At 38.6% G+C, this 70,055-nt stretch overlaps 1 long non-coding RNA gene across 2 annotated transcripts; it reads left to right on the forward strand.

Annotated features, from left to right (window-relative positions):
- Positions 1 to 26,903: 26,903 nt before the first annotated feature.
- Positions 26,904 to 59,933, forward strand: LOC122231935. 2 transcript variants are annotated; one of them, XR_006209233.1, is made up of 5 exons: positions 26,904 to 27,124; positions 41,269 to 42,030; positions 47,220 to 47,333; positions 54,881 to 54,928; positions 59,652 to 59,933. It is a non-coding gene; the product is annotated as an uncharacterized LOC122231935 (long non-coding RNA). The 2 variants fall into 2 exon arrangements; XR_006209232.1 differs by lacking the exon at positions 41,269 to 42,030.
- Positions 59,934 to 70,055: the final 10,122 nt, after the last annotated feature.

The raw sequence follows: 70,055 nt of genomic DNA on the forward strand, positions 1-70,055 counted from the left end.
TGTTTTTAGAGTCCTAATGATATTTAAACCCCCTCCTTTCTCCTTTACCCATTTGTTGTTCAGTACCTTTTGGACGTTTCCGCTCTTTCTGTTTCTCTCCAGCCGTTCTTGGGTGGGAGGAAATGCTTTCTTGTACTCTCCCCCTGTCTCTGTCTTCTCTCTGCAAGCAAAAACAGCTCCCTGTCCTCTGTGGCTTCTCTCTCCTCCAGTTCAACTCTCTGTGCTGCATACCTGCCAAGTTCTGTGGTTCAGGTTGTGTAGATTGTTGTGTTAATACTCAAATAAGTTTTCTAGGTGCACAAGATGGTTTGGTGCTAATATAGGTGCATTTCTGGGGTAAGAGATGCAGAGAATTTTCATGCTGCTCTGCCATCTTGGCACCCTACCTTCCATGTAGTTTTTACATACTGAAGTGCTGTAAAATTTGTCTTCATGTTAAAACTTGAGTTTAACTCATAGTGGTCTGAAAATTTTCTGAACATACCTACAAATCATGTCCTTCAACTTAAACCAGAAATTAGGCCCTTTTAAAGGAAATTTATATATAATGAGCTTTTACGTTGTAATTTCTTACTCTGTACAAGTTCCGTGATAGTCATTTTCTGAATTTAACTTTTAAAAAATTTTTGCTTTTAATGTTTATTTTTGAAAGACGGGGAGGGGCAGAGAGAGAGACAGAAACACAGAATCTGATACAGGCTCTAGGCTCTGAAGTATCAGCACAGAACCAGATGTGGGGCTCAAACCCACAAACTGTGAGATCATGACATGAGCCAAACTCAGACGCTTGGCCCACGGAGCCACCCGGGCTCCCCCAATTTAATTTTTAAATGTTTAAATGTGTTTCTCTTCGTCAGGATTTGACACCTTCTGGCTTAAGTCCATAGTTCTAGTGATTCCTTAAATAACTTGTTGGATCCATACCCAACTCCTTATCTTCAATATGGGTGCATGATACCTGAAGCAACGCTGAAACTATAAAGCAGCAGAGGCAGAGACTTCAACCTTGATGATCGTGTCCTTGAACCTCAAGAACCAGTGTCCATGCTATTTTCACTACATGAAACTGTTCTGTGGAAGACAAATGACAAAGGAGTGGTTTTTCATACAGTGACAGCTACTAAGGTAATAAGCTAGTGAAAGGTGGTTTAGACAAGGTTACCACGGTTCGCACAGAGGCACCTTTGCATAAGAAACCCTCCTCTGAGGTGACTCAGTTGGTTAAGCGTCCGACTTCAGCTCAGGTCATGATCTCACTGCTCATGGATTTGAGCCCCTCATAGAGGTCTGTGCTGACAGCTTGGAGCCTGGATCCTGCTTTGATTCTGTGTCTCCTTTCTCTGTCCCTCCCCCACTTGCGCTCTGTCTCTCTTTCTCAAAAATAAAAAATAAACATACATTAAAAATTTTTTAAGAGACCCTCCTCTGAGAACAATTAGTCTCCTTTACCCCATAATGATTCCAAAAATTCAATGAGTCCATACAATAAAGGAGACAAGCCCTAACTCCAGAACAATGCAGCCCATGCCAAGGTGTCCACCTTGATGGGGCTGGACCCCAGCCTCCCCCAAGGTGACCTGATGGGACTCTTGTGGGCAAGATACAACCTGATCGCCATGGCATTGTCTCCTTGTCCTCCATGTTCCAATCCTGCTCTCTATTTGTAGGCTAATTTTGTTCTCACTGTAAGAGACTTTTCAGATATGTGAGCTATATGTGCGTAATCAGATAGAGTGGATCAGGGTATGAATTGAGCGTAATTATCCTTTCAAAATAAAATATAAAAATTCTAATTTATTTTAGTTTTTAGCCTTCTTTTGTGTTTTTTTCTAATTCACTTTTATTTTAGTTATCAGTGTGTTCCTCTCTAAGCATAAGGTTAAATATTTCCATGGAAATAAATCATGATGGTGTGAGAGAGGCTGTATAGCTCTAACCCTAAACAGTTCATGGAATGTTTATGAGCATCGTGTGAGTATGTACACAGGGATATATGCCCACTACACACACACACAAACACATGTATAGTCATAAAGGCCATACATTTTTTTTTTGTTCGTGACATAGTTCTTGAACTTAAGTTTAAATATTACCATTATTTTTTCTCATTTGTGTGCTAACTGCTTTCTTAGGACAGATGTGAATTTTTCTTTAAAAAAATCTAAGATACTTTTCTCATTCTTTTACACCTGTCTTCCTGTGTCACACTTCAAGCTCCCGTCCTTGCTCACTGAGATTGTTTCCTGTAGTGCCCTAGAGAGCCATCACCTGAGCCTCTGGGCCCCTTGAATGACCCTGCTACCTGGCAGGGAAGGTGGGCCTCAGTGCTAATCTCTGTCATTTTCACGGCTTGGCTCTAACAGGTAAGAGCTTTATAAACTCTAGCCTCTGCTGATCTCTTCCATTCATCGTTGATCATCCCCTGTTTTCGCTGCTAATGAATTATAGCCAATTAAATGTGGGTGTAAGAATTACAGGTAGATAGGTCCTTATTTATAATTTTAAAATTAAAGGAAACTCTGAACACAATTTATTTTTTGTAATTTATCTGATGGCAAAACCTATCCGGCCTGTCATGAGGCTCATTTTGACTCTGTTTAATCCCTCTTTGCAGATACTAATTTTTTTGATGATGAGAAGCAGCTCCAGACCCTGCTGAGATTTTATGTCATCTTCTGCATATGGAGTAAATTATTTAAAAATACCTGTGTTTTGGCTTCCGCCTGTTAGCAAGGTTTTCAGGAGAGGGATGCACACTTACAAGTGCAACAACGCCTGGTCCAGGACAACGTGTGTGCACTTGTCCGTTGTTGGAAGGGTTCCATCACACCCCCTACGGGCTCGCTTCCCTAACACCCTTCTCAGTCATCACTTCTTCCTAAATGTCCTCTCATCCTTACTGATGTGGAAACTCATCCTTGTATATCCCGTCTTTATCCTTGCCACCAGAATGGTGCTTATCTATGCACCCGTGTCATTCCTACGAGATCCTAAAGTCTTTGAGAATCGGATTCGTAGGCTTCCCATCTTTATATCCTCACAATCCATTCTAAACATTATCTTAAGAAACAGCAGGGACTTAATCAATGTTGGTTAGCATTGGGAATTAACGTTAGCAAGAATAAAAGTTCCATCTTTCCCCCAGAACATTTGACCACACTGTCATCTGAGACCGGGCTCTGCGGTGGTCACGAATACATTTTTACCTCTAGCTCTCCCAGAATAAATGTGAAACGGCTGGGTGTTACCTTGGTGAATGCCTGGCTGTATGTTTTGCCTATTTATTAACTGCTACCCATCCCACCAAGGTGGAAAGAGTCAATGACTACTATTCACCTTCGTTGTGTGTTTTTATATCACTAACGTTTATTACTTATAATGATTATATGAGCAAGAGCCTCACTTTTTTTTAAGATTTTCATATTTAAAGTCACCTGACAGAATAATTAGTTCTTCCCCCTCCCAACTCACCATCTTTTTAATGTTAAAAAATACCTGTATAGTCAAAATTATTGAAAAAATCAGTCAGTTGCATTTTTCTGTCACTTGAATGGAAAAAATCTATCACCCATTAGAATTTAAATGTAAATTTGTAATCAAAGTCCATCTCTTCTGGACTTTATGTATGATAGATATTACTCTGCACCATATAAGGCAACTGAGAAAGAAAAATAATTGTCGAATTTGACATTTGTTTCTTCTTTTGAGTTTTTACCCTTAAAAAAAGATATGGTAGGATCTTGTGGAAGACAAAATGGCACACGTATCTTTGCTGAATAGACAAATGCTTGGCTTTATTCAAAAGCACTATCCCGCGATTAACTGTGATATTCAATTTATCTACTTCAGAAGGATGAAGAGATAAATTGACTGCAAATGTGAAATTGGGATTCTGAAGAGCCTCAGTTACCATTCAGACATGCAGTGCATTTGATTTTCTTATTTTAATATTCATTAGCTTCGAAATATCACTGAGGGCTCTTGGCTTTTCACTCCTGCTGTGTAAAGCATTAACAATATCGCATTCACTGCTTCTGTTTTCTTTCTGAACAACTAGTAAAACTTGAATACCACCAATGTTTAACATTTTTAAAAGATATTTTGGGTTTTATTTCTATTTCTGTACCCTCAAGGAGTCATCCCATTTAAGTGAAATATTACATTCTCATTTTTATGTTTCGTATTGTCTTTTTGATACTGGGTGGTTATGTAAGCTGCTAGTTAACAGTACAGATTTTCCCCTCCAGTTATGATATCGTGTCGAATATATATCTTTATTATGTGCCTTTAATTGAATCACTTATCTGTGGAATATTTTTTGTGTGTGCAAATAGACAGTGATAAGGAGCAGTATTTTTAATTGCAAGCACTTCCGGATTTATATTTTGAAATTTAAGTTACTGAATTTTTAGCTACTGTTTATCTCGACTTTGCTATTGCCTAAAAGCGCACAACTTAAAAATTAGAGGTAAGCTTCATGGTGTCCGAGGGCTTTCAGAAAGTTTGCTTTGCAAGCCATTTGTCTTGTGCACAATTGTCTTCATACTGTGTTCTAGTATCGTGTTGTCCTCAGGGCCTGCAGGTTGGCAGACTTTAGGACGTATCTGTAGCTTCTTCAGCATCCATTCGGCCCTTCTCTGTCCTGCCCTAGCCAGACGCTGCTTTGTCAGCACATGATTTGGGTGAGAATGCTCCCAGTGTCACGTGCGGGGCCCTGAGTAGTTTAACCAGTGAGTGTAATATAGCAGCTGCATAGCATCCTCTTGGCCGTAATTCAAGAATGAGAACATGATGCCTTTCAGGTCGGTCAGACCAACTGGTCTCAATTGGGGGGTTTTGACTCTGGAATAAGAATGTAAAAGTAACTCAATGAACCGTTGAACTCATGGACGTTAACAGAACATAAGGAGAGCCCAGAAAAGAAAAGAAAGGTACTTTGCCCAGGACACAACTTTAAAACTACTTGATAAATCGTTCTCTAAAAACTTATAACTGGAATCTTCAATTGTATGAAGCCATACTTTGATTGTCTGAAGTAATTTCAATTGCTTATTTCTGTCACTTTCAATATAGATTTTTAACTGTTAAAGAAGGAGGTGGGTTTTTCACCACCTAATAATGTCTGTTCTAATAAGTGTTCATAAGATGATTTTTCTTTATAGCTATTATAGCTTCTGTCACCTAATTTGGGAATCAGTATTACTCCTGTAAGTGTATACCTTTGATAGATTTTACCATTTCTATATGGTAAGACTTTAAGATTTTCACTAATATAGAAATATTGATATTTCATGCAAAAACAGTGGTTAAGTGCTAGAGTTGTTTTTAGTATTTTTAAATTTGTTTTGTATGTTTTCTATTATGGAGATTTTTTTTTTAACTTGAAGCATAGCAGGCACACACTGTTCCATTAGTTTCAGGTGTACAAATAGTGATCCAACATTTTGTGTGTTCTGCTGTGTTAACCACAAGTGTGGTGACCATCTGTCATCATATGACACTACTTAAATGCTATAGACTGTATTCCCTGTGCTGTAACTTTTATCCCCATGACTTATCCCTCCCATAACTGGAAACCTGTACCTCCCACACCCCTCACCCATTTTTCCCATCCCTCTACCCCTTCCCCTCTGGCAATCATCAGTTTGTTCTCTGTATTTATGAGTCGATTTCTGAGTTTTGTTTGTTTTTGTTTTTTTTGTTTATTTATTTGTTTTAGATTCCACATGTGTGATATCATATGATATTTGTCTATCTCTAATTTATTTCTCGTAGCATGATACCCTCTAGGTCTATCCATGTTGTCACAAATGGCAGGCTCTTTTTGTTTTTGTTTCAGAGACATTGAGAGAGAGAGAGAGAGAGATGAGTGGGGGAAGGGCAGAGGAAGGGGCAGAATCCCAAGCAGGCTCCACGCTCAGCACAGAGCTGGACACGGAGCTTGATCCCACGACCCCGGGATCATGACCTGAGCTGAAATCAAGAGTTGGATGCTCAACCAACTGAGCCTCCCAGGCACCCCAAGCTCTCATTTTTTTAATGGCCTAGTGATACTCCCTTATGTGTATATGCCATCTCTCCGTGCTCCATTCATCTCTCAGTGCACATGTCGCGTGCTGCCGTAATCATAGAGGTGCATGTATCTTTTCAAGTAAGTGTTTTTGTTTTCTTTGGGTAAATACCCAATGGTGGAATTATTGGGTTATGTGGTATTTCTATTTTGAATTTTTTGAGGAACCTCCACACTGTTTTCCACAGTGGCTGCACAGTATGCATTCCCACCAACAGTGCTCAAGGATTCCTTTTCTCTCCAACCTCACTAACCCTTGTTTCTTGTGTTTTTGATTCTAGCCCTTCAGACAGGTGTGAGGTGGTATCTCATTGTGGGTTTGATTTACACTTCCTGGATGATTAGTGATGCTTATATTTATTTTCAACCAATTAAGTATTCATGGAGAGACTGCTCCATTTTTAAGACTTTCAAGTGATCAGTCATTTTTTTGTCATTCAATTAATATAAACTGACTAAATACACTGAAATGTGTGTAAGCACTATTACCTATTTTAATCCCTTACTTTTATATTTATATCTATTATTTCTAATCTAAGATAATTAAGAGCAAAAGCTAAAATGAAACCCGTGTTGCTCTCATGATAAAGCTCACGTTGATGCAGTGATAACAGACAAGTTCCCTTAGATTTTATTCTTATAGTTTCTAAAATTTAATCAGTATTTTTTTCTTAAAATTTATCATTAACTGGACATGAGCTGCTTTTCCAGAGTTTTTGCCCAGAACCCATTGTGTATATCTTCATAAAGATATACACAATGTTGTTGGGGGTAGGCTGCTTAATAAATATAATATCATGTTTTATGTGTAATGGTATGACTTTTGAAGATTTCTTTAAGGAAAATAAGGGCTAAAGTGAAATCTTAAAAGGGATTACTATTTACCTGCTCTTCAGAAAATTTACTGAAATAGGTTTATCACTAAAATGCTGAACTGCATTTTCCATAGTGAAACTTTATACGCTACCAAATTTAAGGGCTGCAATTTATTTTTAATCGTAGATCTGAAAGGTTAAATTTTAATACTAATCTTAACCAGCTACTAAGAAATCATGAGGTCAGTTCTGCCAAGAAGTTCAACTATTCCCTGGGTTGTAAATTGAAATGTTCTCCATTAATTTAAATGAGTTAATATGATGATATATATCTCTTGAGTAATGGATGTACCTTGTAGGATCTAGTCCACCATGTCTGAAATACGTTAACACTTTTGTCAATGTGGATTAATCTTTTTTTGAATTATATACTTCATTTTTTAATACATTTGTGACTATCTTCTGGGTCAGTTCGTAAATGTTCTTCTTACATTTTGACATAAACTCAATCTGTTCATAAATATTAACACCTCACATCAAAGTATTTTGTCATTCTTTTCCTAAAATGCAGTAGAGGACTTTGTTGGAGACAATGTTGAAGCAGAAGAAACGGATAATAAGTAACATTCTCAGTAATGGTTGAAGAGTGAAAGTGAAAAGCCCATCATTCTCTGTAGGAAACAGAATTTTTTTTTTCCTGTTAAGATATTTTCTTTAGCTTTTAAACCTGTTTAAGTGGTAAGATTAAATGGAGCAAAAGATGACATGAGTACAGTTGGAGAAGAAAGGTTACTTTTTACCCTATAGGAGATTATATGTCAGAAAGCAGTAATTACTACTTCTGGGTTACCAAGGGAGAGTCAACAGGAAAATGGAAATCTGTTGTCCAAGGTTGAAGAGCCTCCCGTGAAAGTGGGAGAGACAGAGGAAGACACAGAGGAGAAGAAAGGGGACTGGGGTAGAAATGGATGGACAAAGCGGGAAAGAGGGAAGGAAGGAGGGCAGAGAGGCAGGAAGGACATACACAAATTTACTCCAATATGTCTACAGCAGCTACAGCTACATTTCCCTAGCATTTTGTATTTCCTTGACACGTGCAGAACATTTTTATCCCTAAAGTAACTTATTTTTAGTTTGAAATTAGTTGCTATTTATTGTTATGGACAATAAGACATATCATGTCTGCACACTTGATAAGTTTTTTTTCAATTATTATTTTATTTATTTTTCCTCTGTTATACTAACTGTGTATAACATATATGTGAAGATTTTACTCTGGACCAGTTATTGTGAAAATTCTTAATTTCATTCCTTTGATAATTTTGTTTTTCAAATTAATAGGATTATTTGACCTCAACTAATAGCAAACCAAGAAGGTGCATTTACCACTTTATCCAAAAAAGGGTAAACACACCAATCATGTAATGTCTTCTGTTTATATTAAGCGTATTTTCTTCTAATTTTGTAATTCTATTTTTACTTACATTTAAACTGGTGTAAAAATGTCAAAGGATACACTGTTAGATATCAGTGTTTTTGTTTGAATTTTCTCCAAGTATTTCAGGTAACAACCTCAGAAGTCATAAGCATCTGTTGAAAAGAAGTGTGGGTGGGAGCACGCTGGGCATGCGCGGAGGGGAATGAACAGTAGCAATCTGACCTTTCCTTTGAAAGGTGCTTAGTTGCCCTCTTAACCTTCCCTTGACCTAACGGATGTCTTCATCTTGTTGTGCAGCCAACTACTGTCCCCATTTTTGGGACCGTACACCATTGTCTAATTAATAATTATACTTCTCAGCTTCTCAAATGTTGGAGAAGATAGCCCAAGGGTGTTTTATAAATCCTTTGAAATACTGATAAAGTTATTTAAATCTTTATTATCTTGATAATGAATACATTTTAATACAGATTTGACTAAAATAACCTTTAGTGTAATTTGATTTCCTATAATAGTTGAATTACATGTGCATGTAAAACTATATAGTTAAATGTTTGCATCTGTATGTTTTTCTGTCTGCTGATAGACAAGTGTCCTCCTTCTGGGGAAGATCCACTGACATAAGAAAAAAAATGGTATAGTACCTTATGGAATCCTCTGTATATACTGAAATCCTCTAACAAATGGTCTATAATGCTTCCTAATACGAGATGGCTTTCTATGTATCAGTAAAGTTTATTGGTAAAAATAATACAGCCACACAGTACCGACGGATCAGGGTTTTCCAACATTGACACTAGTGATATTTTTGGCCAGATAATTCTGGAAGGAAGATGCCTTGTCTATTATAGAATGTTTAGCAGTAACCCCTGGCTCTACTCAATAGATGCCTGTAGGATGGTACCCTCCGCCTAAATGGGATAAAAAAAAAAAAATGTGTCTCTGGGGCGCCTGGGTGGCTCAGTCGGTTAAGCGGCCGACTTTGGCTCAGGTCATGATCTCTCAGTCCGTGAGTTCAAGCCCCGCATCAGGCTCTGTGCTGACCGCTCAGAGCCTGGAGCCTGTTTCAGATTCTGTGTCTCCCTCTCTCTGACCCTCCCCCATTCATGCTCAGTCTCTCTCTGTCTCAAAAATAAACGTTAAAAAAATTTTTTTAAAAATGTGTCTCAAAAAATAAAAAAAAATAAAAAAAATAAATAAATACAATACAATACAATACAATACAATACAATACAATACAATACAATACAATACAATAAATGTCTAGATAGTGCAAGATGTTTCCTGGGGAGCAAAGTCATCTCCAGTTGATAACCACAGTAGTAGGTAGAAGGCATGCCCTTGCAATAGGCAATCTGTCTTCCAAGATTAACCCACGGTATGCTCATATTACCTTAAGAAAAGAGAGAGCCAGTTACTTTTTTTTTTTTAATGTTTATTTATTTTTGAGAGAGAGAGAGAGAGAGAGAGAAAGTGAGAAAGAAAGCACAGGAACAAATGGGGCAAGGGCAAAGAGAGAGGGGGACAGAGGATCCGAGGCGGGCTCTGCACTGACAGTAGATAGCCCTATGTGGGGCTAAACTCAGGAGCCATGAAATCATGACCTGAGAGGAAGTTGGACGCTTAACTGACTGAGCCACCCAGGCTCAAATTACTCTTAAAATGAAGTTCTTAATTTTATTAGGGGCCATAGAATGTGGAAGAAAAATTTTGTTATAAACGAGAAAAAGTGTATGTTTAATATATATCTTATGACACCAATGGCCTTTGCTTTTTATAAACTTAGATATCATTAGGTAAATAAAGTATAATAATATTATTTAACATTTATTTTTTCCAGTTGTAGTTTTTCATTTTAGCTGTTGACTCATTTGTGTTTAGCATTTACTAATGTGTTTAAAATCAACCATTCTCATAATCCTGATGGTTCAAATTATATTTAGTCTGTAAAAAAAGAAGTAACATTTTTATGACCAGTTACCTGTTGCAACTAGCAAAATGTTAGAAAATAATTTTATTGATGAAACTCACACTTGGATTTATAGATTATATTTCATTATATATAAAATATTCCTTGTTGAAAACTATAAAAAATAATTCAAACTCTGCTTTTAAAGTTATGATGTGATAGCTCTATAGTGTTTTCTCTCCTGGGGAAATGTTCAAGGTGAAAACTGAAAGAAAAGTGTGAACAGATTTCTAACCATTAACAATAAGGGGCACCTGGGTGGCTCGGTCAGTTGAGCATCATACTCTTGATTTCGGCTCATGATATGATCCCAGGGTCAAAGGATCGAGCCCTGTGTCAAACTCGATGCTGATCTTGGAACCTGCTTAGGATTCTCTCTCTCCTTCTGTCCCTACCCTGCTGCACATGCTCACTTGCGCGCACGCGCTCTCTCTCTCTCAAATTATATATATATATACACACACACACACACACACACACACACTTATATTCATATAAAAAGTATATTTATACTTTTTATATATATACACACTCTTTAATGGTTAGCTTTTTGTTTATATATATAAATATATATATTATTATATATAGTATATATTTATAATATATTTATATATTTATATGCATAATATATAATATATATTTTATATATTTATATAAATATATTTTATATATTTATATATTTAATAAATATATATTATATATTTTATAAATATATATTATATATTTTATATTTGTATATATTTATATATTTTTTATATATATAAAAAAGCTAACCATTAACAATAGCATCATATAGTTTCTATTCTTGTATTTCTTTTTAAATTTAATGTATATTTTGAATACAGTGAAATACTCCAGCTGTAAGTGTACCGTTCGATCGGTTTTCATAACTGCATCACATCACCCGTGTCGCCACATCACACGTGCCATTAGCAGGGTATGGAACGTTGCCATTTCAATACTCTCTTCTTGCCAAGCAGCAACTGTTGTGATTTTTGCCCAAACTGGAAAGACACATAAATGGAAGCATGCAGATTATCCTCATTCGGGCCTGAATTATGTACCCAGAATGTCTTTGAGGCCCACTTACCTTGCCGCATGTATCAGTCATGCCCGCTTTCCTGTAACTGTGCTATTCCCAGTGTATCAGCGGGTCACGTTCCCGTGCTCATGGGCTTTCTGTTTTTTCCAGCTCGAGACTATTAGGAATATTGCTCATGAACATTCATGATTAAGTCTTTAGGTGGTAATTCTTTTCCCATTTCTCTTACTGTTTTGTCCTAAGGAAAATATATGTTTAAATTTATGAAAATTGTCACTACTCCAAAGTGGTGGTACCATTTTACATTCCCATCTGGAGTATATGAGAGTCCAGGTTGCTGCATATGTCTGCCAACAGATTTATTGGGTCAGTTTTTTAAATTGTAGCCATTCTCATGGTTGTGCAGTGTAGTGACTGTGGTTTTAATTTTCACGCCCCTGATGACTAAAAACGTTGACCACCTTTTTATGTGATTGTTGATCATTAACGTATATTGTTTTATGAAGTGCCTGTTAGTGCACAGCCCTTTTTTAATTGTTGTCGTTGTTGTTGTTGTTGTTCTTCTTATTATTATTATTTTAATTTTTATTTATTTTTGAGATAGAGAAAGAGCATCAATGGGGGAGGGTCAGAGAGAGGGAGACATAGAATCAGAAGCAGCCTCCAGGCCCTGAGCTCTCAGCACAGAGCCCGACATGGGGCTTGAACTCACGGAAGGTGATATCATGACCTGAGCCGAAGTCGGACACTTATCCTACCGAGCCACCCATTGATTTGAATGGATTGCATACATGCGCTAAGCGTGTTTTCTCCCAGTGTGTGGGAGATTATCAGAGTTTCAAACTTGGTCCTTATGCACAGTTTCCTTCTTGCATGTACCTGCAAATTTTAACGTGGAGCCCCAGTTCCTACCTTCGCAATTTCCCTAGCTTCCTCCCCTCTGGTTTATTTCAACACCCTCTCCGATGTCCCTGTCTGGAAAGAACCTCCAGGAAGAAGGTTAGGGCGATGATGTAGCACATCCCACTTGTTTCTTTTTTCTGAGTATTCATGGTAAGTGCTATTACTACCTCTTGTCTAACATTGGAAAGTCATCATTTAGTACTTTTTTTTCATTGCCTTATAATTGCTTATGGCAAACAGGCTAGTCTGGTATGAGTTTCTCCCTAATGCCTAAAAGCAGGAATTTCCTTTTGTTATTATACTGATACTTTTGAATAAATTAATCTCAAAAGTAATTACATGAAGAGATGAATTGAGTCAGTATTTTGAGAGAGTCCTATTTACTTCAAAATATACATGTTGTTCAAGTGCAGATTTAGTTAAATATTGATTCAGAATGTTTTCGTGTCTTAATACTTGGGAATTCACTAGAATTAGCATGAAATCTACTTCAGGCATCACCAAATCATAGGTAAAAATTAACATGCTATAGAGTCTAGAAACCTGTACTATGAATAAAAATTTTAAAAATTCCAAATCATCTTTTATGTTGTCCCGTTACTTTGACAGAAAGATGCTACTAATTTCATAAGAGGATATCAATTGATTTGTTGATTCTCTGATAGAACGATTTGCCAATATAATTTACTTTATCATTTAAGAAAATGTTTTTAAGTTTGTTTATTTCGAAAGAGAGAGAGAATCCCAAGCAGGCTTTACACTGTAAGCACAGAGCCAGAGACAGGGCTCCGTTCAGTGAACCATGAGATCATGAACTGAACTGAAATCAAGAGTTGTACACCTGACTGACTGAGCCGCCCAGGCGCCCCCAAATATATTTTAAATGTAGGTTTTGTGACTCTGAAAAAGCGTCATGATTTTAAGTAATCTCATAGTTTATTAAAGTAAGTTGATATCATAATTAGAATGCTTGATATATAAAGTGTATAAGGGCTTCCTTGATTCATATTTTTCGTGGAACAGATCTTCAGTTTTGAATATTTTGTAATTAGAACTGGTACTTGAATTTTCTGTACAGAAAATATTTTTAAAATAAAAATTAAAATAATTAATTTTCCACAGGTAATTAAGGGGATACAGGGGCAGATTATAAGTACATTATTCTAATCATATTATTGCTTTATGGTCATAGTTGTATTTTAATACAAGGCCTTATTTGGAGACCATTGAGCCCAAAGAATTTTATTTTTTTATTTTTAAAATTTTTTTTTAACGTTTATTTATTTTTGAGACAGAGAGAGACAGAGCATGAATGGGGGAGGGGCAGAGAGAGAGGGAGACACAGAACTGGAAGCAGGCTCCAGGCTCTGAGCCACCAGCCCAGAGCCCGACGCGGGGCTCGAACTCACCGTCCGTGAGATCGTGACCTGAGCTGAAGTCGGACGCTCAACCGACTGAGCCACCCAGGCGCCCCTAGCCCAAAGAATTTTAAAATAACACAATAGATGCTTTTTAAAAGAGATTCTCTCTTAGAGATTTTCTTTCTGGACTTTTTTCTCTTCTAGCTCAGAAGGATGACTTTTAATTACTATTTAAAATGCTGTGTGTATTATCTTGTAAGTATAACAAGTGCATAGCAATACATATGTACAGTTGCTCCTTTGGGATAATTGCTTACTTGTAGTTTCCGTACCCGTGATAAATTACTTAGAATATTTATATATTATATGTTATAAACACAATATGAGTTTAATAGAAAGTGGCAGGCCTGGGTGACTCAGTCAGTTAAGTGTCTGACTCTCGATTTCGGCTCAGGTCATCATCTGACAGTTCGTGAGTTCAAGCCCTACATCTGGCTCTGTGCTGAGCCTGCTTCGGGTTCTCTCTCCGCTGCTCCTCTGCTTGTGCTCTGTCTCTCTCTCTCCCTCTCCCTCCCTCCCTCTCTCTCTCTCTCTCTCTCTCTCTGTCTCTCTGTCTCTCTCTCTCAAGATAAATTAACTTTGGAAAAATTAAAGGAAAGCTTTGATAACAATTGGTTGTGATCATGTCATTTATTATAAAATATACAGAATTCAGAGTAAATTTTTTTGGCTGTTAAGTAATATTTTTGATACTTTTTGTATTTATAATTTACATATCTCTAGTCTTTTATTTATTAGCATTCATTTATCTTCTTTAGTGAAAGATACCAACTCAAATATTTTGATAGGTGGTAAACTCTGAAGCTTTTTGACAGACAACTTAATACAAGTCTTGTTCTTCTAAAAGTCTTGTAAATTACCATTAGGCTGCCACTGAGAACCCAGACTCTCCCGTTTTGGCTTTGCTGTTTTTGGTGTGTGGCTCTCTTCCTCAGACTCACAAGGTAGCTTCTGCACCACAGAATTTTACCTGTGAATCGTACACAGGACGGAAGGCAGAATCTTGCCGCCAGCAAGATGAGCCCATCTCCGAGTAAAATAACCACTAACGTCCAAGGGAGTTCTGCCTAGAACCTATTACCAGGTGAGCCTTTTGGCTCAACTTGTGCAGGCAAGTCGAGGTTATCAGAGCCGTTAACCAAGTAAATGTCATTAGCAAAAATAGTTCATGAATAAGTTAAAACGGCATAGTAGATAGTCATTGGAAAGTCGAAATGTCTGCCATAGAGAGCCAAAGAAGAACATACCTGCTGTGTTCCCGGGGTCAGTTGGTTACACAGAGAAATGCTGAGTTAGATATTTTATTCAAGTTGTTAAGGGAAATGGAGAAAATATTCCTGTTTATAGTTTTATAATTTATAGCTACTCTATATTTCTACTTCCTCTTTGGTCAGTGTGTTTTTCTGTTTCTTTCATTGAAAAATGTTTATTTACTTATTTTGAGAGAGAGAGAACGTACAATTTGGGGAGGGGCAGAGACAGAGGGAGGGCTAGAATCCCAAGCAGGTTCTGCGTTGAGCCCTTTGCGGGATTCACGAACTGTGAGACCATGACCTTAGCTGAAACCAAGAGTCAGATACTTAACTGACTGAGCGACCCAGGTGTCACTCTGTTTCTTTTCATTTTGCAATCTGATGATAGGGTGGCTTATAGTCTTAGAATTTGCAAGACTACATACTTAACTGGATTATTATTTTTTAAAGACAGTTGATTTCTTATAAACCTCACGTGTACACCTCAGTGATTTACGTTATAAACTAGGAAAACTATTTTCTGTTCCATAGTTAGACAGTTATTGCTATTTTGGCTATTTTATTATTTTTCTGGAATTGTATGTATATTGACAACTTATTTAACCAGATTATGGATACAACTGTTAAGTGATGGAAATATCTCCAATAACAAATGATGTCATTTGTTTCCAGAACATGGGACAGTTTGAGTCCCCCTCGGCAAAGGTATATATTTTCCTGTCTTTAGAGGTTGGAGAGAGATTCTAACCCCAATATCTATGGGCCTACATACAGTCCTATCGCAGTTAAAGAGCACACCGGAAGAACCAATATGCGATTTCATATTGATCGTTGTCCTTGAACACTGTCAAAGGGATATGTAATCACCTGCCGTACTTTTTGTTTTTGTTTTCTTCATCCCATTTTTCTTTTGTTCATCATACAGATCCCAACCACTTTATTCAACATCCCTGAGGAAAGTTCTTTGCGAGTCCTCTCCTGCTTACCTCAGAGATCCCCTTTCTCTTTCCTCCTGAGTCTCCATCTGCTCATCTGAATATCCAGTGAACCCTGGTACTCCTCTGAGCAGTTGGTGGCAGATGGTGTGGGGGCGCTGGGATTAGAGAATAATAAATATGCTTTCCGTGCCCCACAGAGGAAATAAGCTAGGAAGGGTCAGATGTTAAAATATCCTCCCGTATTATAATTTGTTCAAGGTCAGTTATTTACAGACTTCCACAAAGAGATGTCTTCTGTTTATATATGCCACTTAAAAATAAGGTTGCTCTCCTTATAATCCAAATGAATTTTTTCTTTTTTCCCTTCTCCTTATCAAGAACTGCTCTAATTTTTCTCACACAGCTCCAGATATGCTTTTGGGGAAAGAAATATTGAGTTTGTTACGTCTTTTTATAAAACTTGGAGTACTGTAATGAATGCCCACATTAAAAGTTAGTTAAGCAATATATTAAAAATGAACACTGGCAAATGAAAATAAGTTTGAGGCAAGTAACTATATACCCATCTTTGTGAGAAGAATATCAACAACCTCTCACAGATTAGAATCTTGTGATATTTGTTTTGGGATCTTCCAAAAAACGATGACTGATTTTAATCATTGACAATAGCAACAGGTCTTATGGTCTGCACGACATGCTCTTACTCCCAAACCTAGTTTGGCTCTGACCCTCTTCCGCAACAACATCATCCAAGGAGACGAACCGTATCTGCATCAATCTTGTGTTTGTTTTTTTTTTTTTTCCCTAAATTCTTTTCCTCTATCAGGTAAGATTATCATTAGATATGCCTGCAGGTGAATAAATGCATCTCCACCTTAACCTTAGCCCCTCCTAGGATGACTTTGGTCATTTATAGATCAATACTTTTCCCTTCATTTCTTTTTTTTTTCTTTTAATGTTTATTATTGAGAGACAGAGAGACAAAGCATAAGCATGGGAGGGGCAGGGACAGGAGGAGACACAGAATCTGAAGCAGGCTCCAGGCTCTGAGCTGTCAGCACAGAGCCCGACGCAGGGCTCAAACTCACAAACTGCGAGATCACGACCTGAGCCGAAGTCAGATTCTCAATTGACTGAGCCACCCAGGTGCCCCCCTTCATTTCTGTAATAGATAGCACAATACTTAGAAGGATGGACAGCAGGTGGGATGGGGATGAATCAGTAAGTAGGCTCCAAGGTAAATATATAAAGAGACAAAGATGATAGCTTTGTTGGTGGTTCTCTTTACATTCATTGCCTTGGGCTATAGTCACAGTGAGGGTTTGCATGCAGTGGTCTCCTTGTCATAACTCTTACAAATACATCCTGCCATCTCTCATGTGTAGCACGAGGTTTCACCCTTATGTGCGAAGAATAAAACCTCTGAATACAATAAAAGTCAGAATGTGGCCTTCTTGAATAATTGCTTTCCTGTGCAATGCTGTTAAACTGGATTTGTTGTCCACAAAAGACATGCCCTGAAAAAATATTAGGGGGGTATAAAGAGACGATAGACCTTTTGCTCTGAGGAGCAGTTCCTCCCGTAAGCTGACTATAACTCTTCTAATGAGCTTAGATTTGCTCAAAGACACTTCCTTTTTGCAATTTGCACAACCATTTATTTTTCTCCCTTAATGTTGAATGATTTACAAAAAAAAAAAATTAATGTAGGGGATTAACAGGGTGTATTTATTTCATTATTTTATTTTCAGAATCTATATTAAAATACAGAAAGCATTTTATTGTCGTCTGCTGAAACAGCTTTATGTACTTTGTACATGGAAGAGTTGTCCACAGAAACTCTCTAGTGGAGGATCTGAAAAAAGAAATGGAATGGGGGTGGGGGGGGGGGAAAGGATAGGCAGATGAATAGATAGATGGATGAAAACGGGTGTTATTATATATGCATTCTTTCTGTGTCCCGACTCCCATTTTGTTCTCTGAAGACAGGGACTATGGAATTTTATATCTGAATACTCAATATCTAGTCACTAATATGAGCACAAGAAACGTTTAACAACTAAGTAAGAAAGTGTGACAAAAAATGAACTACCCATTTTCTGCAGAGCCATTAGGGGAAATCTATTCCTCTCTTACCCAAACTATTTCAGCAATTCCCTGTTTTCCTTGCTTTCACTTTTAATCTATATTATTTTTGCCATATATCAGTCAAAATGGTTCTTTTAAAACAAAAACATAAAATTATACCCTGGTCCTGCTCTCAGCCTTGATAGCAATTGATACTCACTTGCAGGGCATTGAAAGCGTTCTATTGTACAAAGAAAGAAATCAAACAAGGCAAAGTACATACTTAGCACTATTGGGATTTCTGCTTCAAGAATGATGGAGTAGACACACTTTTCCCTGTTCTTTCCACTAAGCTCAACTAAAACCATTAGGATTGTACATAAAATGATAATAAGATACTGAAAAAAGGAGGGAAGACTGCAGATAATCTAGTGATCTCAGTACCCAAGGAAGAGCACCATGATGAGTTTCCGCATTTACCTTTTATATTCCAGATGTGTATTCCACGTCTGAGATAAAAGAAACCAACTCATAAACACCAACAAGTACAGGTGAGAGAAACAAACAAAATGTTGCTCTCTCTGGCCAAAAGAAGAGGAAAGAGACAGCTTTTAGACAGGAATCACTCTACTTCAGCCAGAGTCACAGAAAAACCTCTGACCTCATCACCGTAAGTGCCCGCGAGGGCTAACTAAGGACTCTAGAATTCCAAATTCTCCAGGGTGTCATAGGCAGTGCAAACCCCGCCAGCCCCAGCAGGTACACACATGCGTGGGCACACACATATAGACATAGACATGCACACACACAAGTGTGTTATCTGGGAAGGCAGAGAAAGAAGCTGGACCTTCATTCCCCCTCAGTAGTAACAGGGCACCGTTTCTATTCTTTCCCCCTGCTTTCTGGGTAGTGTCAGAGGAAGACTGGGGAACTAAGACTCTCACCATACTCAGCAATAATGATGTCACTGTCTCCAAGTGTTAGTGGATTTCACCTTGTGAGCTATAATGACACACCCCTCTCAATTCAGTGGTATAAGCAGAGACCTAACAGGGAGATGGAACTTGGACCCTCACCCAGCTTTAATGAAAAGCCCTGCTCCCTTCAGTAAAGATCACTGAGTGGGGATGGCTAAGCCTAGTTGGCAATCATGAGGCAGCACCTTTTACCTGTTGGAGGAGTATCAAGGGAAACCAGCTAAACAAAAGGTTTGAAATGATCCAGAGTCTCCTAACCTACTACCTACAATGTCCAGGTTTCAATTGAACATCTTTTGTTGTATTAAGAATGAGGAAAACCTCATCTTCAATTAAGAAGACAATCAAGAGATATCAACACCAAGATTGCAGAGATGGTAGAGTTATCTGACATAGATTTTAAAGTAGCCATTGTAAAAATGCTTCAACAAGCAATAATAAACATGCTTGAAACAAATGAAAACATTAAAATGTCTCAGTAAAGAAATAGAAGATGTAAAGTTGAGCCAAGTAGAAATTTTATAGCTGGAAAATATAATAACCAAAATTCAAATGAAACAGAAACAATGAACCTGAGTAGGTAGGTTCAACAGTACAATGGAGACAGTGGAAAGAATTCATGAACTTGAAGGTAAAACAATAGAAATTACTCAGTCTGAACAAAAATAAATAACTGGAAACAAAACAAATAATACAATGAACAGGCTGTCAAAGAAATGAGAGACTATAACAAAAGATTTCATTTTGTGTCATTGGAGTCCCAGAGGGAGAAGAAAAGATGGGAAGTCTTAAAAAAAATACTTGAGGGGCACCTGAGTGGCTCAGACAGTTGAGTATCTGACTCTTGATTTCGACTCAGGTCATGATCTCATGGTTCATGAGTTCGAGCCCTGTGTTTGGCTCTGTGCTGAAAGTGTGGAGCCTGCTTGGGATATTCTCCCTCTCCCTCTCCCTCTCCCTCTCCCTCTCCCTCTCCCTCTCCCTCTCCCTCTCCCTCTCCCTCTCCCTCCCCCCTTCCCCTCCCCCCTCCCCCCTGGCTTGTGTGAGGGCTCCCTCTCAGTAAATAAATTTAAAAATATATACTTCAGTAAATAATAGCTGAAAATTTCCCAAATTTGGCAGAGGAAAAACTTAAAATTTAGAGAGCTTAATAACATTACAAGAGGATAAATCCAAAGAAATCCATACCAAGACACATTTTAGACAAAAGTCTGAAAATTAAAGACTATGGACATGAGAATACATCTATATATTTTTGTTTGTTTTTGTTCTATTTTAACAGAACATAGAAAATATCAGTTTATTATTCAGAAAACTTTAGGCTCCTAATTCCCAATAAAAATTCCCTATTTTTAGGCTGTCCTTTAAATTCCTCCAATGTGACCCTAATTTTTTTTTCTAACTTTTGGTCACAAACTTGAAGCCCCTCCTCTCCCTCTCTGGTATTGGTCTCGCATTCTATCTTAAGCATGCCCGTTACTTAACATTCAGCCCCAAATAAACAAAAACGATACGTAAGTCATCATGACCTCTCATAATTACCTATTTTATCCTAATTCTGCATATCCCGAACTTCTTCATTGACCTCCCTCTTCCAAAACCTGATGGTGATTATTGGCAGTAGCGTTCTCTTGGGTCTGACATGCCTTTTTTCTACTTGCAGTGCCAATACCTTATCTCAGGCTGTTGAGATGTTGCCTTTCCATACAATTTCAAATTAAATGTCATGTATACACTGTTAGATGATTGGCCCTGTGGATACTTATAAATACTTTGCCCTTTCTCTATAGGAATCATCATATACTATTTGACTTTAGTCATTATTTGTAATTCTCTTTTACAGCTTCTAAGTTTAACAAGCAAAATTTGCATGTACTTTTTTTTCAAGTTTATTTATTTATTTTGAATGAGGGCATAAGTTGGGTAGGGGCAGAGAGATTGATGAAGAGAGAGAATTCCAAGCAGGTTCCATGTTGTCAGTGCAGAGGCTCTGACATGGGGCTCAATCCCATGACTAATGAGATGATGCCCTGAGCTGAGATGAAGAATCACACACTCAACTGACAGAACCACCCAGGCACCCCTTTTGTACTTCTCTACCTACAGTCCATAGTACCTCTGACATGGTTCCTTGCACTAAATCTTCCAATAAATTCCTTGTACTATCTAAATCTTCTAATAAATGCTTAGCAGATTTCTTAAAGACTTAATAACACATCACTCACTGCCAAAGCAGTTATTTTCCTATTTCAAAATCATATCCGTATTTAATTTCTCATTGTGTGTGGCTAGTCTCTATGATTAATCCTCAATTGTGTGCATATGGGAACCCTTTATTATATTTCATGTTCCTCACAGCATATTGCAAGGTAAAATGCTATTAATTAGCAAACATGGGCAGAAGTCTTCTCAAGGTATGAGGAATTTATTTCTATGAAAATAATTAGTTTTCAGTAGTTGAAAGGTATTGAAGTACGGTGTGATGACCTTACATGTTCTGACCTATAGCAACATTGTTATAGACGCTTCAGGAAATGATTTCCTTCTAGTCATAAGTTTATCCAGTTCTAGTCACAGATTCCATTTGAGATATCAGTGTTTCCATGCATAGTGAATAGAACAGGTTCATAAATACTTTAAATTAAGTACAATATTCCATTCTTTTTCTACACCCAGTAAGCATTTTTTTTTACATATATGGTTTTAATCCAGCTGAACTAACATTTAGCAGATGTCGACAGCATTTGACTTTTTATTATTATTATTATTCCTGCCTTTTCATTCCCTTCACCCATTTCTTCTACCTCCCCTACCCCAACTTTTACCAAGCACAGGTTTATGGGAAACAGCTGCAGAGGTTTGACAGGAACATCTGCAGCACTAAATGCATATGTTATAAATACAAAAGTCACAAACCAACAATCTAAGTGCTTTCCTCAAGAATGTAAAATAAATAAATCACACTATCTAAAAGAAGCACAAGGAAGGAAATAATGTAGAGTAAAAGTTAATAAAATTGGAAAGAGAAAAGTAAAAAAAAAAAAAACAACAGGTCCTTTGAAAATATCAACAAAATTGACAAGTCTTTAGCAAGATTGGTAAAGAAAAAAATATATAAATTAGCCATTTCAGAAACAAAGAAGGGAGGACCACCACGGATCTTCCAGACATTAAAAAGGTAGTAAGGGAATAATACAAACGACATAAATTTTACAAACTAGGTGAAATAGACCAATTCCTCAGAGAACACAAACTACCACAATTTATCCACAGGGAATTACTTTCCACAGGGAATTAAATTACTTTAATAGCCCTATACCTCTTAAGGAAACCAAATTCATAAATAAAAAGTAACTCCCACCCCGCAAAAACATCTTTGTGTCCAGATTGTTTCATTGGAGATTTCTACCTAATTAAGGAAGAATTAACACCAATTGTCTAAAGACTCTCCCAGAAAATAGAAGAGGAAGGAACAGTCTCATTTCATTTAATGAATCTCGCATTACTCTGATACTAAAGCAAGGTGAAGACAGTACAGACAAAACTACAGACAATATATGTCATAAATACACAAAAATTCTTAATGTTTTATATCATGGATGAAAGCCTGGTTCAACAGTCAAAAACCAATCCAAGTAATCTGTTACATAACCAGACTAAAGAAGAAGCATTGTGTGATGATATCAACTGATGCAGGGAAAAAAATGACAAAATTCACATCAATTTATAAGAAAAATCAGAAAAATAGGAATAGAGGGGAATATGTGCAACATGAGGAAGATCATCTGCAGGAACCCTACAGCCAGCACTGTGCTCGATGATGGAGTGAGAGAGGCATTTCGTATGAAAGTATACACAGGTGACAAGAGCGTGAGAAGATGTTCAACACTTCTATCCACTAGGGAAATGCAAACTAAAATCACAATGAAATAGTTCCATGTACTTATTAGAATAGATATCTATATGTCTATAGATCTATATCAGTCTATCATCCATCCATCCATCTGTCGCTCCATACATACATACATACATTTGTCTCTTGCTCCGTCTATCCATTTGTTTGTCCATCCATCCATCCATCCATCCATCCATCCATCCATCCATCCATATATCTTTCCCTGATGAGAATATTGAGCAATATAGCCACTCTGGGTAATAGTTTGACAGTCTCTGAAAACAGACACAAACAAAAAACATGAAATCTGCAATGATATTATGACTCATTAGTAATTTCACTCTCGGACATTTATCTGAGGTAAATGAAAACTCACATTCGTGCAAAAGCCTGGACGTGGATGTTTATAGAAGTTCTGTTCATAACACCTAAAGCTAAAAACAACACAGATGTTCGGCAACAAGTGAGTGGTTACAAAAGCTGTGATGTAGCCAGACCAAGGGATCCTACTCTGCAGGAAAAAGAGCAAGCTGTTGACAGGCACAACCCCGGGTGAAACTCCAGAGAATTATGCTAAGTGAAAATACAATCTCAGAAGGTTGGATACGGTAAGATTCCATTTAAACATTCTTTAAAAAGGGGTGCCTGGGTAGCTCAGTCGGTTAAGTGTCCAACTTCGGCTCAGATCACGATCTCACAGTTCATGGATTCCAGCCCTGCTTTGAGCTCTGTCCTGACAGCTCAGAGCCTGGAGCTTACTTTGCATTCTGTGTGTCTCTTTCTCTGCCCCTCTCCCCTTGCACTGTATGTCTCTCTCACTCTCTCAAAAAATAAACATGAAAAAAAAATCCTTGAAATGATGAAATTAGAGCACTTGAGAGAAGTTTTGTATTTGCCAGTGAGGAGTGGGGGTGCGATCAGAGCAGATAAAGCCATAAAAGAGCAAGATGCAGGATCTCTGTGGGGACAGAGATGTCCCTTATCTTGAATGTATCAATGTCAATATCGTGGATTTGTTCTTGTACTTGGGGTTTGCAAGAAGTTACCATTTGAGAAAAGTAGGTAAAGGCATGCGGGATATCCCTGTATTAGACCTTACAACTGAATACCTAGCTGAGATTTAAGATTTATCTGTAAATGTAAGTTTATCTCAAATCGAAAACTTTTAACAGGAAAGTTGAATGATAAAATGACTGCTCTCTCTGTCCTACGTGGACACAGTCATGTTTGGATACGATGTCGGGTTCACTGCAGCATGTATACATCAGAGGGAACCGTCAAAGGGCAAAGTCAAGAGGCGTGGGCTGTGGGGACGGTGGGATGAGCCACTGAACTGAGGCACCCTTGCAGCCACTCCTGTCTCTATCCTGCCTCTGGCTATGATACAGGTATTTGATTTTGTTTTTAAAAAAGAGGAAGAGGAAGAAAGAAAAAAAAATATTATTGGAACATACATGAAATGGCCAAAAGAAAAAGGCTATCAATGCCAACTGTTAGTGGCATGTAAAAAGTACAGCCAGTTTTGAAAATTACTTGGTGTGTGTGTGTGTGTGTGTGTGTATACACACACACACACACACACACACATATGTATATATATACATACATATATATGTATATGCATACATATATATGTGTGTATATATACACATATATACACACATATATATGTGTGTATATATACATATGTATACATACATATGTGTACATATGTACACATCCATATATATGTATATACATATATATGTATATATACATACATATATATGTGTGTATATATATACACATATATATACATATATGTGTGTGTGTGTGTATATATACACACACACACATTTAAATGTACTACAATATGACCTAGAAATGATACTTCTGTGAATTTACCCAAGACAGATTAAAAACATATTCACACAGGCTTCCAGTTATGGGATGAATAGTCACAGGGATAAAAGGTACAGCACAGGGACTATAATCAGTGATACCTGAATAGTGGAACATGGTGACAGTAGTTATACCTATGGTGTGTCAATGAAAAATGAACAAACCTTTTAGAATTAAAACAATAAAAGGGAAGAGAGTTCTATTCCAACTCAAGTTAGGACAGTTGCCGAGGATACACAGTCTTCCCAAAGGGAAGAGTGTTCTGGGGAAAGAGCGTTTGGTGCAGTGGTATATATGTTTTTGCAGAGAGTTACAAATCATCATGACAAGGGACATTCCAGAAAGTTAGAGACATTATCTTATGTTTTTAGTACATGCAGGGCTGTATGACTTAAATCTTATGGGAACCAGGGAAGTTTCTTTTTCTTGCCTTGTGTTCAGAATGCTCCTTTTTTGGTTATTGCTTTATTATTAAATTATTCATTTATTTTAACAAAACAGACATGCAATGTGTGTTGGGACAGAAATGGAGCCCATGCTGTGAAGTTTTGCCAAGTCATTCTGACCTTGGTAAATGTTAACGTATAGTTTCCCTAGTTGCCCAGGAGCAAAGCCCACAAACATTAAAAGTCGAAAATTTCCTTCATCAGGTGGACATGAAATAATGTATAGACTTGTCAAATCATTGTGTTACACACCCGCAACTAATGTAATATTGTGTGTCAACTATACTTCAATAATAGTATTAATAGGTATACACACACACAGATTTGTATGTACATTTTCATAGCTGCTTTGTTCATAATAATCTCAAAATTTAGGCAACCCAGATGTCCACCAATAGGTGAACAAATACACAGATGTATCTGTACAATAGAATATTATTCTGCAGTAAATAGTAAGCAAATGACCAGCACACATAGCACTATAGATGGATCTTGACAACATTGTGCTGGGTTAAAAAAGACAATCACAGAAAGGACATTCTGTGTGATTCCATGTATATAAATTCTGGAAACTACAAATTATCTATAATGACAGAAAGTGGATAACTGGTTCCCTGCAGGAGCTCTCTGCAGACAACTTTTGGGATAATGAAAGTATTCTATATCTCAGTGTTGTCACTAAGATACACACACACAAACACACACACACACACACACATATGCCAAGTAATTATGTGTGTGTGTGTGTGTGTGTGTATATATGAGGTATATATGTGTGTATGTGTGTGTGTGTGTGTGTATATGAGGTATATATGTGTGTATGTATATGTGTATATGTGTGTATATATGTGTGTGTGTATATATATGTATATATACATACATACATATATATACACATATATACACATACATATATATATATATATATATATATATATATATATATATATATATATATATATGGTGTGTGTGCATATACATGTCAGAATTCTTCGAATTTCACACCTTAAATGAGTGTGGTATATTGTACTTTAGTGCTTTAATGCTTCCATGAAACTTACCTTAAAGACTCTGTGGAAGTCCTGGAAGGGATAATTCTAGACTGGCCTCTAGCATCTGCCAGATCACATCTACTGAGCTGGCCGACCGAGGGAGTTGCGGTATCATTAGTCATTAGGGAAATACAAACTTCCCCATGTGTTGTGGCTACACTGGTCACAGTCAGAAGGTAGTCACTGGGCTTATTTAGTCCAATAATATATTACTGTACTTGCAAGTCAGGGAAGAGAAGGCTGCTTCATGCTTGGCAATTACTTCTCAACACCCACAAAGGTTGTGGTTGGATAGGTAGAAAACTCAGTCTCCAAGTATGAGATGCATGGGTAAAATGCAAGATACCTCGTAACATTTGAGTTTAATATAAGCAGTGAATACTTTGTTTAGGGTAGATAATTACCAAGTTGTGCTATAAATGTACTTAACACTAAAAAACATTATTTATCTGACTCAAGTATAACTGAGTTTCCCATATGTTTGTTGGCTAAGTTTGCTAACCCACTCCCAGGTGAGGCTGGCACCATCTACAAGCAACAACACCCATCCTTATTTCCAAACCTCAGCTCTCAAGTAGGTGCATCTAACTGGGAAAGCATTGTTTGCATACAGTCTTAGCTGCAAGGCAGGATAATGGCAAGATAGAAGTGATGGTTTCCCAGGCTTTGCATCATAATACAGCACAATAGAAGTCTGTTAGAATGGTGCTGAGGAAAACTAGGCAACTACTGTGTCCCACCCCTACCCCCAAACCAAATGCTTCTCACCCCTTAGAATAAAACCCTAAACTCCCTCAGGCCTGAAGGCTGTTGAGGGAGTTTGAAGGCTGCAGAAGCCCTCAGTCACTTCCTTTATGACAACCCCAACCAACCCAACAAGCCCATTGTCCTTGCTGCTGTCTTTGAACTTGGAAAGCTTGCTTCTCACTCAGAGTGTATACTCTTGGTATCTTCTCAGTGAGTAACATTCATTATTTTCTCATTTCCAGCACCTAAAACCACATTTGACCTGTGTAAGCTGATTAATACATTCTTGTTGATTGAGTGAATGAATCTATTTTCCATTCATATTCCTTAGAAATTATTTCTCATTAATGCCTTAGCTATCCTCAGGGTCACTGAACCCATTAATTGTAAATTTTAATTTAAAAGTGTCTTTGGGTATTTGAGAATATATTTTAATAAGAAGCAAAGTTTTTTTTAGTTTGATTTTGTTAATTTTCACGTTTTCCAGAAGACTTTGGAGAATTAAATGTAGCAATTATCAGGGTTAAATAAGCCCAAGTCATGTATTACTTCTTACAAATATGGTCAAAGCTTCAAGATGATGGATTTTATTTATTAAATCCTAGTAACATTTTTCTACTATGTGAAAGGCTTTGTAGAACTTCATGAGGGAGGTCAGTCGCTGACCATCTTCTCCAATTTTGATATTAAATACCTGTTTATTTTAGCTTGTGTAAGACTTCCCATAAAGTAGATGTGACTGACCAAATTGGTTATAGTTTTGCTTGAAGCATTGTATTTTTTTTTACAGTGTTTTGTCTTTTGATTGAAATATTTGTAATTTACTGTGGGTGTTGGAGGTTTTTCATAAAATTGGGCTTGGAGAAATTAACTGAAGCACTCAGTTATAAGTTAAATTCCTCTTAAAATTTTAAGTCTGAAAGCCAACTAGGGACTTATTTATCTTCCTTCCTTAACTCCTTGATTTGTCATATATCCAACTCAATCTGGCCCAGTCACGTACTCAACTACCCATTTTGTATGCTAGGCAGCGTATCTTCCACAATATTCCTTTTCCTCTGGACACAAAATGCCATCCTAATTCTTCAGAAACTTGTCATTTCTCAATGTCCGCTGCTACGAGTGTTTTCATTGTCAATACTGCAAGAGGTTTGGGGGCTCTTCAAAATGTATTCTCCTTGAAAATGAAAAGCACCTTGTTAAATCCTAAGATTGGAAAGAAGCTTGGTGTTAGTTCATTCCCTTGAACATAAAAGAAAGCATTTGCTAGCGAATGCAGTTCCTCACCCCAAATCACATAGCTGGTTAGTCGCAGGCTTAGGGTTTTTGAACTACAGCCTGCTGGTCTTTCTGCCACATCAGAATGATGCTAATTTATTACATTTACAGAAATGCACTTACTTTTTATGATAGAATTATGATTTCTGTATTGCTGTGATTGATTGATTGCTCTGTGGTTGTTACTAATTTAAAGGCCCACATAGGACATTTACGAAGAGCAATTTTCTTGTTACTTCGTTATTATGCATTCTGCGTCCTGGTATGGTCATCTGTGCGGAAGGTATGGACTCCCCTATACCAAATTTTGTTCAGATGTTGAGATGCACCACAGGCTCCCAAGGGCAGGCCACCAGGAAGATCAAAAATGGCTTGAGAGGGCTTTCGTTGTGCTCAGGGCAGAGGCGGCAATGACCCACACCTGCATGCGGGCCAGCGCTCCCTGGCTGGAACCCACCACCAGCTCCGAAGGAAAGAGGCTCCTAGCTCCTTTCTCTTCTTGCCCAGATAGAAGGCAGAATGCTAGAGGGGTACCGCTGGAAAGTGCCCATCAGTGACGCATCAGAAATGAACTCATGTCCTTTATTATACCTCTGATTATTTCTTTATAATTATTAAGTATCATGGTACTAGATTTTCAGCCTTTAATATAACAATATTTAAGTAACGCATATTTTCATAATGCGATACCAAATTCAAAAGTAAATTAGTAGGCTACCAAGGATGAAACTCGGGTTGTTCAATGTTAGTTGTCTTTTCAAAATAACTGTTATTGGTTGTTTCATGTGACACAGGTTATTACAAATACCTTATATTTAAGGAAAGTTTGATTTTTAAACCTTTGAACCTATCCGTTGTCAACTTTAGCTAATAGTTTATCTGTATTTTGAAATACTTTATTGTCAGAACACTATAATGATGACATCAAGTAATATTAAAAATGCAATCTCCATATCAAAATGACAATTTTAAAATTTGTATATTTCCAAAGAATGATACACCTGATGACCTAATTTCTGAAATATCTGGACCCACCGACTAACTGGAAAATTAGCCAATTAAATGAAATCTATTTGATAATATTTTTGGAAAATCATTTTTTTCCTTCTCTTAAATGTACCACTATCACTTCCTCACTGTAGAGTTTTTAACATCGAATACTAAAAACCCAGCAAATGTAGAGAATCTCCACATTATCAGATTTCTCTTTGACCTGTAAAGGCACTTCTGTGAAAACGTGTCTTTGCCGAGTTCTACAAGGATCTTCAGGATCTGGCTCTTGCGCGTTAATTAGGATAATTCACACTGAGGACCTCTGTCCCATGACCTTGTTTCACCTGGGAGATGTGAACTAGCTAGTGTGTTGCTCACAACAGCCCAAGGATCAGGACTTTTACTCTCGCCACCTTGCATGGGGGGTATCCGCCACTTGGACGTGGTGGTTTTCCCAGCATTCTGCTGCTAAAGAAGCTGGGCTCTCATTCCAAGGGGTTCCGGCTGCAGGGGCTGTGCTCTGAGCTAACGGCACCAGTCCGCGTGGCCGACCCGCTCACTTGTGCCGCTCCCGGTGAGTCCAGCCACAGCGGCTTCTTTGTTCTTTCTTCAGTATTTCTAGCAGCTTGGTGTTGGACTCTTTGTTTCCCTATTCCTGAAACACAGACTGGCTCATTCAGACCCTTTCAGAATTTTCAAATTGCCCAGGTCCCTTGACCATCTCCCTAACAGAGCACACACCTGCATGCACATCCTCCCAGTCACTGTCCACCTTTCCAATACTGCTTATTTCAGTGGTTCCCAAGCCTCACCTGCAGCCAAATCCTCAGAGCAGGTATGTAAGATGACACTAATTCGTTTAAGAAGGTGACTGGGCAGAGAGAATATTTTAAAAGTTACCAGTAATTCCAGTATGCAGCCAGGGATGTACCTTGCATTTATTGTATATCCTATAACATGGCATATTTGTTTGTTTCTTAATTTTTTTTAACATTTATTCAGTTTTTGAGAGAGTGAGTGTGTGAGTGGAGGAGAGGCAGAGAGACAGGGAGACACAGAATCTGAAGCAGGCTCCAAGCCCTAACTCATGAACAGTGAGATCATGACCTGGCCGAAGGTGGATGCGTAACCAACTGAGCCATCCAGGTGCCCATGGTATATTTATTTGTATAGTACATCTATTTCCTCAACTGGTGTATATAGTCTAGGTGTACAAGATCACTCGCTTTTGTATTACCAGTGCCTGTATCCAAGCAGGGTGCATAAATACCTGTTAAATGAATGAATGAATATTCGTTGAATAAATAAACAAGCTTGGTGTGCAAGAAAGTCAACCAGAGCACCATTAGTGTAAGGTTACCATCAAAAATGTCAGACATGAGGATATCGCGAAGGGACAGTCTGACTTGGGGAAACGGGTGGAATTTTTTGTGGGGCTTTAGTAGGAAGGAAGCCATCAAAATAAGCTCATTTAGTTGGGGGGCGGGGAAGGGATGGGCAAGGACTGTTCTCAGAAAAGGGTGTGTGTGCAAATCTGTGGCCTTCGAGTGGTGAGCTTGGATTTTATCAGGGGAGAGGAGAGATGAGAGCTCTAGAAGCTAGTCATGGGTAAGAGAGGTTGGCGTTAGGGAAAGAGCCGAGATGACCAGGGTATGTGGAGGTCACCATCCGGAGTTCTCAGCCCTCATTGTCTCTCACAGTCCCTCTTCTTGGTCATGAGGGAAACGGAGTCTCATGTGACCTCCATCTTAGTTTGTTCAGTTCTCTAGATCCGAACCTCTCGTGTGTTTTAACAGATGACTCTTTTTGGTCTCTTGCTTCTGCACATCTTAAAAGCGAGGCATTGGATGCATTTGTTCTAGACTGTCTTTGCAAGGATGTTGGTATAGCAGATAGCCAAGGAAGAGAGTACTGTCACCTTTTGGAGCAGAGAATGGCATGCTTCCTGTCCATTTATAAAAAATTGGGGTGCTCTAATCTCAGGCTTTCTCTTCTGTAATGGAACTGTTAACTGTGCAAGTTTCCATCTGATTGCATCCGTCTTGATCCCTGAGGACTTGGGGCAAGGGGAAGTAACCGAAGTATGCTGATAAGCAGACTACTGCTGCTGCTTTGAGTAATGAACTGCCCTTTCCTCCTGACCTGGGAGTGTTTTCTGTGTTCTCAGCCATCATTCGTGACACTGTGACAGGCTAATTTGTAAGCTTGCAAGTAGGGTGAAGTCTCATTCCCTTCAACATTCTTGAGAGTCTTGGTTGTAGTCTTGGACTCTTTAGTGATGGCTACCATCGCAGCTTCCCATGGAGTCTGACTTTGTAATTGAATTTAAATCATTTATCAAGTGAGTGGCTGCACAGACACATTTACAATTCTGTAGGGAACACAGAGGTGAGAGGAGATCCAAGTAAGGCAAGAGGGAGTCCCAAAGAAGTGTAGGGCACTCGTGAGGTTTCCCTCTTTTGAGAGAGGAAGAAAATAGCAGTTTAAGGCATTGCAATGAAAGATAGACGTATGTGTGAGTGAAAAGAGAAGTAATTTCATAGGAGGCCATGTTAGAAGCATAAAAATTGTAGATGTGTTCAGTCAGAAGTAAAGTCTAACCCACATGAGGGACTTGATTTTAAAAAGAGAGCCTGAGGATTAAATACACAGAGATCTCAGCTGGCTTCGTTGTTTCCACGACATTTACCACTGCTGGCAAACATATAGGGTAGGCTTATTGTAGGATCGAGTGAGAGACGGAGACCCATAAGCACTGGGTCTGTGATGTCCTCTGTGCTGTTGAGTTAGAATCCCTAAAGCTTATCCCAATCTTTAATACACAAACAGAAAGAATGGTGGATTGTATTTAGGGAGTCCAAGTATATGGAGTTGGGTAAGTGTTGAAAGGGACAGCTTGAACTTCAGAAGACAACTTGAGTGCATCTGTGAAGGTATACACATGACAGCTTTAGTCAGATCATAAAAAAGTGTCACCCAGTTTGAAGAAGTTAGGAATTCAGTGTCCTATGAGACCGAGAAATCCACTAAGTTGTTCTGTGGTCATTGGCTGGGGAGAGTCATGAATAATAGTCTCCAACCTTTGAGGAAAGAGAAGCTTTTCATTTTATGTGATATCATGGAATGTAGATGGGCCTGATAAAATTTAAAATTCATCTTTCGAGATTCAGCATCCTTTGGGTGTTAATGCTGTCGGCAAATAGAGGGAATCAAGCCTGCAAGTTACTCAATCTGGAGAGTATGATGGAAAATGTTTGTAGTAGAAACCCTGACAGTATGGCTTTGGATAAACCCTGACAGTGTGGCTTTACTTTTTGTAACACAAGTACCTGATATCAGCTTTGATTGCTGAGGCATCCACTTCAAAGAGGCATCTGATTCATAGACAGCTGTACAAATAAACACAAGGCCAGCCACAGGACTAGATAAAGAGCCAGGCTGCACCTGCCTCAGGTCTCTCAGCCTTCTGCTTTGTTCTAGAGATCTTGGTTGATTTCAACAACTGACCATTTGGGCTGCTTGTTTTTTCTCTTCGTGAGTTTTAAATTCCCACTCGTACATTTTAAATAAAAGCAGAAGCAGAACCCCAGCTCCATGCCCCCTCTCCACACCTGGCTGTGCAGTCCCAAGTATATGGAATTTCCAGGGCTTGTAAGTAATAAACATCTCCCCCCAAATTTTCCTAGTGGTTGTTGCTGAGGACGCCTTACAATCGTAGTAAGAAGTACAAGGGCTGATCTAGTAACAACATTGGTTATGGGCGGGTTGAGACCAGCAGAAAACAGTCACCCACATACTGTGTAAGATTGGAGTCCTAAATGAATTGAATGTTTCCAAGGTTATGTTAAATAATTTGAAGAAGTAAGAGGGTATTTCTGTAAAACCTTGGGGCATAACTGTCCAGTTGATTTTCTCAGCTAAGTACAAGTAGATCCTGTAGTATGGAGAACATCTAGATCTGACACCGTAAGTAAGCACCTGTGGGGATGAAGAAAGGATATGATTAGGTGGAGGGATTGCAGGGAAATGAGGACAGTCAGTCTTCTCAATGGGCCTTAAATCTCGCACAAAATGGTAGCCGTGACAGTTTGTCTTTTTGAGGGGTAGAACAAGGATATTTTAGTCAACAGATGATGAATCCGTTTTGAAAATATGTGGATATGGTGGCCACAGTCCTGTAAGAGACTAATTTTTCTTTGGTTTTGAGATAATTATGGTAAGGGCAGATCCTGCTGAATTGGTTCAGCTTCTAGGATGTGTCCAAACTCTTAAATATATTTGGCATACGGTCAATAGGGAGGAAATTCAAGATCTAAAATGTTGAGAAGGGGAAGCATCAGGTAGTGGTTAATTAATCTGTGCCATCATTGAATTATAGACCAGTGAGTCCCTTCTGGGAGTTCCAGAAACTCCACATTTAATGGTGTTATCCCATTAACAAGGTGGATCTTGTCTCAGTTAATTTCCCAGAATGGAATAGCCATGATGGAAAACAACCATGATGGAAAAGCATGTGAATAGTGAGAGTGTTGACTAGTGCCAAGAAAACAGAAAGCAGCTAAGACGGAGGCATCAGACAGACTTTGAAATGCCTACCATTTAATTTTTTTTTTTTTTGGTTTCTTCTATGCCCAAGGGAGGAAGGCATGGTAGAAAGATGTTAAGCTTTATGGTAGAGAATGTGGCCCCAGTACCCACTAGAAATGGAAACTTTGTTTTTGCAATTGCAGGAATATGTCTCCCTTTTATATTTAGGGCAATTGTGGGAAAACTATAGTGGATAGGTTTATTTGGAAGAATGCTATGTTATATAAATTGTGTCTTTTGTGTTTTAGATTATACCTTTTCTAACCAAAATAGGATAGGTATTTTTCTAATGTTCCTTTTATTTCCAATATCAGCAAGTATCTGTGTTTAAACATATTGTTATTGTTTGTCTTGAACTTAACTATTTGTTTAATCTGAAGAGCTATTAATTTCATCAGTAATTTTTCTTATTTCTGAGTCAAAGTATCTTCCATTTCCTCAGCAAGGTCTTATAATTCCAAGTCATCAGTTGGCTATTTTATATTTTACTTTCTAACTAAATCTGTCACTCCACATTTAGGGCCACTAATAAAGAAGGAAGATAGGACAGGTGTGGTATGTTTTTCTGTATCAAGAACTGAATAATTTTGGAAGGTGTTAGTTAAGCAGTGACCGAAATTGTGAATGGAGTCATTCCTTTTCCTGTTTACAAGATTGGATTCTTCACCAATCAGTGTTCAAGAGGGTCTTCCAGATAGCTTCTAAGGAATCCTGTCCTACTTTGACACTCTTTCATCGTGCACCTCTCACCTTGGCCAACGTTTATAGCTAACAACATCATCAGCTGTTTCTCACCTCTACCTACCTTACAGACTTGAGGAGGGGATGTTGTCCAGTAAGAAGGATGTACTTAGGAAGGGGTAGAAGGAGGAAAAAGAGGAAGATCTTGTGATGGCACAAGAGGAGAAATGGCAGACTAGTAGAAAAGAGGGGGTCAAGGTATAGGGAGATCACAATGGAAGTCAATCCAGAGTTGTGTCAGGAAAGGAAAGAGATATTTGGCTCTTCTACATTGAGGTAAAGATGACTATGTTTAGAATATAGGGGCTTCACTAGAACCTGTCTTCCTTTGCCCAAAAGTCTGGGTCAATGGAGAAATACTCCACCTTAATAAAGACAGAGCCTCCAAGCATATTGTATGAACTGAGGCTTGGCTCCCTCTGCTGGGTAAAGAATACCTTCTAGCCAAGGTACCAGTCTAAGTTAAGAAGAACAGGAAATGCATGGTGGGATATGGAAATTGCCTATCAATGTAACGTTTTAACAAGCTGCAGAAGCACAGGTTGTAGCTTCATTAACTATGGTGATGCTCATCTTCCATTCCCTCCATGTCATTCTATTAAAAAAAAAAAAGATGAGGTTTTAATTTTCTTTTTTTTTTTTTTTTGAGGTTTTAATTTTCAAGGGTGGGAATGAGATATGATCAAGCTGGAGATTTTGTCTTCTCTGTGGGGGACATAGATTTTTTTATCCCGAAGAAAAGAAAGGTGGCCAACACTGGCCAGCTTCTGTCTGAGCCTCCAGGTAGACTTCATGACCTTTTCAACCCTGCTCAGGAGGTTTATCTGTATACCCTCTGTCTTCCCCTTGTATTAGAAGTTGGAAAGAAGACTTTGCGGGTGAACAGAGGAAGGGAGTAGATGTGGCTGGGTATTTTGAATTGAGTACCTCCATGGGGAAGGCTGGCACATGTCCCTCAAGCTAATGTTCTAACTTTCTATGTTCTGTGTGTTCTGGGATTCCAGTAACAATTACTTTTCAGAACTTAGGTGTAGTGATGATGTATTACATTAGTTCTTGTGGGTTCCTCTACCTTGCCTAACATATATACTTTTATTTTTTTTAACGTTTTATTTATTTTTGAGACAGAGACAGAGCATGAACGGGGGAGGGTCAGAGAGAGAAGGAGACACAGAATCTGAAGCAGGCTCCAGGCTCTGAGTTGTCAGCACAGAGCCCGACGTGGGGCTCGAACTCACGGACCGTGAGATCATGACCTGAGCCGAAGTCGGACGCTTAACCGACTGAGCCACCCAGGCGCCTCAATATACTTTTAAATCACCTCATTAAAATATTTTTTAAAGTATATGAATCTGATTTTGGCATCTGTTTCCTACTGAGAAATTGGCTGGTACTCTGAATAGCTGGTCTACCTGTGCCTAAAGTTAGTGCCGGCAGTCACTTCTAGAGGCTGAGATCATTTGAGCCAATAATTACCTTTCTTAGGTAAGGCATTCTTGTTTGTCTTCTCTGTTGGGGACAGATTTTTTCATCCATTTTGTGTCACATGCAAACCGGGAGTCCTAATCAAAATAAATTTTCATGAGGAAATCAGAATTATTTCTGGAATTCAGTTTCTGTTGTGCTATATTACCTTTGACTGGCCATTCAGTCTCTGTAAACCTGTTTTGTCATCGGCAAATTGATGTAGTTGAAGTCTGTCCTATCTAAGGGTATGTCAAGTTTTATCAGAGATTTGCCACATTAGTCATTTTAGAACAGATCAAATGTATTGAAACTTCTTTTAATTATTTCACCTGTTGGGGCACCTGGATGGCTCAGTGGGTTAAGCGGCCGACTTCAGCTCAGGTCATGATCTCACGGTCCGTGAGTTCGAGCCCTGCGTCGGGCTCTGGGCTGACAGCTCAGAGCCTGGAGCCTGTTTCAGATTCTGTGTCTCCCTCTCTCTCTGACCCTCCCCCATTCACGCTCTGTCTCTCTCTGTCTCAAAAATAAATAAACGTTAAAAAAAAATTATTTCACCTGTTATTTCAAATGGTCTTTGAGGTCCAGCTGCTTAATCCTTATATTTAATACATTTTCACCCTCAACATTAGGGGGAGCTTCTGATCGAGGAGAAGGGGATGTCCTGTTGAAAATAGCTTATGTCTATTGACAGTTCAGGCAGTACGGGGAAAGGATCACAGATGAAAGAGAAGTGTCAAAAGTGCCTCTTTGGTCACAATGTTATAGTAATGGTGAAAGTGTAGTCCTATTGTGTTAAATAAAAGCAGCTTTGATACAGAAATTGTATTTTTTTACATAATTCAAAATCGTGAATCACTTTACTTTGTAGATCTTTATAGATCATTAAAACTCTATTGTCACATAGCCTGTGAATTGTGACATGTCCACCATAGCTTAGTTGGGCTCCAGAACATCACATAATCTGTGTCTAGCAGAGATGCTGTAATCCCATACCTTGTTCTTTTGGGGAAAATACAGAATATGAAGTAGCTGTTTCAAAGTATTTTACATTTTTCATAAAACGTCTATTTTGATATTTATATATCACTTTCAAATTTGGCTTTGTCTTCAGAAATGGTAGCTAGAAACAGTCCCCAGTTAGGATTCGTCTCCACATCACCAGGGATTAAAGAAAAGCCCACCATGACTCCATTATTTGGGCGGTTCACCTGTCACGTCTGTCTCTTCCCTTAGACATTGTTATGGTGCATGTTGTGTGGTCCCTACCCACGGTTCTGACTCCGTGCCTCTTTCCTCTTGCCCCAGAACTGTTGATGCCAAAAAGAGAAACCCACATTTGGGATGCCTTACCAAGCACATACCTAGAGTTTCAGGAGCGTTAGCGATCTGTTGAATGAGATGTTGACCAGTGGAGATCAGGAGCTAACTGTTCCTCCCATAATTCCCCCAGCAAGAAGGTTCAGCAGTGTTTCATGTGGCTCAGTGTGTTTCTGTGGGATGGAGCCAACCATCATTCCTGTTGATGCCCAGCCTAGTCATGTCTCTTTGATGCCCCCCCCTGCCTCCTTCCCCCCCTGAAATAAAATATGGGTCATTCAGCTGGCACCTCAGGGTCTAGGGCACGGAGATTTTTTATTTTTAAATTTTTTTTTTTTTAACATTTATTTATTTTTGAGACAGAGAGAGACAGAGCATGAACAGGGGAGGAGCAGACAGAGAGGGAGACACAGAATCTGAAACAGGCTCCAGGCTCTGAGCTGTCAGCACAGAGCCTGACGCGGGGCTCGAACTCACGGACCGTGAGATCATGACCTGAGCTGAAGTCAGACGCTTAACCGACCAAGCCACCCAGGCGCCCCTAGGGCACGGAGATTTTTAAAGTTGTCCATAGATAGTGCTTTTTCTTTTCAATAGGTTATAATGATATAAAATGTGGTTAAGCACATATATTTACAACAAATGTTCAGTTAACAGGGAAACATCTTTCATAAGAACAATTTCGATCCTTAATTATTTTTTTCACTGTGTGGTATCTTTTATATTATAGATATGAGATTGTGAAATTCAAATCCAGAAAAGACGAGGTCTCTAAAAGGAAAAATGAAAATTGAAATGTTAAAAAGAATGAATATGTGCTAGTTTCTAATATTATTTTAAAGGGGTTTCATAATTTAAACTCTTTATTTTGAAAAATATTATAAATACAATACATGTTTATAGATAACTTCAATAATATGAGACATAAAGCAGGGAAATTATTTCTAATTTGACAATCAAGGTGTTTTTATTTTTTATATTTTTAAATTGAGTGTTTTACAAAAATAGAACCATATACATTTGTGCAGATAGATATCCTGCCTTTTTCCACACCCCCACACCATGAGCATTTTCTCACTTTGTAGAATATTCTAGAAAAGTGTAATTTTTTAACGGTGGTAAATCATTTGTTTGCATGATTTCATCAACATTTGTTTCATTATTTTACTCTTGATGAGCATTTATTTATCTTTATGTGCCTTTCTGGATATTTTCTTATAATTTTCTGCAAGTTGATAATTTTATGCCAATGTTTGAGCATCTGTACTTGTGTATGTTTGTGTATTTTTCACCTATTCTCTTCCAGAAACCATTTTTTATGTGCATGCCTTAAGGTTTATTCCACTACCAACACCCTTATGGTTATCATTCCCCAAACTCCTGTGATTCCTTCCACTTATTCATGGATAAGTTTAGCACAACACTATCCCTTTATTTTCACCACTTTTTCCTATCATTGACTTTTTTTATTTCAACATTCCTGTGGCTAATACATCCATAAACTGATTCCATTAATTCAAAAGGAATTTATCCCCATCCCTAATTTACTTGCTCAGTCCTATATCATGTCCTTCAACAATCTGTGGTTATTTTAATATTGAACCCCAGCATGTTTGAGACCTTAAAATAATTTATGCAATTGTGTCTTTACCCTCAATAATCCCCGTTGTTCCTGCACATCTCTCCTTATGCGATTTAAGATTTCTATCCCTCAGATCAAACCTCTGCTTTGGAAACACCTGAACTTACACTCACGAACAATCCCTTGCCTCGTCACACCCAAATATCCATGTTTTGCATCAGAACATTTGGAGAGAAAACCCACCACCACACCAGCCAGTATCACTCAAATTTAAAGACACACACACACACACACACACACACACACACACACACACACACATTCAGTAAGGTCCAGCAGTTTCATACGTCTTTACAATATGCTTTACTGGCCTCATAAGTGACAATTAAAGTCTTATTCTTTCCTCTACTGTTTCTTACCCCCCCCCCATTCCTCTCGTGATGGTCTTACTTTATACTACATTGAGAAGGTTTCCAGACTCCCTCCTTTGCAGTCATTAGAAGGAAAGACCAAGGAATATCTACACTTACATACAAATCAATTACGTGTCCCTTGTATTTTCAAGGGCCACTGGTGTGTTGTCTAGAAATGAATCTCCCATTTCTTTTTAACACACATCCTCCCACATCCTCCTGCATCGTGAGGCTCTTTTCCTTGTCTGATGAACCATTCACATCTACATTCATGTAAGCTCTGGTCATTCTAAGGAGAAAACGTGCACTGACTTCACAAATCCTGTTCCCCTTCATGTTTTCATTTCTTCATCTGACATGTCCTTCTCTGACTCGACTTGGCCTTCTAGATAGAGCCATCTCTCTGCTGGGTTGTTTCTGTCAAAGTTTCCAATGATGTCTGTGTTGCCAGATGTAGCAATCACTTCTCTCTTCGTATTTTACTCAATCTTATGTTTGACACATGCATTTCCTCTCTGTGTCAAAACAGACTCTTCTTCTGATATCTGTGTTGCTGCACCCTTTGAATTTTCTCGTTTGTCTCAATCTACTCTTTCTGACTCATCATCCTCAGCTCTCCTTCTGTGTCCATTCTCCCAAAGTTGGAATGGTCCAGGTCTCAGTGGTGGGCCCCCTGCTTAACTTCCATCATCTTTTTAGATCACCTTATCTAGCCCCAAGTTACTAAACTTATATCTAGCCTTCACATTGCCTTGAATTCCAGATTCCTGTATCCAACTATCGATATCCAACTATCTGTTTGCTGACTGCACATAGTCATGTGAGAGGTGCATTTGTTCCTGAAACAAAGCAAAATATTCTTTCTCTGTTTCCCCACCTCTGCTGTCCTCTTTCTCTTCCTCTTCCTCAAATCAGAACATGACATTGTCAATCCTCCCCTTGAGAAGGAATACTCTAATGAGGTGATTATCAATCTTGTCTTTCATTGAAATTGCTTTAAAAAACCTTTAAGACTCCTGGCTGCTGAGTCCCATATCCACAGCACTGGTCCACGTCCATCGAACCTGGCCACTGGGATTTTAGGATGCCCCCTCCAGGGTGATTTTAATTTGCAGTTGAGATTGGGAATCACTGTAAGGGAAGTTGAACCCCTGTCCCGCTTTAGAGCATGGATTTTTGAGGCACCAGGGGGCTGAGCCCCTAAGCCCCAGGGACTAGCTTTCTCTCCTTCCATTTGCCTCATAGAATGTAAGGTAGGACGAGGAGGCTTGGGGCAGAGGCAGATCATCTTTCTAAAGAACCCAGAACTTTCGTTTAACCTTTTTCTACTTAGCATTCCATCTCAGATTGAGTCCTGTAGCTAATCTCTGTCCAGTGTCTCTGCGCTCTGGTCTCGCTTAAAACAGCGTTTGTCTGACCCTACGCCCCAGCTTCTAATCTCACAAAATGGAGGCGAGGGGATTGATCCCTTCCTTTCTGGGTTTCAATCTTCCTAGGTTCTTCTGTCAACTTCTGTTTTGGGGGAAAACCACTAAAACATAGAATTTCTTGTTACAGTCTTAGGAAAATGGCCCTACATTTGCATAACTGAAAACTGCTCGAGGTATTTTTTGTTTTTTTTTTTTTTTTTTTCATCATTAGGAAGCACTGGAGAAAACTGCAGGGTGATTTTCTGTTCCTGCTTAGGCCTGAATTCAGCTGAACACTTTTCCTAACAGATGAGACACAATAAAAATTGACCTCTGCAGAGCAGCCCGTTTATGACACCTGCTATGGTATTTTATGACTTCCTCATCCGTTGATACCTGCTCTGTTTCAGTTTGGTTTTCTCCATTTGCTCGGTTCTATTTCCTAACAGACCTTTGCAAATTGGCTCCTTTATCCCCCTAGAAGCCCTTTCTGGTGTCAGGTACCAATGTTTGTTCCACACTGATTCTTGACTCTGAATAGTGAGAAAGACTTTTTGTTTCCCTCAGGTCATCGAGGTTCAGGTGAGGACACTGCCAGAATGCAGCTGAACCGCTCACACCTCCCAGGAAATGAGAGCACAAGAGCCTTATTTTTGAGCCTGGGAAATGGCTCCTCTAGGCCACGGTAATTGGTCTATGACCGCAAGGACCCTTGTTTTCATTTAGCCTCTAGGGCATAACATTCGGCATTTCTGCTGACAAATAGAGGCTAATAGCTCTTTGCCTGTTGAAAAATAAGGATGTTGTTGAAGGTTTGTAGGACTGGCTGCAGGTTCTGTTGAATACAGTAGAAGGCTGGATTCCTGGCAGAGTAACAGTAATGCTGAATCGAATAAAGGGGGACCTGCCTTTCCCTTCTCCATGTTGTAGCGTGCCAGCCGGGCGGAGCATGTGCTCGACATGATGTTCTGGCAGCAGAATTAACGCAGCGTGCATTTGACCTGCATCACTTCTCTTTGTCCACTGCCAGTTCTTTCTCCATCATCCCCTTGACCTTCGCCTCATCCTGATGCCTCCATCTCCGTCTTTGCACTTTGGGCACAGAATCTTTGGAACGCACGGATAGATTAGCAGACGCGTAAAAGCACATTTAGGGATTAGAAGATAAAGGAAGGTTGGTTTCCATATTGGATTGGACCATATGAAGTTCCTGCTGTTTGAATACTCTGACATTCGAAAATGACATTTAAATATCATGGAGGTGAATAAACAAACAACATACCCCACTTATTGTGAAGAATTTTATTAGACTTGAGCCACTGAATCTAGGTAAGCTAAAGGTTATGTTTCTGTAAAACGGTAATGTTAATAATAATACATAAGCCATTATGTAGTTATGCACACGTCTCCCTCCCCCAGTTGTTTGGACTCAAAATCTCTGAGCCGCTTCCCACCCGTCACATCTGTTGTGCAGACCCTTCAGTTAAAGTCTCTGCTCCTGACCAAAGAAGCTTTGAAGACTGCACGGTCCTCTACTTAGGTTTCCACGGGCAGAGGTTAGGGTGCTGTTTCTGGTTCCGGATGCTTTCCGAGTCGGAGGGATGCTGTGCCCTGCAAGACTCCGGGAGCCTCCATGTGTTTGGCGTGTGCACTGGGTGTGAGGGTTGTGACTGTGCACTTGAGGTGAGGGGAGCTGGGGCTGCTGCAGTGAGGACGTTCAGTCTACTAGCGGACCCCCTCTGATGTTCCCACGGCTCTTACAAAGTGGGATAAAACTCAAAAGACATACAGGGGTTTCTTGTGCCAACTGGCAAAGGGCAGACGGAAGTTGAAGTCGCCCTGCAAGCAGATTAGGCTGCGTGTTCGTGTCCCCAAAACAGTGGGTCCTGGGGAGGACTTGGCACGGACTGCAGAACGGGGTTTCCCAGGGCAGGGGGCAGGACGCTCCCAGCTGATGCCCGGGTCACACGCCCGTTAGGTAGCCTCGGGGACAGTGCCAGTGTCACACTAAGGAGGGATTTTCAACGACTCCACTTGCGATACACGGTCTACTTAATAGCTACACACAAAAATATGCCTCCATTTTCATGCTTGTTGTTGCAAGTCTGAACGCTTGCAATTACTGTGTTTTATGTCAAAAGTACACACTTAATAAAGTCATAGGCTTCTATTCTAGAAAGCTGTGTAGATTCTTTTGGTGCGGAAGGTCTAAGAGGATCTCTTGCTTTAAGATCTTTCTGCTGAGAGTGTCTTTTACTTTAGGGGAAATAATGATTTGTAGACAGACATTTTCAAGTTAATTTAAAAAATATCAAGACGTTTTGGAATCAATTTCAAAATAAACCTGTGTTTTATTCACTTACAGTTAATAATAAGAGAAAAGCAATAAATAGTTGAAAATCCCTCACTTATAAAAATTCACATATGAGGATTTACATAAAATTAAGCTTATTTTCCAAAGCTCCATAATCGAGCCTGTTATGATGGAACTTAATGTTAGCTCTTTTTTTTTTTTTTTTATCTTGGGCAATATTCTGATTAATATAAATTTATGTTTATGTTATTTATTTATTTTAAAGTTTATTTTCTTATTTTTGTATGTGAGAGAGATAGAGAGAATGAACAGAGCAGGGCCAGAGACAGAGCAGGCTCCACATGGTCAGCACAGATCCTGATGCAAGGCTTGAACTCATGAACTGTAAGATCAGGACCTGAACTGAAATCAAGAGTCAGATGCTTAACTCACTGAGCCACCCAGGTGCCCCTGATTAATACTTTTAAATCTAATCTTTTTAATTTGTGCAATTAAATTCTGAATTAAAAGATGATTTTTAATTGTTTATTTGTTAAAGAGAGAGAGCGAGAGACAGTGACAGAGACAGAGCAAAGCATGTGAGGGGGAGGGGCAGAGAGAGAGGGAGACACAGAATCTGAAGCAGGCTCCAGGCTCTGAGCTGTCAGCACAGAGCCTGATGCAGGGCTGGAACCCACAAACCACGAGATCATGATCTGAGCCGAAGTTGGACGCTTAACCGACTGAGCCCCCAGGTGCCCCCACCCCCAGGCGTGGATTTGAGGGAGGTGACTGAGAAGTTGCTTCAACATTACTTCCTCTCCTGTCCAGTTGGCCTGGCTGAGACACGTGGCCCCCTCTAGTCCAAGGGGCTGGAAACACAGAGGCTGGCTGCGTGGGTGTAACTGCTGAAATTACAGAGGCTGGCTACACCACCACCGGGGTGGGGGTGCCACAGTGGGCACTGGTGGCCTCTGTCACTGTCACTCTCCTTCCTTATAGAGCATACCAGCCTGGGGTTTGGAGGCTTGGAGGTTGTCTCATCCCATGTCTTCTGGTGAGTTTACGCCACAGAGGAGAATAGAACACACATATGGCATGGAGGTCCTTAAAAATAAATGTGTACCACACATAACCGGAGCCTGAGGGCACTGGATGACAACATGTAATATACAGTGTCCGGACTGCAACCTAGGAGCAGAACAGGGCGCTATGGAACAGGCAATGGGAGCACATATGGACTTGACTTAATAAAGGTATACAGCATTAGCTCGTTAACTATAACGAATGTACAATACTAATGTGAGATGTCACTAACAAGATGAACACAGTGTGGCAATACGGTCAGTTTCTGTACTGTCTTGGCATTGTTCTAGAAATCTAAAGTTGCTTTAGAAAAGTTAATAAAAATAAATGTGAATTGCCGAGCATTAAGTGCCTATTTGCTTACCTTATTACATGCAGGACGTAAGCGTGCTGTGAAACACAGGTAACAGTGCAATAGCTAGCTGAGAAAGAACTAGCTTCAGATAATATTCCTGGACTCCAGGTTGAGTTAAATATAAAATAGCAAAAGATAAAATGAAATGAAGATTAAGGGCACCTGAAGAGTTCAGTCAGTTAAGCATCCAACTCTTGATTTTTGGCTCAGCTCGTGATCTCATGGTTCGTGTAAAGCGTGGAGCCTGCTTGGGACTCTCTCTCTCCCTGTCTCTCTGCCCCTCCCTGCTCCCACATGTGCACTCAGTTTCTAAATAAATATATAAATACTTAAATCCGTAAATTTGAAAAAAAATGAAATGAATGGTTCATAGAATGATGAAATGCCAAGTACTCATTAGCTTGAGTTTCCCCTTCAAATAAGCTGGCTTGTGCTAAATTGAGAAGAATAATTTGTTTTGCTCATTTGTGTTTTTAAAACCAACCCATCTTTATTTAAAAGTTATATGGTTAAAATATACTTTCTCCACTAGACTAAATGTAAAATATATAATTCTTATTTTTGTTCTAGCTTTAATAAGCTATTAACCCACCCATGCTACTTTCCTGAGTCTTCAGACATATATTTGAAGAAAAAACTGCAAATGAAGAAAAACATTGCCAGGGAAGAAAAAAAAAATGTCAATGTGCATGACTTTTTTTTTTTAATTTCAGTAGAAACAAGAAAATTTAAAATGTTGCTTCTTAGAAACAAAAGTTTTGTTTTTAATTTTTTTTAAGTTTCACTTATCCTGAGAGAGACAGAGAGTACACATGTGAGCTGGGTGAGGACAGAGAGGGAGAGAGAGAGAATCCCAACCATACTCTGAATTATCCGTGCAGATCTTAACACAGGGCTTGATCTCATGCACTGAGTCAAGATCAAGAGTCAGATGCTTAAATGACTGAGCCACCCAGGTGCCCCAGAAAGCAGTTTATTTCATGAAACCATTTTAGTAATGAAAAGACTATGTTTGACATTAATTTTATTATCGCATTACCGCATTTTATTATCACATTAAAAAAAAAAGTGAACCCATCTAAATTTACAATCTAATTGCCGTAAGAAAAGGAAACCGTGTTTTGTGAGATCGGATGGTATGGAGTGGGTTGCATTAATTAAATGTGAAGCAGCACCTGCAACAGCATGGTCACAATTCGAGCAGAATTTCTAACGGTAGCTTGTGAATTCTGTACATGCAGTTCATTTTGTTTTCTAAATCATCCTCGTATGCTAATACGAGCATGCATGTTCTTCAAGTGAATGGGGTCAAATCCTTACTAAACTCTTTAGGTAAGGCTTATATTTTGGTTAGGCTGTTTTTGCTTTGAAGGGACAGAAACTCTATTAAGTTCTCTTCTTTAATGGAGGGTCTGTTGATAAATACAAATATTCTAAACCTTACAGAACAGTAGTTACCCTGAGCACACAAAGTGTGGAAAAATAGATTCATGCAATTGTCATAGAATCAGAACAGGTTGTAAGCAAGCCCGAGCCTAAGAGCCCAGTTACGTGGGCCTTACGTGGGGCAAATACGCTGATGATGCCATCAGCCCTCATTCCAGCGCACGCACTGATGCAGCTCAGCTTTTCTCTGTCGGTTCTTAATAATAGTCGTCATCTACTGAATGTTCACAGTGTGCCAGACACTGTTCCAGAATACACTGTCTCCTTAGAGCCTCCCACACCCTTATGAAGTAGGTCCCAATACTATTACTGTGGTTGCATTCCATTAGAAAGTGTAATTCACAATTACGGAAGGAGGTGGAGCCAGGACAGAAGAAACAAAGTCCTTGTCCTCTAGATCCTACTGGTTTCTTAAGGGATGAAGTAGTTTTTGGAAATATCTTGGAATGTGATGCGCAGCCAGTCACCAAAATTTGTAGTTAAAATATTTAATAGCAGAAAATTGATGCTATAAAATGGATGCATGAAAAAGTAGTGATCACTATTGTACAATGAATATATTGAGTAAAATACGTATGTGTATATGCATACCTTAAATACATGAAAGAACAGCTACAAAGGTTCACAGTGCTTATATTTAAGTTTTTTGAGATTATTTATTTTGAGAAAGAGAATGAGCATGTGTGCATGAGCGGGGGAAAACAGAGAGAAAGGGACAGAGAATCCCAAGCAGGCTCCATGCTGTCAGCAAAGAGATAGATGTGGGGCTCAAACTCAGGAACCGTGAGATCATGACCTGAGCTGAAATCAAGAGTCAGATGCTTAACTGAGCCCCCTGGGCGCCCCTTACGGTGCTTATCTCTTGACAACTGACGTGAAAGTGCTTATTTTTTTACCTGCTTGCTTGATTTTGGTGAAATTTCCATTCATTACATTATATATATAAACTTGTAAAATAGGAAAAGAAAGTATAATAAATATCACAAATATGTAAAACACAACTTGTTGCTATTTTTTTTTACTTTTATATTTGGAAATAATTATTTCCCTTGAATGTGTTTATTAATGAATGGAGTTGGGAGTAACTTTAAGAATTCTACACATTTGAATAGTAAATTTAATCTGGAAAGCTGAAGACAAGGGAAGGCATGTATTTACTAGACTGTGAGAAGTGTTTTAAGATTTTGTTCATCAGCCTCATACCTTCTCACTGTTTGGGATAGAGAGACATTGTTTTTGTAGTAGAATGGGGTGGCTGATAAACTCTCTACTCATTCCAGTAAGATACTTTTGTAAATACTGATTTTCCTTCTTTCTATTACTTCCTATGACTGAAAGCCTATCTCCAGATATTCAAGCAATGGATTTGAAAAAATGATGTGAAGCATTTACAGTCACAATCCCTTGTGAAGCTTTGGGCATATTTTAGAATTGCATAGGAATCAGATCACGGTAAGAGGAGTGTTTTATTGGGTGAAATTGGACCCTGTGAAGAAATTAGGAAGTTAATCTATTAATAAGCAAATGTGTAAACACTTAAGAAATTTGCAAAACAAATATTCCAAAGACAAAACTACTTGTGCAAGTTATAGATTCTCTGATAAACTCTATGAAGTAGCCTATAAACACAGGTATTCCATGAATAACACCCTTTTTTTTTTTAATTGAATCTGAATGGTGCTCACTATGATCTTGAGTGCATGGAAAATTCAATCTCATTCACTCCACATGGTGGTGAGTGAGGGTTCTGGAGTATTAGCACCAAAACATCAGAGGTCTCTGTTTGTTGGTTGTTGATTAATCCACCGGCCATCATAGTCTGTCCACTCCAAGGATTCTGCTGCCTCCATCTGCTATTTCCATGCAGCACTTGAACATGGGGACGTTATCAAAGTAGGGACTGCTGTCTACCTTCTAAAACTCATTTCCTCCTCTTTCCTAATGATGTGATGATAGCTGGGCACATGGCAACATTTCCAGACATGCCCTCCATATGTGTATGAATATGTGACTAAGTTCTTTTCAGTGGAATGTGAAAAGAAGTAATATTTTAGCCCTGGACCTATAGACTGCTCATGATTTCTCATTACTGAAAATTTAATTGTCATTTCAATAGGAAACTTAGCCAACTATAATGCTTTACATATTTTGGTATATTAATTTTAAAACTACTGAAAATTAAACTTTAGCTATACGGTATAAAGTTTGATTGCCAGGTTATTTTGCTAAAGAAATGCAATGTACAACAGTAAAGCCTATTTTTAGAAGAAAAACCATCACAGCTATTTGCAACACCGAAACTCTGTATGTATTTTACATAGCTACACTATGCTATGTTTACTGACTTGTGTTCTGCCTTTTTATTACATGTTTTACCTTATATTTTGTTTGCTACATACTCTTTAGAATTGTCTGTTTGGTTAGAAAATTATGAGAATACTTAGAAAATTTAATATATCCATAACCAGTAGTAATATTTAAGTATTTCACTTGAATATAAATAATGCCAAAATGAGCATATGCATGCTTATGGTCTTGACCTTGGATAATTTTCCTAGAAGTATATTGCATTTACTAAGCAAACAGAAAGACTATCAGAAAGCAGATTTATGTTTTCCACATTACTGTGAAACATTAGCTTTTCTCCACCCCGTGGGTATTAGTGGTTAAAATCCATAGTTTATCTGGTCTTACTCCAATATTATAAAATCTTCTCATGTATGATCTAATAATATGTCCTGATAAGCCTATTATCAATGTTTCAATTTGTCTTTCAACTCATGGCTTCACTTTTATCTAATCATCCGTCAGCAGCCTGCAGCTGGGCAGTTGCACCCTTCAAGGAACCAACACTCGTCATTAGGTCTGTGTTTAATCAACAGTCAGAGTGATCTCCATGCCTTTTAATTCATGCAGAGAGAAAGTATGCTGCCAATGGGCTACAGTCTCTAAGAGAAAATCCCTTTAGATTCACCTCTGGGAGGTGGCCTAGTATATCTGGTAAAGGATACCTTTCCAGGGTTTGAACTTGAGCTAATGAGGCTGACAGCGTTCATTGCAAAGGCAGACAGTAGGCACTTGCTAGGTCTGAAAGGAGTTAGTCTGTCTTAAGGACTAGAGATTGCTCTATGTGTTTTTACCCTCTCTTCGTTACCAAATGTACTCCATGATTCGATGGGGTCAGGTAACTTGATGGGTTATCCATAATGAGCTAAATTCATACTTCACCAGGGGAATTCATGAATAAATACCAGTCTTGGAGATCGATTTGATAATGGGAGAAAACTCAAGAGTTCTCTCTCTTTTGGAGAGAATCGGTCTGTTTCTGTTGTACTTGGGCTTGTTGCACTTCAGTTGAGAAGTCTTTTAAAAAAAATGTGGGATGTATGTTCATGTTTGAACAATTAATCATGTCTAGTTCTGTTTATTTAACCATGTCTTTAGTGTCCTTTTAGCTTAATTTTGTCTGATGACAAAACCCTTACTCTCTTCGGGCTTTGTGAGTGAACATAGTCACGAGGGCTGGCTGTGACTTGTAGATCTGACTGGTATACGTGGTGGTGTAAATACCCCCACCGTGGCTGATTTCAAGTTACCAAGGTAACTTTGCAGAATTCCTGACAAGTTACCAGTTAGTGCTTGTGATTCAACACTTACCCAGGGCTCCTGGGATTTCCTCTTTTTATATCCTCTGCGAATGCCCATTTTACATTAAGAAAAAAACCATTTCATGGATTGATTGTATTTCAAAGAGAAAATGACAAACTGTTTCACATTATCAAATATTAAATTTCCTGGTACATATGCAGATTAAACACACACCAGAAGGAGATCACTCTTCTGTTTAGCAGAGCCATACCAGATAAAACATTAGTAGGTAGTGGACCTTTTGTTCTGAGCTTTGAAAAATAAAAACGATTCCTGCTTAAAACTTAAATTTTCCCAAACAGCCAGATGGACTGCAGAGAATCCATCTATCTTGTGTAGGAAATAGAGCAGATTGATGTTAACACTAGATACTCATGATAGAGCTTTAAAAATACCCTTCAGCAAGAGAAAATATGGACGTTGTACCCAGGATGCAAAACATCCTAATTTTTAGTAGAATTTATTACAGGAGAAAATAAATGTCTGGCTTCTGACATGAGAAGTGCAGAAATAAACACTCTATAAAATAAGTGAGCAAAACCGAAATGCAGAGTACATGATTAAGATATTCATAGTTAAGTCAGATAATTTTAAGTGAATTTCCAAGGACATTTTTTTTTTCATTTTTAAAATAAAAAATAAAAACATCTCAATTTTGGCATGAAGAGAAGAAAAATGTTGAAAATAATCATTGAATTGGCAATCCAAACTATTGAGAAAAATTAGAAAAACATATAGGTTTAAGTGTGCTTTTGAAATAATTTATAATGATAGCAATTTACTCCACAATGAAGATGACCATGATAAAATTTCCTGCCTTATGAAATTATATTAAAATTTAAAACAACTAAAATTAAAAGTCTGTAAGAACAATTGAATAAGAGAGGTCATTGGTAAATCGAATATGTGAAAATGGATATAAACCATATTATAGTGTTTACATACTACAAATATACATGCTATTTAATATTGATAAATCTAGAGACATAAATAGTTATAAAAGTAGTTCTAAGAAAAATGTAGATCTACTCAAAAGATGGTCAAAGTACATTTAATGAATATTTAAAATTATTCTGTATGTCCTGGTCAGTGGAATACAGTGTGAAAACCAACAGAGAAACTATAGAGAGTACGTGTGTGTGTGTGTGTGTGTGTGTGTACACGCTGTTACTGTATATTACATATATATTTTTAACAGCAGAAACCCTGGGAATCAAAATGAAACTTCATAAATAAGAGCTAAAGTTTACTTTTCAGATTTGAAAATATCAAAAGGTACTAGTAAATGTACCAATTCACAATCTGGTTATCCTGATCTTGGTGGCTAAGGCTGAGAATTTGCAGTAGCCTGTTGCCTTATTTTGTGTGGCTGTAGAGTAGTGATATTTATTAAATATTAGTGGTGGATTTCAGTGATTGAAAGGAGTAACCTATAAGCACATGTTTAATACCAAGCATTGAGTCATAAATAAAACAAATTATGTAGAAGTGATGGTTAGTAAACGTTTCCTAACTCTCAACTCAAGAGACTTCAGGTTTTCTATTTTACAGATACATCATACAGAAGGTGGAAGGAGTTAGTTTCTTTTTTAGGAGTTGCCATGAAGTTTGCTCTCCTTGTCTTACAATCGTTTTTCTAGATCTCGATTTATTATTACATTTACAGAGGGAGGATCCTTTAAAGTTGTAGATCAAATAGCACAGTAATAATTGAACAAAAAACATGGGTAGGAATTATACCTTTGAAGCAACCTGTTGTTTAAATGTTCCTCAAATAGGTATTTGATATCTAAATGAAATTTTCATTTAATTATATTAACTTTTTTGAAAGATGTACAAATGTTGTTCAGAGACACTAACACTCATGATTGGGAAATAGCCTGAATCCTTACATATGAAACTTTCTTATTTGAAAAAAAAATATGTTGAATAAAAGCATATGTAATATAGTTTCTAATGAGATAAAAAAAACCCTCTTTATTCATCATTGTAGTTTCTATGTAAACACTCTTAGTATTCATTAGGCATATAGTAAATTAATTTCTAGGAAATCATATTGAGTCTGTGTTTCTTGCCTGTCATAAGTCATTAAGGACAGCAAACACTGGTGAGTATTATAAATTGAGGAATGTGAATGCTACCTGGAAAGTCATTGCAGAATATTTGAGGAAAATGATTATCTTTGGTATTTGGTTTACATTTCATTCAGGTTTTACTCCTAAAGGGATTTACATATACCCACTTCTATGAGTCAGTAAAGAAAGTTGATAGATTATCATCAACTGTTTCTTTAAGCTATCAGCTTTGTTTTCCCTGTTTTCGCTTCCTACTACTTCAGCTGCAAAAGCAACTTTTCACATAGACAAAATTTCTCACAATAAGCAAACAAATATTGTAGATATCGAGGACATGGTTCTGTTACATAGAATTAATGTTAGCAGGGGATAGAAGTAGGAAGGCTTCTCATTTTTACCTGTTGTAATGTAATGAACAGAACACCTCAATACATCCGTCCTTCAAAAGTTGCTGCCTATTGTCATTGATACATATGGTTTCAGATGATTAATATATTGTTGTAATAATTCACCAAGGGATGGGACATGCCTTTAATATTTTACAATTAAAATTCTTCACTTTCCAATGACATACTTATTCAGATTTTTTTTTTTAGTAATTGCTTATGATAAGACCAATTTCTCTAATCTGTATTGTGTTTCCCCAAATCCCTGCAGTTGTCAAAAACATTTTCCACTTGTGTATGTTTTGTGTTCATACATTTGGAATAGGAGGAAGCCATACGTAAGTTTACTTCACAATTAATGGATGACCATGTATGGCAAGTCTTCTGCGAAGGGGAAGACACCATGGCCTTCAGCAAATTGCTCAAACTCTGTGCATCTCAATTTCTTCATCTGGCAATGGGGGTTAGGATGCTGTTTCCTCTGGTTTCTTTGAGGTTGAAATGAGTTACTCAAGCCATTCTTGGTACATAGTTAATCCCATCTCCGTGTGAAATAATATTCAGACTTGGTATAAGCATAGCCCGTAAATAAAAATCATGTAGCATCCCTTCTGGTTCTTCCTCTCTGTAAAACCGTTTGTTGCGAATGACGGGGCGACACCTCTGGTCGTTTCTTGCTACTTTCTTTTCTTTTATCAGCTTGTTCTTCTTCTGAGAGTAATGTTGATTGTTTGAATTATACCTATCATACTGCAAGAACACGTATTACCAAGAACTCCATTTCTCTGTAAATAATGAAGGTCATTTTGTAAAGTACAGAACATCCTTATCTCAGCTACAAAGAGTTCAACAACCACTGTTTCCTCCTTAGGAAAATGTCAGCAGAAACATTTCAGATGTGACTCTTCCACACCTTGCTATAACTTATTTATTTATTTTTTTGTACCCTCCCCCCATCTCTTCTGGAAGGTGGAATCTTAAATGGGCTGTGGGTTTCACATTACTGAATACTGCAAGAAATATGCCTTTTGTTAATTACTCCTTAATTTATAGAATATTATCCTTTTTCACTACCAAATCCATACCAGTGGGGGCTAAAACTTCAGGCTTGATCTCAGCATGCACTTACACTTACAAATAAATGGTTTCAGTGTTGGGAACCATGGAGTCTGAGGACCCGCTTTCACTTCCTAGCTTATCTGCACCCCGTTTCTGTAACATTGGGCAGGTTATCCACCTCTTAAGTTTTCTTATCAGGCATAATGATTGAAAAAACACCCATCTAATAGTGTTATTATTTTAATTAAATTGGACACAATACTTAGCATAGGGGCAGTATATAGCAAAAATAAAACAATTGATGATAATAGTTTAGAATCAAAATATACATGGTCTACGTGTTTATGTTTAGTATATGTACATTCTATTTCTAGACTGTGCATATAGATTAGTGGTTCATTTTAATGCTTAGTATAGTATTGGGCACATAATAAAAGTTTACACATTCGTTGACTTAAGTTTTCTTTCTAAGAGACATAACAATAATGACTGCTTATCCTTTAGATCACCTACTGGCTGGTTTTGGGGAGATAGTAACGAGATGTGTGTTATCTTGTGAGAATATGCTAGCAGATTCACCTTTCAACATCATGGGCTGGTGGTTACAATATTCAGTATATTTCCATGTATAATTTAAACAGATATTGAGAGTTTGCTAGTTTTCTATCATTTATATTTAAAAAAAAACTAGTACAGAAAAGATGAGAGATTAAAAACAAGTATGTTTTAAACTATTTGTCGAGTATAACAAGTATACAGCCAAAGAGGTAAACTGAAACCACTGAGCTAAATTCAGAAAGGTTGATTTTAGTTGAGAAAATACTTGCAAGTGTAAAAGATGTTAGAAAATGGCTGGTTTTGTCCATGGTGACGAGGTTTCCTGTCGCTAATAATATTGAGTCAGGAAGGGAATTTCTATCAGGTAATCACTGGTATAAGTTGAACCTAATTGCACTCTAAAATTAAATTCAAGATTAAAAAGAAAATCAGAGTCACATGACATTAGCCCTGGGAAAATGACTCTGGGCTAAAAGATTCTCACAGATACTGAAACATCGCAGTGAGCACAGCTTGCCAATATATGTTAGTATGTAAGTCACCAGATGTTACCAAACACTACTGTTAACTGTAATATAAAACACACATTCTCTTCTTGTTGATAGTACCTAATTTTAAGTTTTAGGTAAGCAACTTTTTTTTTTTTTTTTAGGAAAAATATGTCTCCAAATGTTGATCGAGATTTGTATTTGCTAAATCTGACTGTCCTATGACACGCCATACATAATTCCTTTGATTTTGAAGGTGGTTGACTATTTCACATTTACCTTTGCATGCTACATAAAATAAATTTTGTTCGGGAAGATTTTATTTGGTACCCCAGTTTATCTTCATTGTGTTATGTAACTGTAAGATTGCATTTACTTATCTGCTTATGCTATTAATAGCATCTCTTATCCAAAGGATGCTTCATTGTTATATTTAAACATGTATTTATCAATAATATTAAGACATATATGTTATTAGTGGATAACAGCTACATTGGACAAGAGATTACTTCTTCCAGTATCTAGCCTGTGTGTGTGTGTGTGTGTGTGTGTGTGTGTGTGTGTGTGTAGTAGTGGTTTTGTATGTACCTCTTGGCTTTATGTTTTTATTTATTCATTTTTATTACCTAAACATATTTTCAAACCTTACACTATAGACGTGTATAAATACATAGCCCTATAAGCATGTTCCATAAAATAAATCTTTGGTTTAGTTTACTTATTGACTGATGGATTGATTGATTGATGCATTCTATTCTGTGTTTTATCAATGATTTCTTCTCAAGTCCCTCAAGTCCACCTTGAACCACTTTCTTCTCCGCTGAAACAGGCAGGTAATTCCAAATGCTAATACAACTTTCTGAACGTTTCTAGTCTTAGAGCATGCCAATCTAAATATGACATAGACATTTTTCATGCACAGATTGTTTTAGAATTGAGATTTGCTTAAGATATTCCTGATATTAATATATTATAGTTACCCTAAGAATAGCATGTTTTCTTCCAGGTTCTATGAAAGTTAAGTGAATTCTCACAAGCTCTTTTTTTTTTTTTTTTTTTTGTTAGTGGTATAGTGTTCCTGTAGACCCCCGAGGAGTCTGTTTACCATTCCTGGTTATGAAGCTGAGCTGTTTTGATGGTTAAAAAGTATTGTGATCACATGCAAGGGGTCCATTTATATGGAGGGAAGGATAGCTTGATGGTTTTATCTGCATAGTTTCCTTTGGAGTTAATGTGAATGCAAGAAAAATTAAGACATTTATTTATTTTTTTACCTGTCACATGCATTCAGATGTTAGCAGCTCTGCTTTTTCAGGGGTAATATACAATGAAAAATATGTATCCGTACTCTTATGAGTCATTTTAAAACATAATACTCTGAAGGATGGAGAGGGTAATGCTGTCAATTGTTTTCATGTTTTAGGATCACATTGCAAGCACGCCAGCTGGACTCTGGGCACTGGCGTGATGTCTCTGGCATGCACTGACACCGCCCCCTAGTGGGCGACATAGATTGCCATTGTGAGTCTGTTTGCTTCTCTAGGTCCCTTTTTTCAAGTTAAGAACTTGAATCACCATTAGAGGAGTAATAACCAAATTAGGTAATTAAGTGAGAAAGTGAAGCAAGAATTTTAAGAGTTAAATTTTGTTTGTGTTGCTTCGTATTCCTAGGAAACAGGTAGTAAAAGTAATTGACAAAAATCCTGAATGAGTGAATTAGTCTGCGTGGCAAATACGACAAATAGTGTAACTACTTATATTTAAATCCTAGTTACTTTTCATAGAAGTAGGGAAATAAAAAGTTCAACACTTGAAGCTGTCATTTGAAATGAAGTTATATTTGTTTTAGTAATTACACCCTTTGTAGCTTAACTGTCAGAGATATGCACCAATGAGTGCCTGATCTACTTAAGTCATTACCATAAGGATTAATTCACTTTAGACCTGCTACGATAGCCTCAGCATCTTTAAAAAGTGCATCACGAGACTCTCAGTATGGGGGCACTATAGGAGATGATGTCAAATGTTATGAACAAACAATGTAGAACGAAAAACTCGGCATAGTTTCTTGTTCTTGCTCTTTTGCTTGTTTGTTTGTTTTCCCTTTCTGCTTGTTACTTTAATGAAACTCCAGATTGTTTCTTTGGAATTCTACATAACAAATGAGATTTTTCAATATTCAGTGCAATTAAGGACAGTCATGTAAATAAAACATAAAATCATTACCTGGTTTTTTCCACCTGAACTGTAATTGAGAGTCATTATGTTTCGAATAATTTTATTATGAAATCTTGGCCTACTATGATTCTTTGTCAAGGAGTATTGTGATACTATTCCATTTTTAAAGAACTGTCCATTGCATTTAAAAGTTATGAGAGGGGCGCCTGGGTGGCTCAGTCGGTTGAGCGTCCAACTTCGGCTCAGGTCAGGATCTCGCGGTCCGTGGGTTCGAGCCCCGCATCGGGCTCTGTGCTGATGGCTCGGAGCCTGGAGCCTGCTTCCGATTCTGTGTCTCCCTCTCTGTCTACCCCTCCCCCATTCATGCTCTGTCTCTCCTTGTCTCAAAGATAAATAAAAAACGTTAAAAAAATTTAAAAAAATAAATAAAAGTTATGAGAAAAAATATTAGAAAGTGGTAGAATTATAGTCAAAAGAATGAATGCAGAACCTTATAAAGAAACTACTATCTATGGTGATCAGACATTGTTCCATATGGAGAGCAGTTCTGTGAGGTGCTATTAAAGTCCTATAAAAAAGTACTGTGGTTAAAAAAAGAGAGAAATAGTAGAATTTGAAAGTGGTTTAAAAGGCTTCTTTACTATACATGTCTTAGCACCTTTAATGTGTGAGAAGGATGTGGAATGTGGTCTTTTCCAAGTTAATCTAATACGGGATTTTTGCATGCAGTATGCTGTAGAAATAATGTGGAAAATGGACCTCTGTGTCGCTTCAAATCCTCCAAATGTTTTACTCTCTCTGATTTCCACATTGTGTTTTTAATTTTTTTTTAAGGTTTATTTATTTTTGAGACAGAGAGAGACAGAGCATGAATGGGGGAGGGTCAGAGAGAGAGGGAGACACTGAATCGGAAACAGGCTTCAGGCTCCGAGCTGTCAGCACAGAGCCGGACGCAGGGCTCAAACTCACAGACCGCGAGATCATGACCTGAGCCGAAGTTGGCCGCTTAACCGACTGAGCCATCCAAGCGCCCCCACATTGTGTTTTTGCTGAAATGTAGGTGCAGGAGTGTGTAAGGTCAAAGAGCTAAATGTGATAATGGAATGACAACATCAAACAAAGATCTCTCCTTAAAGGGGTTGCTTCTCCTCTCCTGCAGCTTCTGAAAGTGTCGTCTGTCTCACTTAAACGTGCCCTCGAAGCTGCTACCCACAGTCACACAGCTTTACTCTGTGGTTAAATACAGATTTAGCTCCAGGGCACCATCTGGGGGGGGTGGATTCTAGCCGCCCTCTTCTCTGCTAGCTTCCCGGGAAGGTTTGAGCCTAAGACATCATCCTTTTTTGTTAAATGGCAGCCAAAAAAATGGGACTTTATTGTTGCCAAAATTTTCCCAAAACCTCTACTCTCTGCTGAAATGAGTATTGCACTTCTTGTATTTGTTTAAGCTGGACTCCAGTAACTGGTAGAAGATTTAAGAGCTTGATGCTTTTTTGTGGCCACCAGTGAAAGATTCATTTTTTTTATATTCAAATTAATTAAACCAAAATAATTATTCAGAATATTGTAGACCTCAGCATTACTTGCATAACTTACTTGTGGAAATACTAGTTATTTTTCTTAAAGCAATAGTCTATGATTTTTATGTCTTTAACAGCAATTAAATGTATTCTTAGAATTTTATCCTCTAAATGTGGCATTTACTACCCCCCACCCCTATTGATAAGAGTTAGCTAAAAGTTTCAACAATTACTTCTGGAGTTGTAAAAAAAAAAAAAAAAAAAAAAAAGGAAAAAAAAAGAAGAGATTATTATTTGTAGATAGCCAGCAATATTCACATCATCTTTCTGAAGAAATATCGGTGCAGAGAACAGACCTCTTGGAAAGGCATGCGGCGTTCTTTCTCCGTGAGCTAAAGACTTCATCATGAAGGTACAGACCAGAGCTCAGCTTATAGTTTCAGTCTGCAGACTCTACAATAAAATGACTTTGGTTTCCAAAGGTTTTCTCCAAATGCTCTATTACTTTCAAGAAACTCAGTGAGGCAGTGGAGTCCTCGTTACTTTTAATTTGGAATGATATAAACTCTTCTGACTCTACATAAGGGGCAGGGTTTGTTTATTTTAATGAATGTCCTCCATCCTGGAGAAAGGCAGAGTAAGCTTAGCCCCAGGATTCATTTCAAATTTCAGATCGTAGTTCCATTTTTGCTTTTGTGTTTCATCGGAACTTTTGATGGACACTTGGAAAAAAACAGTGTGGTACATCACTTTAGGCAGATTCTAAGAAGACAAAGTAATATTGTTTTGTGTCTTTTAGTTTTATTTATTAGGGCGATTAAGGTCACTTAAGTTATTGCTAAAGTTATAAAATGACAAGTTGATTTGAACTCTCTTAGGACTGCATCTGTTTCTTTGTCATACATTATTTTTTGAACTAGATTCGAGTTTCTATTCTATTGATTGTAGTTGCAAAATAATATACTTTACTACTTGAACATTCCAACCTTAGCAAATAAAGAGAATCTTTGGCTTTGTGAAGGAGCCTGTTACTGGACAGCATAAAAAGATGTGAGGAAAATTGAAATTTCAATCATATAACCTTACTCAAATTTCCTAACCTCTTCACTTAAATTTCCCCAGGATAAATATCTAATCAGAACAAAATAACATTTTTTCCCCATCGAAGAATTCTGATTTCTCCCAAAATGTATATTTCCCCAAAACATCAGCTGAGTAAATGGGGTAAGGTTTGCATACAAATTCAAAAATACTTGCTTTAGTTTCTAAATATTTAAAATTCACATTGATGTGAATATTAGTGACTTCTAAATGAAAAGTGATCCTTTTTAGGAAATTGGATGTAAAAACCTTTAGAGTTCTTTTGGTCAATATATTCTACATTTATAGGTACATCCTTTAAATTATGTATATTTTTATTATGTATTAAACATATATAGATTCATATAACCCTAAGCATATACTATAATGTATATATAAATATAGATACATATGTCATGTATATTTGTACATATATGCATGTAAATTCTAGTTTTTACCATATTCTTGTTTTGTGGCAATCTTCTTGAGTATCTCACCATCTACACAAAAGCATTTTTAATGTATGCTCCCGTAGTGGTTTTACCAGTTAATGTCAAATCATTTAGTATTTGTGTAATAATAATGAAACATCATTACAGTGAGCTGAAAAAGCTCATATACATACATTTCCTGAGTTTAATCAATTTAACACATGTTCTTTATTAGATTTTAAAAATTAAACATGGCAAGTGAAATTCCTCTCTGAATTTGTCAAAAAAATTTTTTTTGCAACTATGAGGTCTTTCTGAACTGATAGACTCTGTGTTCTGATGTCTAGGGCTCAGATATCCTGTTGTGATCTACTTACATTTCCAGCATAATGATCAGCGTCTTCTGGTTCTTCCATTGCGGGATTGAAAATTTACTCTGGCTTTTCCCTGTAAGAGCCGTTACCTGGTTACCATCACGGGCTCGAACTGCTCTGTGGCAGCAGTGATCGGGACAAGCCTACCCCCAGCAGGAAAAAAATGTCGTCCCAGGACTAAAACATTTTCCTGTTAGCGGTCTGTACATTCTGCATAAACAATGCCTGTCCACCAGTCTCCACTTGCCTCTCACTAAAAATAGCCCTTGACAACTTGGGATGTCTCAGACTAATTATTTTGTCCGCCAAGCATCTGATATTTCCTGCTTCTCTCCCTTTATTTGCACACATATTCATTCTTCCTCTCGAGGTGTCTTTAAGGCATAGATCAGCCGGTTCCCTTTGGGAGTCCTAATAATTGTCTCTGCCTATGGATTTAGGATGTCAGAGGAGTATATGATTTTATATGTGAACAAATGATTGATGGAATATTCTATGGCTTTGTAAAAGAGGACACTAAAACTCAGAGAAGGGAAATGTGCTCATCTAAAATCTTATGATACCATCTAAAGTAATTTGCAGTATTTTCATAAGTGTATTTTAATGGGATTAGCACCCAAGCAATTTGCTCATGTATATTACGTGGGACCCCAAGAAATGTTTTAACCACCCGAGAGAGTAACTTTCTTTTTGGCTGGTAAAATCTTTAATTTTGTCAATGATCTAAAATTAGCTAGAATAATAAAAGGAACGTTATTTCTGAACCATTCGAGAAGTTGTCACAGTATATCCTTTTACCCTCAGGTACTTGAAATGTTTATTGATTGTTGAGAGAGCAAAAAAAGAGCAAGGGAGAGGCAGAGAGAAAGGGAGACACAGAATCTGAAGCAGGCTCTAGGCTCTGAGCTGTCAGTGCAGAGCCTGATGTGGGGCTCAAACCCACGAACTATGAGATCATGACCTGAAGTGAGTTGGAAGCTCAACCGAGTGAGCCACCCAGGCACCCCCAGAACTATCTCTATTTTAAAGATAATATTAGGGGTGCCTGGGTTGTTCACTTGGTTGAATGTCCAACTTTTGATATCAGCTCAGGTCATGCTCTCACTGTCATGGGATCAAGTCCCACTTCCGGCTCTGTGCTGAGCATGCAGCCTGCTTAAGGTCTCTCTGTCTCTCTCCCTCTCCCTTTCCCTCACCCTCTCCCTCACCCTCTCCCTCTCCCTCACCCTCTCCCTCACCCTCTCCCTAACCCTCTCCCTCACCCTCTCCCTCACCCTCTCCCTCACCCTCTCCCTCTCCCTCTCCCTCTCCCTCTCCCTTTCCCTCACCCTCTCCCTCTCCCTCTCCCTCTCCCTCACCCTCTCCCTCTCCCTCTCCCTCACCCTCTCCCTCTCCCTCACCCTCTCCCTCACCCTCTCCCTCCCTCCCTCTTTCTGTCCCTCCCCTCTCTCACAAACCTGCACTCTCTCTCAAAAAAAATTAAAATGAATAAGATTCAAAATAAAATATATTTGTATTCACATAAAGGACTTAGAAAATAACTCTATCTCAAAAGAAAAAATAGGGGCGCCTGGGTGGCTCAGTCGGTTGAGTGCTGACTTCGGCTCAGGTCACGATCTCGCGGTCTGTGAGTTCGAGCCCCGCATCGGGCCCCTGTGCTGACAGCTCAGAGCCTGGAGCCTGTTTCAGATTCTGTGTCTCCCTCTCTCTGACCCTCCCCCATTCATGCTCTGTCTCTCTCTGTCTCAAAAATAAATAAAAACGTTAAAAAAATTTTTTTAAAGAAAAAATAAAAATTTAGTAAAAAAATAATTGCAATTAATTACAATGGGGAAGAACAGAACTGATTCATTCGACAATTGATGATTTAGTTAAAAATGAAAATGGCACTTTTCATATTAAAGGAACATTAAAGGACAAATCAGAGAGAAGTTGATTTCTTAAGAAAATTTCTAAAAAATAAAGTGGTGGTTTTGTGATAAGCAAATGGCATATAAACAAAGGACCTTTCCTGAAAAATGTAAGTGAAAACGGATAAATCAGGAGAAATACTGTTTTTGGATAAAAGATTCATCTGTATAAAGTGACCTCTCCCCCCCCCCGACATTGATCACCGATAATAACAGAAATTGAGTAGCAATCACAAGAGGATTATTTTAACCTTGATTTGATCATGTTCTTCTTAGCTAACCTGAAATAATATGCGCTCCAGACAAATCCAGAGAATTTTAAAGATTAAGAAGGAGAAGCTGAAGCAGGAAGAGACTGTAAAGAACATGAACTATAAACTGATTTAAACGTCTTGAGTGGGCTTGAATTATTAGCCACAGACTACAAATTTACTATTTTTTGAAAGTTTATTTATTTATTTTGAGGGAGAGAGAGAGAGAACACGAGCAGGGGGAAGGGCAGAGAGAGAGGGAGAATCCCAAGCAGGCTCCAGGCTGTCCACGCAGAGCCCAACGTGGGGCTCGAACTCACCAACCGTGAGATCATGACTGAGCCGAAGTCAAGAGTTGGACGCTGATGGTTTGACTGTCTTAGCCACCCAGGGGCTCCAGAATTTACTAGTTTTTACTTCCCTTATTTTTTTTTAAATTTTTTTTAACGTTTATTTATTTTTGAGACAGAGACAGACAGAGCATGAACGGGGGAGGAGCAGAGAGAGAAGGAGACACAGAATCGGAAGCAGGCTCCAGGCTCTGGGCCATCAGCCCAGAGCCCGACGTGGGGCTCGAACTCACGGACCGTGAGATCGTGACCTGAGCTGAAGTCAGACACTCAACCGACTGAACCACCCAGGCGCCCCTTTACTTCCCTTATTTAACAACTCTGTGGGAGAGTTCCCGGCCTGGAAAGGAGCAGGGGACCTTGTGCTCCAGGGGAAAAGGAAGTGGTCGTATATGAAGGACAGGTCAGGCCCCTGTGGCCAGTGCCAGGGAGGGGAGGAGGGGGGGCTTAGGTGGTGGACAGGAGGTCCGTGTGACAGGGGCGTTTAGAACCAGGTAAGGCATTTGAATTTATCGGAATACAGCAAGAAACCGGGAGGGTGACATGATTTGACTTCACTTTGAGATTTTGATGGTTTGATGTCTCATGATTGTATCAATAGATGCGCTTCCTGTTGGCAAGCTTCCTATGGACGGACACCCCTTCTAATTAGCTTGCTGATTATTTTTACTTTCGTCCAGATGCTTTGCTGTTGGTGCGCAGGGATAGGACTGAAGATGAAGGAAACACATCTTAAGATATTTTTAAAATTTCTGTTTACTGTAAGAATGATTCCAGAGCCTGTTAGAAAGTCATCCAAAAATAAGCACTGTGCTTGTGATGTCTCAAATGAGAACGATTTAGCACCTTTGTTATTTTCACTCACAACTGAAACATCTTTGTTTCCATTTGCTTCATGCGTATAAGTCGGTACTATGAAAATTACCATAAAGCTTTGTTGATGAAGAGAATCTGAGGTAAATGAAAACTCTGCTGCATTATGCTTGATTTGCTTTTGACATCCCAGGTCTTTGATCAAAGTACCATTTAGAGAAAACTATGCTTCCTCTGATACTATCGTGTTTTATTATTTATTTTTTTAATGCTTATGTGTTTTGAGAGACAGAGTGCATGTGCACATGCCCATGAGTGGGGGGGGGGGAGGGAGGGAGAGAGAGAGAGAGAGAATATATCCCAAGCAGGATCCACACTGTCAGCACAGAATCCGATGTAGAGCTCAATCTCACGAACCATGAGATCATGACCTGAGCTGAAATTAAGAGTCAGACACTTAACCGACTGAACCACCCAGGCACCCCTAGGTTTTATTTTAATATTACTTGGTATCCACTCAGTGGAAAAGTCTCCATTTTAGGAAGAGAGACACAGAAACTAGGCAGTTATTAACCAGATGGCACTGACCCTAATTTTTCCTTAGCTGCATGGTAGAGATTGTATGCTTTAGCGCGTGTGTGTGTCTGTGTGTGCACACACACACACACACGGATGGTGATCAGGGTGCATGTGGGGGCTCGGAAACATGGTATGGGTGCATCACAACCATGGCTGAAAGCAGAAGCAGACAATGCATTTCTCTAGAGAATATTAGGTAATTGGAAAAATCAATCCATTAAGTTCTTTTAAAGAATAAGTCCAGTCACCTAAACAATTTTATTTTAGCAGTTCCTAGATGGATTAGCTGTGTGTCATGTCCTAGAAAGAGTCAAAAAGAATCTCTGATGGAGCCCTTCCTTTCTTTTATTTTAATGCTTATTTTTGAGAGAGAGAGAGAGAGAGCGAGAGTGCGCGCGCGAGCTAGTGCACAAATGGGGGAGAGGGAGAGAGAGAGAGAGAGAGACAGAATCCAAAGCAGGTTCCAGGCTCTGAGCTGTCAGCACAGAGCCCGATGTGGAGCTCAAAGTCATGAACTGGGAGATCGTGACCTGAGCCAAAGTTGGATGCTTAAGTGACTGAGCCACCCAGGCGCCCCAGGACCAATACCCTATGGTATTGTACATTCCTTTCTGACGGAGTCTGTACTGATATCCTCACCATACATGTTCGAGGTGCCCACTGTCGTTCGTGGTGTACGAGTTTGGGGCTTTCTCAGAGTGTCCTTCTGCTTGAATCCAACAATCTTGTAAGATAAGAACTATCACTTGCACGTGGACTGATCAAATGCCTTCTCAGTTGATTCTGGACTAGGTCATCTGAAATGCATGAAAGCTGGAATATTTAATATCCTGTCTTGTTCCAGCAAAACATGAAAAATATTCAAGCCAACAGCCCTTTGTGAAACATAGCCTATTTTTTTTATCAGTTGTTTACCTTTTAATGTCTTTGAAGTCCCAGAAACACGACTCTTTCTGTTTGAGTGTCGGATTATGAAGTATGTGTGAATGTAGATACAATTTGGACAGCTTTATGGGGAGTTTGACTTGTAATGCTATGATATGAAATAAACAGGTTGATTTGAACACTTTTAATGTGATTTATAATGTTTACACACATCTGTTGGTTCTGCTTTTCAGTAAACCTGCCAATTAATTTTAGTAATACAAGACATATGCCTTCTTCAAAAGAAACACACACATGTTTTACAGGAAAAAAAAAAAAAAGTAATAGTTTTCCTTCTCTCTATTCTCTGGTGCCTTGTAACTACCATGAGGGAGACAATGGCATAGTAAGGTTCTATTGGGCAGAGGCCTCAATGTGTTTATGGAAATGCATTCTCACGACCGACATGACAACTGATGGAGATGTTGGTTCAGAAGTAGAAGGTGAAAGAATAAGACAGGAGAATTAGAGATGTCCAGACATCGTCCGGGGTCATTTTGTGTAATGAGTTCACTAGTCCAGAGAAAGAGCTGTGTTTGTAACACACCTAAATTTCCTGACTGAGCTGGAGAAAGTGTTATTCAGAAAGCTGTTAGGATCACCCAATAGTACACCTTGTCACTTGGCAAGAAATAGTTACTTATGTGGGAAATCATAATAGTTATAAGGATGGATTTTGTAGCCACAGAGCCCAACGTTTGAAGTGAAAATTTATCAAGTGCACTTTTGGGCAATTTAAATAAACACTCTGAGGGGCGCCTGGGTGGCTCAGTCAGTTAAGCGTCCGGTTTCGGCTCAGGTCACAATCTCACGGTTTGTGGGTTCGAGCCCTGTGCTGGGCTCTGTGCTGACAGCTCAGAGCCCGGAGCCTGCTTCAGATTCTGTGTCTCCCTCTCTCTCTGCCCCTCCCTTGCCGGTGCGCTGTCTCTCTCTGTCTCTCCCTCTCTGTCTGTCTCTCTCTCAAAGATAAATATTTTAAAAAATTAAAAAATTAAACACTCTGAACCTTAGCTATTAAACCTGATATGGGCTCATGATTATGGGTTTCATGGTTTTGTACATTGCACTGGATTATTTTGATAATAAATTAGATTATGCACATAACACATGAATCTCATTACAGTGTCCACAAATAGCAGCTATTGTTATTTTTCTATTAAATAAAACAAGCTATTAAAAATTATTAGTCCGTCAGAACGCTCCTGGTTTCCAAAATCTTGTTTCAAAAACAAACAACCATGAGCCCAGTTCTCTTCTTCTAGTTCCAACTATTTTCCTTTATTGCTTGTCACGTTAGTTCATTAAACCCAATTTTACTAGTATTTTGTGCAAATATACGTGAGATGCGGAGAAGTAGGAGTCGATCATACATTCTAAATTTTCACAATCTGTACTGTATATATGCATGCATACAAATAACTACTATGGGACTAGAAGTTGACCTTTTACAGCACCTCCTCATTTGACTTTGCATCTAGACCTGAAGTATATTCTGATCTGCATCTTATTTTACAAATATGGAAACAGAGCCATTGCCTTAGCATTATGCAGATGATAAGTGTGCAGTTATAAGGATAGGCCTTAGGATTTCAGATCTAAGGCCTTTAGACCTTATGAACCAAGTCAGGATAGGAAAAATGCTATTTGAGGAGTCAAGTGAATAAATACTTGAATGCGCCTTGAATAGAGGAATGGTTCCTACACGCCCGTGGTTGCGTTTCTTCTCCTTGTACAGAGTGATTAACCGAGACTGTGGAATGCAGTAATGGTTGAGAAAACTGAAAAGGAAATTTCCAAAAAGCTTGGTCTCTCTAGTAATCAGATAGGACTATTAATGTGTCACTTTATGAGTATTCCATTATTTTTATTATTACATTAAACTCTGCAGTGATACGATGCGCAATAGAGTTGGAGATTGGAAATATGAGTAAAGGAATAAATTGTTCTAATTTATCTAATTCCTTTTCACTTTATTACAGGCCACTACATTTAAAAAGCATTTGTTTTACGGAATGAAGTTTGAGCCATAGTTTCACAATGAGTATTACTTTTTTCCATTGTTTTATCTTTTATTATAGGCATCATTTCAAAATACAAAAGTACTTTAAATGTAGATGCAACAAAAACATTAAATAACATTTATTGGGTGCTTATTGCATGTCCCACATTCATTAGGTGCTAATATATGGGAATAGCTAAGCATTTTACGTGTGTTATCTTCTTCTCGATCATTATTACAGCCTTCTTAGCTATAGATTAGCACTGGTCCTATTAGCATCACAAGCAAGGAGATTTGAGCCTAAGCAGTCCCGGGGTCCTCACACGGCAGATCAGAGGGGTCGGAGACTAACGCTGGCCTCGACCTTGTACATGACTTTGAATATTTAGGTTTCAACTGACTCGTCCATTATACATGTCACACCTCCTTCCTCACATGGGTCTCGTTTAGTACAGTGGGTACTAGGTAGGCAACCACAGTGTGCTCAGTGTTAAATGCTAGTGTACCACGACTCCTTTTCTCAGATGCTACGTCAGCTACCTGTTGTATGTTCTGCATAGACTCGATTCAGGGGCAGATACAAAAATGAAATGGGTAAATACCAGTTTTGAGGAACTTTTGGTACTAAAGTGGAGATAAGATACACGTATGTTAAAAGCGGCAGGATGGAGTGTCTCTTCACAATTACAGGGTAGGTAGACAGATTTCCAAATTGTTGTCTGCTTTGATCCGTTGGCCACGTTGCCTCCAGCTGCACATGTCAGGACTCTCCACTCATGAACTCTTTTTTTTTTTTTTTTTTTAATGTTTAATTTTGAGAGCGAGCGAGAGGCAGAGCATGAGGAGGGGAGGGGCAGAGAGAGAGGGAGACAACAGAGTCTGGAACAGCTCCAGCCTCTGAGCTGTCAGCACAGAGCCTCACATGGGGCTTGGACTCGAGAACCCCGAGATCATGAGCTGAGCCGAAGTTGGACACTTAACTGACTGAGCCACCCAGGCGCCCCTCCACACATTAACCCTTAAAAGCCTTTTAATTTTGGGTGGAAACAGTGCTGAGTTCATTCCAGTACTCTAGTCCAATTCCATTGTGTTGCAGCAGCCACAGAGAGCATTATGGTCAACTCCGGCCCTGGTACATGATCCCACAAGGCAAGATTTAATTATGGTCTGGAAACTCTACTCTTGGATTTCTGTGATTTAAGTAACAGATTTGGCATTGAATTCATGTCCCTCAACTCAGATCTTCTCATAGAGAGCTCTTCTAGGTGTCAAACATTTATTCCAAAATTAATCTTGTATATAATCAGAGGAAAAATCATAAAGTTGTGTAAGACCAAGGATTTTGTGAGGTTAAATTCATCCAATAAGGAGTCTAAATATCAATCTCATGATTCCAAAAATGAATACAAACTTTCTCATTTATGACCTTTCTAGAATATATGTGTGAAACAGTATAATATAGGAAGCAGTCTCTCCATTTTAAGACTGGCCCAATGTGATAAAATTAGTAAGAGTTTGTCTGGAATGTATATGCATACACAATAAGAGGGCATACAAATACATATTACGGGTTCAAGTATACCAATTTGAGTTTGGCTTGTATATGTATGTTGAAATATATTAGATGAGATACATTGGAGCAAAGAAGGGAAAATGATGAATGGTTGAAGTTTAAAAATACACTAGAGGGGTGCCTGGGTGGCTCAGTCGGTTAAGTGCCCAACTTTGGCTTAGGTCATGATCTCACGATTCGTGGGTTTGGGCTCAACATAGAGATCTGTGTGACAGCTCAGAGCCTGGAGCCTGCTTCTGTTTCTGTGTCTCCCTCTCTCTCTGCCCCTCCCTGGTTGCCCCCTCCCTCTCAAACATAAATAAACATTAAAAACATAGACTAGAATAAAGTAGGATGAAGTAGAATTATTATTTTTTTGAGAGAAAGTGATTGGGGGAGAGGGGCAGAGGGAGGGGGAGAGAGAGAATTTTTTTTTTTTTTAGTGTTTATCTTAGAGAGAGAGAGAGAGAGAGAGAGCAAGCAGGAGGGGCAGAGAGAGGGAGACACAGAATCCAACAACCCAGGCTCCAAACTGTCAGCACAGAGCCTGACTCGGGCTTGAATTCATGAACAGTGAGATCATGAACTGAGCCAAAGTCAGATGCTTAACCAACAGAGCCGCCCTAGGTGCCTAGAGAGAGAGAGGATCTTAATCATAATCCACGCTCAGTGTGGAGCCTGTCATTGGGCCCCATCCCATGAACCCTGAGATCGTGACCTGAGCCAAAATCAAGAGTTGGAAACTTAACCGACTGAACCATCCAAGTGCCCCAGATAAAAGAAAATTATTTTTAAGGAAACAAAATTCAACACACATTTGAATATCAACTCTCCATATGCACATAGAGATACCTGTCTATAGATATGTGGTGTCATTCCAAATGGTTTTTGTAGATATTAACACATTTGAATGAATAACATATTAAAATGTATACAGCACAAAAGATTAAAAAAAAGTTACAGTTGAGATAAAAGAAATATAAGGTCCATGTTAGCAACAACAACAAAAACATTTGAAAACTTGATAATGTAACCAAAAGGTTAAGGACAAGAATTTATAGATAATGAGACACAAAAATGTTTAAATGTTAAAAAATCAAAGATCATTTAAAAATGGAATAAAAATAATGAAATAGGGCTAAAAACAAGGTAAGGGAAGATAAATAAAACCTAGTGAATACAATTTTAGTTCTTTAGCCCTGAGTCTCCCCACGGGGAGAATTGGAAAAGAAGGGGATAATTCCATTAGCCAAGGGCGCAGGGGCAGCTCTGGTCTGTGCTTAGAGGAGAGAGCGGAGGAGAGGACCAGAGTCTACATTTGGGAAGGGGAGGCCGTTGGGCAGAGAAGGGGGAGCCTGTCTGCTGTCCTCGCCATGTGTGGGCTTCAGTCTTCCCATAGCTACTTGTGAGGGGTGCTCATGGGGGGGCAGTGGAAGAAAATCAGGGCTCCAGTCAGCTCCTGGTGAAAACAAATTCCTGGCACATGTAAGAAAAACTGCTCAGTCTCATAGTAACTTGAAAGATGGAACAAAAATAATGACCAAGTTCAGATTTGTCCCCAGGGAGTAGTATTGTAAGAACAAAAATACCAGTGTCTGGTGGTGGGTTTTGTTTTTTCCTTTCTTCCTCCCTCCCTCCCTCCCTCCCTCCCTTCCTCCCTTCCTCCCTTCCTCCCTTCCTTCCTTCCCTCCCTCCCTCCCTCCCTTCCTTCCTTCCTTCCTTCCCTCCCTTCCTCCCTTCCTTCCTCCCTCCTTTCCCTCCTTTCCCTCCTTTCCCTCCTTCCCTTTTCCTTTCCTTCCTCCCTCCCTCCCTTTCTTCCTCCTCCTCCTCCTCCTCCTCCTCCCCTCCTCTCCTCCTCTCCTCCTCCTCCTCTCCTCCTCCTCTTCCTCCTCCTCCTCCTCCTCCTCCCCTCCTCCTCCTCCTCCTCCCCTCCTCCTCCTCCTCCTCCTCCTCCTCCTCCTCCTCCCCTCCTCCTCCTCCTCCTCCTCCTCCTCCTCCT

Source organism: Panthera tigris, chromosome D2, assembly GCF_018350195.1.
Source record: "Panthera tigris isolate Pti1 chromosome D2, P.tigris_Pti1_mat1.1, whole genome shotgun sequence".
In the NCBI taxonomy this organism is placed as follows: Eukaryota; Metazoa; Chordata; class Mammalia; order Carnivora; family Felidae; genus Panthera; species Panthera tigris.